Below are 72,089 nucleotides of genomic sequence, written 5' to 3' on the forward strand. Positions count from 1 at the left end.
CCATCATATCACTAAAATAGTAGATGCACAAGGAGGGAGCACTATACACCCCAAGAGATATTAAACCAATTTCGAACTTGTTATGCGGAGATGTACACTTCACATGGGGGTATGGATGAGACACGCTTGATGAATATCTAACTGATATTGCCTGTGCTTGGATGGCTGATGGTCACCGTGAGTACCTAAGTCAGCCAATTGATGAGGCAGACATTAAAGCAGCAATAAGAGCCCTGCCAAACAACAAAGCTCCGGGTCCAGATGGCCTCACAGCCGAATTTTATAAAGGGTATGTAGATCTTCTTGCGCCCTACCTCTTAGAGGTGTATGCGGAAGCACACAAATCTGGAATGCTACCATCATCCCTGCAACAGGCTCTGATTATAACACTACTTAAAAAAGATAAAGCACCTTCATAATGTGACTCTTACCGCCCCCAATCGCTAATCAATTTGGACGCGAAGATACTAGCAAAAATACTAGCTACTAAACTCCAGCTGCTGATGCCCTACTTAGTGCTGCCAGATCAATCCGGCTCCATACCGAAGCGCTCTACCTCCCATAATCTGAGAACCATCTTTTCCATGTTTCATATACGAAATCCGGATCTCCCTGCTGCTGCCGTCATGTTAGATGCAGCTAAAGCATTCGATTCCATTGAATGGCATTATATGTTTAATATTTTACGGCGGATGGATTTCCCGAGAGTGTTTTTAGGATGGGTACCACTGCTATATTTCGGACCCGTCGGCGAGAGTGCGGGTAGGGGGTCTCACATCGGAACCTTTCTCCATCAACAGAGGAACTCGCCAGGGTTGTCCTCTATCGCCGCTCCTATTCGCCCTTAGGCTTGAACCTCTGGCTTGTGTGATTCGGCAGTGGCATAGGGAATCGGCGCTAAACTTTAATCATCGCCCTGTTGGCATATCCCTTTATGCTGATGACATGTTGCTCTTTATACATGAACCACACAAATATCTATCCCCTATCCTGCGAGAAAATATCCGCTTTGGCCTGTTTTCTTGTCTAATGAATATTTGGGAAAAGTCGGTGGTAAACCTTTGACATTAATTACGACTCCCCGCAGATGGAATATCCTCTGATATGGTCGACAGACCCGGTGAAATACCTAGGAGTGTGGGTGCATCGAGACCCGGAGGTTGTCATAAGGGAAAGCTATGGAGTGGCCTGTGCGTCCCTGGAACTCCAGGTGGACAGATGGCTGTCACTACCCCTGTCCCTTGCTGACCGCATTGCCATTGTTCAAATGATTATTTTACAGCGCAAAATGGTTCTTTCATACTGTACGCACACACCTACTTAGACTCATATGGGGCGGCTAACAAGCTAGAGTGGGCTGGAACACACTTACTCTAGGATATGGCCAGGGTGGATTCTGCGCGCCAGGTCTCCACTTGTAATATCTTTGCGCGCAGTTGCAGTATGCATATTATTGGTTTCATCCGCACGCCTTCACACCTCATGTTGCAGTGGAGGATGGGGATGCACACCCCGTTCCAGTGTCAGGTGTAATCACTCATACACGCAGACGCACTCCCCGAACAGAAATAAACACCGTAGATGCTACTATTGCTGCTTGGTAAGCCGTAGGCAAACTTGCGGACAAGCTTCCAATACATGCCCCGGCCCTACCAATTGCACATCATGCATCTCTCTCAGTTGCTCAAGAACACGGTCCAATACGCTCACTGACAGAAGTGGGGATTGATCGCATGCAAGATCTTTTCCCGAAGGGGCGTTTTGTTACCTCTGAGGAGCTACAATACATCACTAATCAAACATCTCTGTTCCAAATCACTATACATCGCCTGAGACTGGAGCTTAGAACACTCTATAAGTCGTTTCCCGTAGAACCACCCTCTCTGCAGTCCTTGAAAACCCTCCTGGTAGACCCCACAAAGCGCAAACTGAATACTGAATTGTACAGGGCTGTTCGGGATAAGACGGCACGGGGTAAAGATCATAGCTTAGCTCGGTGGAACACCAGGCTAGACCCCCCTTGACACCATTAGAATGGGAGCGTGATTGCAAATTAACTGGCAGACTAACCCCAAATGGAAATCTTAGAATAATCCCCTTCAAATTTATTCACCAAATCTACCACACACCTCTTAAATTACATAAAATAGGCCTTCGCGACAGTAGTAATTGCAAACGATGCGGTCGCCCTGATGCAGATTTTTGGCACCTAGCTTGGCAATGTGATCTTGTCATGAAATACTGGGAAGAGGTGATAGAGTGTCTGGGTAACATGTCCAATGTACTCTTGCAATGTACACCTTCGATTTGCTTGCTGTGTTTTGTGCCGCAGGTTAAGGGTACAGTGGGGAAGTTGTTAAGAATTGCTCTGTTATTGGCAAAAAGACGAATAGCACTAATTTGGGAGAGTTCATTAGCCCCACGGACTGAACATTGGATAAAAGATATGGTATATTGTAGAGAAAATCTTGAACTCTATGCAGAGGAACTCCCATCATCGTCCAAGCCCTGAGACATTTGGGAGCCGTTGAGGTAGTACCTGGTAACGAAAGCCCGAAGAGATCCCATTTCTGATGGCTAAAAGGTATCATTATGCAACATGGGTTCCTAGCTATACGATTCTGGTGTTGTATGTGGTGTTCAATATATGCATACAAAACTGCGGTATGTACAATCAATTTGGTTTGTTGATTTTTGATTGTTCAATGATCAATGCGTTGTCCTGCGAGGCAACACTATGATTTATCCTTTCTTGAAATGCAATAAAAAGATTTTAAAAAAACAAAAAACTCTTTGTAATGGTACACCATTCAAACAAAATTCTTATGACCCACACTCAACCAGCATTTGACCAACAGACACTTGAATGGCTATGAAAGACTCATTATGGCTGCTGAAAAGTTCTCTTTAAGGAGGTGTAACACCTTCAACCTTGCTTCTCTGTGGCCATCCCCAGAGGGAGATGAGGGGGAATATTTTAACCACAATTGTGTAGGAGTTACTTAGTTATGAATAGAACCAAGACCTGGCATACTGGATGGTCCCAGTCTGGAATCTGATCATTCTCTTTTTATCAGTGGATCCTGTCTGATAGACCGATGTGGTATTCTGAGAGACACCTATGCTGTGTGCACTCGGAGTAGGATTGTGGAAGCATCCTACCTGTGCCATGTAACGTCTTCACAAGTAGCCAAACTAATTGCCCTTACCTTAGCCTGTTGTACATCGTAAGGCTTGCGAGATACTATTTACACTACCAGCCAGTATTGGGTCGGGTTGGTCATGACTTCGGGCAGTAGTGGTCACAGAGAGGATTAATTACTTTTACTGGGTCCCCCATATTCCTTCAATCTGTTGGAAATTCTACAGTTGCCAAAAGAAACAGCAGTGGCAAAATGTGCTGCATACAAAAGTGGCAATGACTTAGCCACTGGAGGCACCAGCTATGCGGATGAGACCACCCTACAGTCAAAGTCAAATGTATTATGACATGGAAGTTTTACAGAAATCCACAAAATTACACACTACAAGTTAAATGAGAAATAATATACATTCAATAAATAATTCTTCCTTTGTTCAAGTCTGCATCCTAAAAATCTATTATCATACATACTGTGCGGAGTGCATGGGATGATGATACAGTCATATAAAACAGCAAAGAGCAATATATCGCATACAAGAGAAAAAAAATAGGACAACGCATTCCTATGAAGCAAGAGAAAAAATATTAGGATAAATATACAATCAAATAACCAACCATCAAAATATTACAACATACGAAATAGAATTAAAATTACCTAATACACAAGCAAGAAAGTTTAAAAAAATTGATAAATCCTATAACAGACCATTTTATTTGGTGGGGGCAAGACAAATACACGGGCCTCATGGATGGAATGAATGTTAAATTTGATAAATGATGGTCTTCTAAAAATGTGCCCAGACTTTTGTAGCTCTGAACTCACAAATAACACATGATTACAACCTTGAACTTGTAAACAGCACATTTCACAAATTCTCTCCTCTTTCTGTATTTTATCCCAAATGCCAGTAACTTGTCTTTGGGGCAACAAGTGGAGTCTCAATAAGAGTATCAACCTTCTGAACCCATGAGGTAGGTTCCAAGGTAAATAAAGCTGTGGTTTCTTCCCCAGTGCGCTCCCACAAACCACCCCATTACGCGACATGGGATGACTTAAAGCAATATCTCTGGTCAGACTATTGGAGGTTACGGACTTCAATACAGACTTTGGCATGGGAGAGTAAGTGTTCCAGCTAAGCCCAAATAAATCATTAAGACCTAAAGAATGTTGATTGTTCTTTCAGCTTAGCAAAGATTTCCACTCTCAAGTCAGCCCTAAGTGTACTCTCTTCCCCCCCAGAAGAGGAAATTAGCCCACCTCAAAACCCCAGCCAAGGATAAAGTATATGAGGAGAGTAAGCCACATTCAAGGCGTAAAGCATGGGGGATGGCCAGAGGGTTTAGGTTACAAATTTGGGACAGGATTCGACCTTCGGCCTTATCGAAGGAAAACCAATAGATCATATCCAGCACCTCAGCAGCATATGAGAATGAAGGAGGGACTTTAACCCTGAACACTGACAAAACATGGCCAAAATGGCATCTCTCACAGGTTCTATAGAATATGTTCAGTGCGCTAGCCTGGGAAACATCCTAACTTACACAAAGTTTAATATTCTCTATATCTCACCCGTTTTAAAAAAAAACCTTTCCGATATATAATAGGAATCAACCAATTCCAGTTTTTCAGACTCTAACATCCACTGGAAACACCTCTTTATTCTGAGCCCTTTCCTACGAAAAACCAAGATCTTACTTTTGGTGATGTTAATTCTCAAGAAAGGGGCTTCTGAATATTTAGTCAGGACGTCCAAGCAACATTGCAAGGCAATAGGCGTTAGATCAAAGATGGCCACATCATCCGCATATAATAGAGAACCAACGGACATTGCACCAATTCTAGGGGCATCCCCCCTCACCAAATTTAAGGTGCCGGGATGATCATATATATATAGAGAAAGCAAAAGAGGGGCCAGCAGGCAACTCTGCTTGAGCCCATTATGTGTTCTAATATTACGAGATAAGCCCGGCGAACCTCTCATCAAGACTTGGCACCAGGTATCTGAGTGTAATTCCATGATGAGAACCAGAAGATGATGTGGTATACCGAGTCGAAGGAGCATTCTTCACAGCGTTTGGTGGTCGACTTTATCAAACGCCGTGGAGAAATCAATGAGTGCAGTATAGACTGTCATGCCCTGTGACAAAACATATTCCTCTACGAAAGTCTGGAGGATCGCAATGCTGTCCAGGGTACTATGTTTCTTTCTAAAACTAGCTTGGTCTGGTGGTATGATATTCTGGTCATGGGTCCATTGTTGCAGATATCATGGTATGCTTTTAGCAAATAATTTGCCTGAAGCATTCAGCAATGTAATCTGTCTGAAGGTGCATGGTGACGTTTACTTCTACAAAGGGATTACAACACTCCCCTTCCAAGAAAGGGTAATTTTCCCAGTTTGAAAGCAATAATTAAACAGCGGGCTAGAAAAGCTCCCTAAACAGGTGCCTCCTTTTTAATTAACACAATAGGAATTCCGTCCGGACCGTGCACGCCAGATGTTCTGGCGTTCTTTATAAACCCCACTAATTCATCTCCTGACGGGGGACCAAATTGCGAAAAAGAGGACTCATCCACTCCAGTCATCAAAGTAACGACTGGACTGTTGTTCTTATATAAAAGGGAGATATAATCCACCCAGTCCTTTTGTGGGATCGGAATAGGCAGTGCCTTCTGCCTTGAATCGCAATATTCCGCTATTGGGCACCAATACGTTCTAGAATCTTTGGCCCTTGCAGCTTCCCTCAACCCAATCAAATTAGAGTCGTACTCCCTTCTCCTTTCACTGAATTTACGGTCACTTCATACTCACTTGAGGCAATTAATTTCCTGCTGACGATCCATTGAGAACTGTAAATGCTGTTATTGAAATAATAGATTCATATTTTGATTTAATATTTTCAACGAAAATGTACCCTGTTTAGACGAGTGAAGATCACCCAATATTGAGCTCTTGATTTCAGCACCTTTCACGTGGATGAGCCATACAATGCAGAAGGAGAAACTGTGTCTAATATGTTGCTAAACACTGTGCATACTTTCAATGAGTTAAGAGAAGTACAACATACTGTCTGCTCCAGAAATCGAAAAGGCCAAATGGGAAAAGACGTGATGTGTAAGGGAAACTAGTGGCATCTGAGCATCCAGTGATGAAAAGCCGGTGCTCCCTCACTTCAGGCTACCTCTCCTGATAAGTCACATGCATGGTCCAACACATGTGGGAAGAGACAGATTGGTGTCCCTCTTTAAACAGTTTTGGCACATTCCCTTCTTTCGATCAATGGCACAGAATTTGTGTCAATGTTGTGCAATTTGTCAAAAAGCAGAATGTGGGTGAAACAGTGTTGGTTACAATGAGCCATATATATGTCAGGTGGTCCCTTTAACGGCCTCCAGATTGACTTTGTGGAGATGGCTCTGATGTAATCAACTGAGGTACAACCTTGAGATTGTATGCTTATTTTCCCATAGGGTCGAGGTATATCCCACCAGGCGATGTGACAGTCTGACAGTTACCGAAGTATTGTTGCAGGAGTTAAAACCACAATTTGGGATGCCAGTTCATCCTAAATCAGCTCAAGGAAGTCACTTTAAAAATGAAGTAATGTAGCTACTATTCACAGCGCTGCAGCTAGATCAGAGATTTCATTGCAATTATATACCAGAAGCTTCATGCATCATTGATCAATAATATGCCCCTAAGTGGCTTAACGCTGCCTTATAAATAAGGTGAAGCCCCTATCACCAAGGAGCGTCAGAAAAAGTGACCTTTCCTTGGCCATAGGGGCTTGTACATATGCCCCCTAGATGTTTGCCTGTCTACTCAAATGCTGGTTGTGTATTTTGCGGAATATGGCTTCATATCGTTTTTTTCTACATAGAGTTCCAAACTGAACAAACACCTTAAAAAGCGATAAAAACAGGTTCACAAATGTGTCACAACGCGCCATATTTCAGTTATTTTTTAACATGTCTCGTGCAGTTCTTACATGACAAATTTCCTTTTGGAAAAAGGCACATTTCTTGTTCTAACGTGATACTTACATTTGAATTCATTTATTTATTTAAACGTTGTATATAGCCTAAATAGAGCTACTCGGCTGACAGCATTTTAAAGCATCAAAAACAGTATCCGAAACAGCAAAGAAGCATAAACACGTGGCGAGAGAATATATGGGGCATATTATCAAGCCAGGCGATAAAATTATCGCCGCTTTAGCGGCAGAAAACCGCCGCTAAAACGGCGATAATGGACTTGAAAATATGCTCTATGGAATTCCAATTGAAGCCCATGTTAGACGTCCTTCACATTTAACATGGGCTTCAATTGGAATTCCATAGAGCATATTATCAAGCCCATTATCGCCGTTTGAGGCAGTTTTCTGCCGCTAAAGCGGCGATAATTTTATCGCCTGTCTTGTTAATACGCCCCTATATGTTTTAATAAGTTAACACTGTGAGGAAGTGAACTCCGGAGAGTGATAACAGTACCTTACTTTCACGCAGACAGATTAGAGTGTGGATTCATTCTAAATTGTATTCTCATAGAAGGCAATTGAAGGGAGACTAGATTTTGGAGTAGCGGGTGTGTCCTTGAAGATTTGACTTGCTCGTCCTGAAAACTTTTGTTTCTTAGATGTTTAGTTAACGGGCTATTAAAAGGAGAAGTTTATGTTATTCTTCTATTCCGGCTTTTAAAAAATAAGGAGCCAAGAGTTAATGGTAAACAGAAATTAAATACTCTGCAGCCAACCGGGCCATGTAGCCCAATTAAAGTAACAAATACAGTACATAGTCACTGCTTACATCACCGTCCGCCGTCCAGCTACAAGCAGTAATGCCTCTTTTCTGCTCCAAGCCCAAATACACACTATTTTTCTGTTTAGTCAACTACTGTGACTATTAGAGTTAGGGTTCTGAATAACATAGCGCTTACTTGTTTATTGTTTTCAGTGCAGCTCTTTCCTCGTCCCTGATGCAGGTATGGAAAGTTCTGCTCATTCTTCTGTCTTGGCTTTGGACAGCCACGATGGTGTGATCTATGGTATGTTCTGTCCCCCCAGAACCCTAATACATTCTCCAACTGGGTGAACTGGGTGCCACGCTCCATATGCATCTTCGCGAATATAAACTTCTCCATGTCAACGAAAAGGAGCAAAGATCTTCTAATCAAAGTAGAAACACTGGGGCATATCAACAACAACCGGCGATAATTATCTCTAAGCGCACCTAGCGCTAGGATAATTATCGCCGGCTAGCGTGAATTTTTATCGCTGAGATAGCGTGCTATTAGCTACGCTTATCTCAATAGCGATAAAAATTCTCACGCTAACAGGCTAACATGAGATTATCGCTGGAAACCCAGCGATAATCTCACGTTACATTGTTGATAGGGACAGACAAACTTAGCCATGATATCCTCCTTCCATAGGATATCATGGCTAAGTCAGAAAAATACCAGACGTAAAAAAGCAGCCTTAACCGCGGTTAGCGCTGCCTTTTTTGTCTCTAACAGGGTTAGCGACATTCTTGATAATAGGAGAAATGTCGCTTAGCGACATTTCTCCTATTATTTTACTCTGGAACGCCCCCTTTGCATCTCATTAGAGATGCAAGGGGAGGCGTAGAGTAAAAGGGTGCTAACATGCAAATTTGCATGTTAGCACCCTGTTGTTGATAGGACGCTAGTTTTATCTCTCCTTTTTTGGCTTTTAAAGCCAAAAAAGCAGAGATAAAGCCCTTGTTGATATGCCCCTCTTTGAATTGTCCACCTATGAATCGGGTACTTCTGCTCAGGGTCTTCTCCATGGTCAGAATAAGGGACTTGAAAAAATAAGTTTCGGTATTTACATCCTTGGTCAAGGCACAAGTATTTATCAAAAGAGATATTGGGCCTAGGACGTTTGCAAGGGATGACAGAGGCAGATCATGCCACTCTGCCATCTGCTCTATTAGTCTGTTCAATGTATCATTCGTTCAACAGACTTAAACAACAGGCAGCAACAAAGGACATCTTTCTACCATCAATGATCCAGAACATTCTTCTTTCATTTCAGAGGAAACAATAGGAGAACCGTTTCTGCTGGTAAGAGCTCACATCTTTCTCTCGTCCAATGAGAGGCAATGTGAATCACTTTTTTCACAATTGGCTACATCTGGGCTGGAATTCTTCAGTTGAGGAAATATACATTAGGTTTTATGACAATCCAATTCAATTCATACCACCATATCCAATGGTCTTTGTTCCCAAAAAAGCACACTTTCAAATCTCTCAGAAAATTCACATCCTGTTTCTAAAATCTGATCAATCTCTTCCTGCTTCATTAATGAAAAAAAACGTTCCTACAGTCATCAGTCTAAAAGACTTAAGTGTCCTTATTTTATACAGTCATTTCAAAAGAGAAACTATAGTGCATCTAAGAAATAGTGTCCCACTCCAGGGTTGGCGGGTGCATCTCAATCTCAAAGATTCTTTTCTAATAGAATTAGACAACATTCTGAAAAGTCTTAAGACTCCAGAAATAATAGCAGCAAAGTAGATCAAATTTACATGAATGACAGTAATTCAAGATAAGAAGCTACAGCAGGAATAGAGACAAGAGCAAACACTGAAACAGATTTGTGTAACCACTGCAGGTCATTCATCAATGTGGTTCATGGGGGCGCAACTCAGCTGCCCAAGATGGCTGTTGAGTCCCCTTAAGGCTCTGACCGAGCTCCGGATAACTGCCTGCAATCCTGCGTCCATTGACATCTGTTCCACCGGAGATCTCTTCCAAACTGGAGGGATTAAATACCAATCTGCAAAGTCCCTGAGACCAAGGCCCTACCATGGCCCCATACTGGATAATGACTGTGACCCTTAGCAGGCCGAGGGATTGAAGGAGTGCAGTTGGAGCTGGAGGGAAGTCTTGGGGGCTAGCAGTGACCACAGTAAAAAGTCCCCCCACCCGCCACTACCTCCTGCATCGATTAAGGCCTGACATGGTGCACTGTTTGCTGGCCAGGTGAAGACCCCTGGAGGCTGGTGTGCCAGTTAAGACTCAAGTTGGGTTTGCTCAGGCCTGAGACATGGACAAGCTGAACACAGGCTGTCTGCTTGCGGCTTGGGCAGCGGTGATTGGGGACTGCCCTGGCTTGGGTGGAGGCCCATGCTAATAATATTGGAGACCACAGGGCGACTTGACTTCCCACACGGAGATCTTGGCATCCAAGCACCTGTGGATACTCAGACTAGGTGGAGAAATGGGATCCTGTCTTTAGCCACCCGGACAATCATCAACCACCCTGGATTTGAGAGGTATGCAAGGATAGCCTGACTTTATTGGCTACCTGTGGGGGATGAGAGAGATCCCACAGACAATTGCATACTTGAGCCTGATCTGGCACTTCCCTGCCAGACTTTCCTCTATGAGACAAGACTAAATGGTCAAGGGTGGGAGCTACCGGTCCCATATCAAGGAAAGATTAAATTTTTCGCAAGGCAAGGAGGTGGACCACAAACGGATCAGGTGGGAGGATCTGAAGTGGACCTGTAGAGTCTCAAGACAAGACCCCCATACACACATTGGCAATTTTGCATGCAATCAGGGAGTCACAAGAAGGTCTAGAGGGCTGAATAAACTGTGCTGGTGCAGAGGTATCCCTTCTATGACAAGACCTGCGAATCATGATGGACCACACAATAGAAGCTGAAATTAGGGTTTCCCCTGCAGAAGATGACCAGTGCACCCCTAAAAGAACTTTGAGAAACTTCAACAGACAATGTTGCAGCTCGAACGAAAAGCCAATGACACTGATGGTAGATCCAATTGGAATAACCTGCACCTGGTGGGGGTCCCCAAGGATGCTGAGGGACTACAGACAGAAAATGTTCTCTAAGAATGATTCACATCCTGGGTCCCAGCCCAATACCTTGAATCTTGTTTAGTGATTGAAAGAGCACAGAGAGCCCTCATCAAGAGGCCGCAGCTGGGTGACCGACCTCACCTCATCCAGAGGCTGCTCAACTGCTTCAATAGGGATACCATTCTCCGAGCGGCCTGTGCTCAACAAACTGTCCTCATTCAGCCCACTAGCTTTATGATTTTCCCACATTATACTGCCTAAGTCCAACCACAATGGAGAACATTTGCTTAGGTCAAGGCCCATACCACCATTGGAGTGGTGATGTAGGGGTACGTGTGGTACGAACCGTACCCACGCTCTGAGGCGTGGGTACGGCCCGTACCACCATTGGAGTGGTGATGTAGGGGTACGTGTGGTACGGGCCGTACCCACGCTCTGAGGGCGTGGGTATGGCGCGTACCACCATTGTAGTGGTGATGTAGGTGTACGCGCCATACCCACACCCTCAGAGCGTGGGTACGGCCCGTACCACGTGTACCCCTACATCACCACTCCAATGGTGGTACGCGCCGTACCCACGCCCTCCGAGCGCGGGTACAGCCCGTACCACCATTGGAGTGGTACAGGGTGTAGCTTTGAACCCATGATCCACATTCCAACAACAAGCATGGGTCACTCCCTGAAAGCAGCTCTACTCAATTGTAGATCTCTCCGCAAGCACGCCCTCGAAATATTTCATCTACTCGAGGATCAAAATCTTAACATTCTATTCTTGACGGAGACCTGGTTAGATGAATATTCAGACCCTGACATTATCCAGGCCATGCCCCATGGCTACTCCCTCTCTAGATTGAACAGGAAAGACGGAAGGGGGGGAGGCATAGCCATAGCCACGAAAGCCCCTCTAGTCTGTTCCTTAGCTCCTATACAGATCGATCACAGTGAAGCTGGATCCTTCACAATTAATACCGGCCCCAACCACTCTGTATCGGGCATCCTGATTTATCGCCCACCTGGCAGAGTGTATGACTTTACTTCCACTTTAATGGAAGCCATTACTCACTTAGCACTTAGAAAGTCCAGACTTCTAGTGCTAGGTGATCTCAATGCTCATTTTGAAGATCCACTAGACAATGCTGCCTCTGAGATTCAAACGGAGCTTCTTTCGGTTCAACTTGAAATGAAAAACAAGGAACCGTCTCATCAATTAGGTCACCTATTGGATCCTATCTTTGGGAACTGGCAGGGAGTTCACACCTTAGAGTCTATACCCATACCTTGGTCGGATCACTACATTATCCCGATCACGATTCAACTGGACAGAACTGAGCATTTCCAACACCAATCTCTGCGGTATAAACGCAGAAAATGGAAGAGCTTTTCTATAGAATCTTTTATTAAAATTACTCAGGAGGAGGGCCCTCCTAAAGGGGAAGACTGTGAAGCAGCTAACAATAATCTAAATAATATCGTAATCAAGGCCCTCGATATCACTGCCCCCAGTCGTATCATGACTAATGCCAGGAGACTAAAAAAAGCTGCTCCCTGGTTTAGCCAAGAACTGCAGACCTTGAAAACAACCTGCAAAAAACTTGAGAGAGCTTGGCGCCAGAATTTCTGCGCAGAAACTAAAATAAAGTATAAAAACTCTCAAAGAGTGTACTACAAATCTGTACGTTTGGCTAAGGCAGAGCACTATCATTCCCGTATCATGGAAGCAGGCAATTCCTCGAAGGAATTATTTCAGATTTACAAAGAAATATCTGTAGTAGATACTAACTCCTCCATTCAAAATGATTCTGTGGAATCATGTAATGAAGTTGCACAGTACTTCTCAGGTAAAATCATCAATATATATATAAGCTTCGCCAATCATGTAGAGTCGGCTTCTGACTTCACAGAAAATGACAGTCTTATTAAGACTCTAAAGTGCCTCAAATCTTTTGAAGTTCCCTCGTACGAAGTCCTGTCTAAACTGTGTAACAAAATCAAATCGGGCTCTCCCCGAGACCCGGCGCCTCCGAAAATTTTAGCTGAAGCCTTCCCTGCTCTAGAACCTCATTATAGACATCTACTTCAGATCTCATTCTCCACAGCTTGCCTGCCGGCGGACTGGAAACAGGCAGTTGTACTACCAATCAAGAAAAAGCCGAATGTCAGCCAAGACATTATGGACAACCTTCGGCCAATTTCCCTGCTACCTTACTTAGCTAAGCTAGCCGAGAAAATTGCCAATATCCAACTCATGGAACATCTTGAAGAACACGATGTTTTCCATAAATCCCAGTCGGGTTTCAGATCCAACTTCTCAACGGAAACGGCTCTCCTCAGGGCCACTGAAACCCTACGCAAGGGAGCAGACGAGGGCAAGACCATGGCCCTCATCATGCTCAACCTCAGTGCCGCGTTTGACACTGTGGTACAAAAGGGGGTGGTGATGGACGGAGCATCAGAACCAATCAAACACTCACACCCAGTCAACAGATCTAGGTTTGATCCATCACCGTTCTTTAGCCCACTCTGCCACCCCAGTTCAGACATGGCCATATGCAAATCAGTCTGACCCTGTGCCTCATGGGAACAGTCCAGCCCGAACTGCCAAGCCATGCCTTCCCTGGACCGGAAACAAGCTTCCTAGGACCGGTTTCTGGCATTTCAGCCGTCTTCAGCCAGGCTTGCTTGAATCCAGTGGCAAAGTGAGCAAGGGACTCACGTCTGAGCATACCCTGCCAACTTATGGCGAACAAAGCGGTACAAAAGGGGGTGGTGATGGACGGAGCATCAGAACCAATCAAACACTCACACCCAGTCAACAGATCTAGGTTTGATCCATCACCGTTCTTTAGCCCACTCTGCCACCCCAGTTCAGACATGGCCATATGCAAATCAGTCTGACCCTGTGCCTCATGGGAACAGTCCAGCCCGAACTGCCAAGCCATGCCTTCCCTGGACCGGAAACAAGCTTCCTAGGACCGGTTTCTGGCATTTCAGCCGTCTTCAGCCAGGCTTGCTTGAATCCAGTGGCAAAGTGAGCAAGGGACTCACGTCTGAGCATACCCTGCCAACTTATGGCGAACAAAGCGGTACAAAAGGGGGTGGTGATGGACGGAGCATCAGAACCAATCAAACACTCACACCCAGTCAACAGATCTAGGTTTGATCCATCACCGTTCTTTAGCCCACTCTGCCACCCCAGTTCAGACATGGCCATATGCAAATCAGTCTGACCCTGTGCCTCATGGGAACAGTCCAGCCCGAACTGCCAAGCCATGCCTTCCCTGGACCGGAAACAAGCTTCCTAGGACCGGTTTCTGGCATTTCAGCCGTCTTCAGCCAGGCTTGCTTGAATCCAGTGGCAAAGTGAGCAAGGGACTCACGTCTGAGCATACCCTGCCAACTTATGGCGAACAAAGCGGTACAAAAGGGGGTGGTGATGGACGGAGCATCAGAACCAATCAAACACTCACACCCAGTCAACAGATCTAGGTTTGATCCATCACCGTTCTTTAGCCCACTCTGCCACCCCAGTTCAGACATGGCCATATGCAAATCAGTCTGACCCTGTGCCTCATGGGAACAGTCCAGCCCGAACTGCCAAGCCATGCCTTCCCTGGACCGGAAACAAGCTTCCTAGGACCGGTTTCTGGCATTTCAGCCGTCTTCAGCCAGGCTTGCTTGAATCCAGTGGCAAAGTGAGCAAGGGACTCACGTCTGAGCATACCCTGCCAACTTATGGCGAACAAAGCGGTACAAAAGGGGGTGGTGATGGACGGAGCATCAGAACCAATCAAACACTCACACCCAGTCAACAGATCTAGGTTTGATCCATCACCGTTCTTTAGCCCACTCTGCCACCCCAGTTCAGACATGGCCATATGCAAATCAGTCTGACCCTGTGCCTCATGGGAACAGTCCAGCCCGAACTGCCAAGCCATGCCTTCCCTGGACCGGAAACAAGCTTCCTAGGACCGGTTTCTGGCATTTCAGCCGTCTTCAGCCAGGCTTGCTTGAATCCAGTGGCAAAGTGAGCAAGGGACTCACGTCTGAGCATACCCTGCCAACTTATGGCGAACAAAGCGGTACAAAAGGGGGTGGTGATGGACGGAGCATCAGAACCAATCAAACACTCACACCCAGTCAACAGATCTAGGTTTGATCCATCACCGTTCTTTAGCCCACTCTGCCACCCCAGTTCAGACATGGCCATATGCAAATCAGTCTGACCCTGTGCCTCATGGGAACAGTCCAGCCCGAACTGCCAAGCCATGCCTTCCCTGGACCGGAAACAAGCTTCCTAGGACCGGTTTCTGGCATTTCAGCCGTCTTCAGCCAGGCTTGCTTGAATCCAGTGGCAAAGTGAGCAAGGGACTCACGTCTGAGCATACCCTGCCAACTTATGGCGAACAAAGCGGTACAAAAGGGGGTGGTGATGGACGGAGCATCAGAACCAATCAAACACTCACACCCAGTCAACAGATCTAGGTTTGATCCATCACCGTTCTTTAGCCCACTCTGCCACCCCAGTTCAGACATGGCCATATGCAAATCAGTCTGACCCTGTGCCTCATGGGAACAGTCCAGCCCGAACTGCCAAGCCATGCCTTCCCTGGACCGGAAACAAGCTTCCTAGGACCGGTTTCTGGCATTTCAGCCGTCTTCAGCCAGGCTTGCTTGAATCCAGTGGCAAAGTGAGCAAGGGACTCACGTCTGAGCATACCCTGCCAACTTATGGCGAACAAAGCGGTACAAAAGGGGGTGGTGATGGACGGAGCATCAGAACCAATCAAACACTCACACCCAGTCAACAGATCTAGGTTTGATCCATCACCGTTCTTTAGCCCACTCAGAAACCGGTCCTAGGAAGCTTTTTTCCGGTCCAGGGAAGGCATGGCTTGGCAGTTCGGGCTGGACTGTTCCCATGAGGCACAGGGTCAGACTGATTTGCATATGGCCATGTCTGAACTGGGGTGGCAGAGTGGGCTAAAGAACGGTGATGGATCAAACCCAGATCTGTTGACTGGGTGTGAGTGTTTGATTGGTTCTGATGCTCCGTCCATCACCACCCCCTTTTGTACCGCTTTGTTCGCCATAAGTTGGCAGGGTATGCTCAGACGTGAGTCCCTTGCTCACTTTGCTACTGGATTCAAGCAAGCCTGGCTGAAGACAGCTGAAATGCCAGAAACCGGTCCTAGGAAGCTTTTTTCCGGTCCAGGGAAGGCATGGCTTGGCAGTTCGGGCTGGACTGTTCCCATGAGGCACAGGGTCAGACTGATTTGCATATGGCCATGTCTGAACTGGGGTGGCAGAGTGGGCTAAAGAACGGTGATGGATCAAACCCAGATCTGTTGACTGGGTGTGAGTGTTTGATTGGTTCTGATGCTCCGTCCATCACCACCCCCTTTTGTAACGCGTTTGACACTGTAGCACACTCCATCTTGCTACAGTGTCTAAACAAAGCTGGAGTAACCAACAGGGCATTGGGATGGCTGAAAGCCTTTCTGATCGATAGAAGCTTCCAAGTCCAAAGAGGGACTTCCCTCTCAGACAGTGTGCGGCTTGAACAGGGGGTGCCTCAGGGCTCGGCCCTGAGTCCCACCCTGTTTAATCTATACATGGCCCCCCTGGCAGAGGTGGTGCAATCGTTCGGCGTGGAGCTTGTCTCTTACGCCGACGATACGCAACTTCTAATATCTTTGACGCAAGCCCCATCCACGGAAGCCGTTAACTTTAACAACTGTATGAGCAGGCTGGCATCTTGGATGACAGAGCACTGTCTAAAACTGAACGGAACCAAAACAGAGGTCATCATCATTGGAGGTAATGAGACCAATTGGACTAAAGAATGGTGGCCCACCTGTTTGGGTCCTTTGCCCCCTCCCAGCCGGGAGGCGAAGAATTTAGGAGTCTGGGTTGACAATAAGCTATCTTTTGATAGCCATATAAAGAGAACTGTAGGCAAGTGCTTCGGAGTGATGAAGACTCTCAACCGTACCCTTGACTTGCTGCCTCTCAACTCCAGACGGACTATGACGCAGGCACTAATAACTTCCCGGATTGATTACGGGAATGTTTTACTCTTAGGCACTTCAGAGAAAAATATAAAGAAATTACAGGTCATACAAAATTCGGCAGCACGCCTAGTATTAAGACTGCCCCGCAGAGCCCCTTCACGACCCTCTCTGGCAACTCTCCATTGGCTGCCTGTCAAGAAGAGGATCATTTTTAAAGCTCTGCTATGGTGTCACAAGATCCTCCATAACAAGGCACCTGCCTATATGTCGGATCTGGCTTCGCCATATGAACCCAACAGAACCCTTAGATCCAAAGGTACCGGTCTGCTCAGAATTGCCCGTCCTAAAAAGGCCAGAATGGGAGGCAGATCCTTCCGCACAGTAGCAGCGAAGCACTGGAACCTCCTGCCCATGGACATCAGGTTAGAGGTGAATGAGACCTCTTTTAGGAAGAAATTGAAAACTTGCCTCTTTAATCCGTGATAGGTTCTCTTTTTCCACATAATTCACTCTCTCCACAGCGCGGGGACACGCCGGGAGGCGTCACCAGGCGCTTTACAAGCTCCTTTAAACTAAATGTAGGGGTAAGCGTGGTACGGGCCGTACCCACGCTCTGAGGGCGTGGGTACGGCCCCTACCACCATTGTAGTGGTGATGTAGGAGTATGCGCCGTACCCACACCCTCAGAGCGTGGGTACGGCCCGTACCACGCGTACCCCTACATCACCACTACAATGGTGGTACGGGCCGTACCCACGCTCTGAGGGCGTGGGTACGGCGCATACTCCTACATCACCACTACAATGGTGGTGTGGGCCGTACCCACGCCCTCAGAGCGTGGGTACGGCCCGTACCACCATTGTAGTGGCGATGTAGGGGTATGCGTGGTACGGGCCGTACCCACGCTCTGAGGGCGTGGTTACGGCCCGTACCACCATTGTAGTGGTGATGTAGGAGTGCGCGCCGTACCCACGCCCTCAGAGCGTGGGTACGGCCCGTACCACGCGTACCCCTACATCACCACTCCAATGGTGGTACGGGCTGTACCCACGCCCTCAGAGCGGGGATACGGACCGCATCACCCGTACCTCTAGGGCACCAGTACATTAGTGATACAAGGCGTACACATGCCATGAATGTTGGCTTAGGGCCTGGTGCAGCATATAACCAGTATATTGGGGTGTGTTCATGGCCAGGACAGCAGTGTACAGCACCAAGGGTGCGGGTGGGTGTCTGCCAAGGGGTCCCAGCAGTGGACAGAGACATGTGAGGGGTGGGTGCAGAGGAACACCAGCAGTGGACAGAGATATGTGAGGAGTGGGTGCCTATCACTCCCAGCAGTGGACAGAGACATGTGAGGGGTGGGTGCCTATCACTCCCAGCAGTGGACAGAGACATGTGAGGGGTTGGTGCAGAGGAACACCAGCAGTGGACAGAGACATGTGAGGGGTGGGTGCAGAGGAATACCTGCAGTGGACAGAGACATGTGAGGGGTGGGTGCAGAGGAACACCAGCAGTGGACAGAGACATGTGAGGGGTGGGTGCAAAGGAATACCAGCAGTGGACAGAGACATGTGAGGGGTTGGTGCCTATCACTCCCAGCAGTGGACAGAGACATGTGAGGGGTGGGTGTCTATCACTCCCAGCAGTGGACAGAGACATGTGAGGGGTGGGTGCAGAGGAATACCAGCAGTGGACAGAGACATGTGAGGGGTGGGTGCAGAGGAATACCAGCAGTGGACAGAGACATGTGAGGGGTGGGTGCCTATCACTCCCAGCAGTGGACAGAGACCTGTGAGGGGTAGGTGCAGAGGAATACCAGCAGTGGCCATAGTCATGGGGGTGTGTACATCATGATCAGATGAGCACAACTCCATGGGTGTATGTACGCATCCCTAATGTTCGACTATGTTGATAGTGCCATAACAACACATCACTGACAGCAGTGTCCCACTCCCATGAGGATGTATGTCCTTCCCCCACTGCGTGACACAACACATGTGGGTGTGAGGACAAATGACACATGCATACCCACCCCTGGTGGATACAGCACAATACACACACAGAGATCATGCCACAAGACAGTATACTCATGTCAATGACCACTACACTAAGAGAGCCAAAGGGAACACACACTGTCACGCACATCCCAGGACTGATAGGAATGTACAGGCGCTGGGACAGGCACCAAGATGTTGCCTCTCATGGAAGGAATAGGGTGGACTTCCCACAGATACAATGCCCACAATTGTCAGTCAGGTGCTCAAATACCCTGCAGAACAAGTACCAATTGTGTGCGAGGCTGGGATAACACACCTGCATAGTGCGGAAAATGCTGAATGTCGCCATTAAGGCATGACAACATACTCAATACACAAGTACAGTGACTAGCAAGGATGGCACAGACGATGCAGCCGGAGACATTGCTGAGCAGGCATGGCCATAGTTGAAGGGATCCGTCACCAACAAAGGAAATGTTGACCCAGGTCAGCACAACAAAAGTGCAACTCCCTGCAGGGTAGATGTCAGGTGCCACAGAGGAAGGAACACTCCTTGGGACAATGTCTCCAAACACAAATAGCACACACGAGCAAAGATACTTTGCAGAGACATTGTGATGGCACGCAGATACCATGGTCCACCCCCAGCATCAGACTACAACTTTTTCCTGAAACATAACACATTACCACAACCCCAACTCCGGGACCATCAGCACCCACATCAAAACCTGAAATGCAATTGTTTTCAAAGTGAAAAGAAAATGCTTTATTCAGCATTAAATGAAAATGCATTAAAGGACACTATTTACAAAGGCACATGGCCAGTCCAGATCAGAAGTCCTTGGGGGGGACACATGGCCACGCGTCTCCCCTAGCTTGCCTGCACATTTGAACCCTCAGGTTCGTCGACTGGGGGGGGGGCATCATGTGGGGAAGGACCAGGCACTGCAGGGACAGGAGGTGTAAGGGTAGGTGTGGTGGGTGCAGGGACGGACGCCTCCACCACAGGGGGTGGGGTGGGGCAGCGCCAAAGGTGGAGGTCAGCTCGGCGCTGCACACTGCTGCCAGGTCGTCCAGCGTCTCCCCTTCACCCGAAGAAAACACAGGCTCAAAGGAAGGGGGGGTCGGAGTGATGGGGTGCAGCGCTACTGGGGAAGGGGGGGACAGGGGGGGAACTCAACTTCCCTACCCGTGGAGTGCCGTTCCCGTTTGCGGGCTGGAGAGCCAGAGGGGCTGAGGCCCAGCACAGCCAAGTAGGCCTCCTTGTCAGGTTGTGTGGTAGGGGAGCCGAGGGGAGTGCCTTTAGAGGGACTGGGTAGTGCGGCATGCGTCCTCGGACTGTGGCTGCGTGTATGCCTGTGTGCCCCAGACCCAGTGGGTGTGCCTTCATCCGCCTGACTGTGCGTGCCAGGAGGAGTGCGCTTGCCCTTACGTGGTGGTGTGCTGCCTGTGTCTGGTGAGGTGCGTGCTTGGTAATGTCTGTGTGTGCTTGGGAGAGGTATGGGAGTGGAAGTGTGGATGGTGCAGGGGTAGTGGGGGGACGAAGCGCTGCAGGAGACTCACTGCTGCCATCAGTGAAGAGTCCATGGACCTCAGCAACATCCGTTGGTCAGACATCGCTGATGACATGCCCTCCATGTACGACACCATCTGTGTCATCATTCGGGTGTGGCCATGGAGGACATTTAGCATCGATGTCTGGCCAACCTGCAACTGCCGCAGAATGTCCACAGACTCTGCAGTGAGGGCAGCAGGGGGGACAGGGGCAGGGGGTGCGGTGCCTGGCACGAAGGAGACAGGGTGTTGCCTAGCACGGACAGAAGGGACCGGAGCAACTGGGAGGGCGGTGATGGGAATGGAGGGGGCGGTGACAGATGTAGTGCTGCTGCCAGGTGTCGTAGCAGCCTCCGCCCCCTCGAGGTGTTCAGACTTGGACCCGTCAGCATCATAGTCAGTGTTGTCACTAGACAGGTCCTCCGCCTGACTCCCCTCGCCCTCCATGCCACTTGCTCCCGCAGACTCGGCAGCCGTGGTGGCAGCGGTGCTGGATCCCTCCCCCAAGTCAGTGCAGGTGTCTCCTTCGGTGTCCTTCGATGATGCTGTGGGCAAGGTGAAGAGACAGAAAATAATCAGTCACCTGTATACAACAGACACATGAGTCCAAACAAAAATGTCACTGTGCATATCAGGAAATGCATCATGAGTAACATCTAGAATAGTCCGCACATATGTAACTCTGCACTCCCCAGTTGGTTGACCCACCATGCCACTTGGAAACAATGGAGATTATGACACAACAGCAAATAACTTGATATCGAATTATACTGTGAAGCTAGTGTCTGGGGACAGTTGAGCACAGCAAGACTATGAAGGCATGCCACCTCTTGTTCACTATGAACTAAACAGTATTGGTGCACCCAAGGCCAAATAACACACCTCAATGCTGACGGTGTCCCCACACTCTGAGACCTGTGATTACTTTGGAAACCATAGCCAAAAACATTGCGATCCCTTGGGACTCACAACACTTTACACACTGTACATGTTTAGAATGTGTGAATGTGCCACTTTGTGAACAGAAGACACATCTGCCTGTATGACAGAAGTCACACAATGAGGTGCACACAAAAATACATTTACACAGTCATTGTATGAGCTGCCAGTCGAATTCTAATAAGCCACTGTAAAGAAGAAATGGGGTATCAGTAAGTACATATACATGGCACCACGGTGGTCTGGATGACTTGACACTCGTAAGTTGATATCAGCAACAACCAAGGACTTACACACTGTGTGAACATGGATATGTATAATCAGAAAACAAGTGGTAATCAAACTGTGCCTTTCAGTAAAATGTGCCAGCGTGTCCACGGAAAGTGTAAAAGTACTTTCTTTTGCACTTCCCTGGGAGACATCTGTCATGCAGGCACATTAATGTCCTTCACAACCAACTAGCAAAATGAAGCATATCAAAAATTGAGACATGTTGACAAGTGTAGTGAGTGCCAAGGTACAATACTTCTTGACTAAAAACTTGAATCATGCCACCTGTCACATGGCCATCCGTACCATGATGACACAGTTGGCAACACATCTGACCCACTGCCTGTCATGTGGAGTGGCACACATGTCCAAACACAGGACAATGCATTAGCTAATGGGCCTGCAATGTGTCGGGAAAAGGAGCACCTGCACTTACGAGACACCCTCATGGCAAGCAAGAATGTCCACACAGATGTCAGCACACACAGACCAAACTACGTAGCATCTCGACCACACACTGGTTGCAAAAATGGATGAGCATGAGTCATGTATTTGCATTTTTGACACATGCTGCAAAGCACACACATTAAACCCAGCACAACATGACTGGGTCACTGCATGTTGAGTGTCTGTCCAGACAATTATCACACACAGGTCAGACCTGGCAAGGAGACATAAGGTTTGGACATGCAGGCCTTGCCCGCACAAACCCCCCATACCTGAGACAATGTTATTGAGACAGATCCAGAAGTTACACCACTTAATCTGGGTTTAATCAAATGTGCATCAAGAATTCCTAAATGTACTCCACATCACCTCGTGAGGCTACCAACACATATTTGTGACAAACAACCATCAACAGATAGTTGTACATAGACACACAGGCACTGCCCAGTGTGAGGATGCACAAGCAAAATGGGGTCAGCCTGTACAATGGGCACATGTAGCACACTTTAGATAAATACAAATGAGGGCAGGGAACAATGCCACAGAGGCCAAACTATGCTGAACACACAGAGAATGGGCACAGTGTTGGATGACACACATGATTCCGAGGCAAGGGTGTCTTAGGGGACTGTAGTGAGAACACTGCTCCATGGTCCTGGAATTATCTGACTGTAACATCAGCTACCGTCCTGGCACTATGCATATCTCCCACTCATGCACATCATGTCTGAGGCCACAACATCGGTCATGCATGCTGCAAGTCTGTTCATTTGAAAACTCACACTCCTATGTTGAGACTCAGCATCAGTGCCAACTAATATGGACCCCCAAATGACTGAACAGGACAGGGCACAGGCAAGGTAACAACACATGTCTCAGACCCCCCCCCCCCCACATGATGCTGAAAGCAATGTGCACTTGGATTAACTGCCAGCCTAGATGACCATGTGCAATAGTGATTGCACACAGAGCAGGGAACACATGTCAAGGAGGGGAAGGGAGGAAGTACAGCACCGTTTGACTTTGGGAAACAGGATATGCACTGCACAAATTAACCCTTGCTGTGTATCCAGGCGACTGAGCACTTCCAAAAGCTGGTGACACACAACAAACACACATGAACCTACCCCCTTCCTGCTGCTGCAACTCCTGTAACCGCCTATCCAAGTCAGGGAACACCACCGCCAGGACATGCTTCATCTGGTGGGTCAGGCGTTGGCCCCCGCCATGCTTGCGTGGAGGTGAGTCATTCAGCTGCCACCGGGCGATCCTCCGGGTCCAGCACCGGATGTCCTGCCAGCGTTTCCTCACCTGGGCTAGGCGCCGACTGCGACCCTCCACCGATCTCACGGCCCTGACGGCCCGCTTCCATATCTCCCCCTTGGCGTAGGCAGTTACCTGTGAGGATGACAAAGTGAGACAACATCACTACACATGCTCCATGTCACAGAGACACACATTTGAACAACTTTGATATGTTGAACAGGGCATAGTATGCTGGCAACAAATAGCACCTTTGTCATAGGGACATTAGCCTCTGTGGAAGCCCCAATGCACAACATGGCATTGAAAGTACACAGGTGGCATGAGGGCTGCAACACACTCCCTGATCATGGCACAGGCTGTGCATCACATGCAACACCAGGCTGATGGACACCACCTCCAAGCAGTCACATGCCCCAGGCCACTGACGCATCCTCAGCAGAGTACACAGACACACACAGGCACAGATCAATCACCTGCCATTGGCAACAGCGGATACAAACCTCACTCTGCACATGTGCCACTTTCCTGTGGGGTGTCACAGGTGTGGTGCTAGCTCAGCAAGTCAGACACTCCGCACGGCTTACTTCTCACATCAGATGGGTGGAGCTGTTGCCTCCTCCATGCAGCTGTGGTGCAACACTCCACATAGACACTCAACCACATGACAAGGAACATTCACACACATCAATGTCCAGGGGGCGTACACATCATTTGGACACTCTCACCACAGCTCCACTCAACTCACACACATCTGTGGGTACAGTCACCTGTCACACCGGGGGGGCCAGGGAATCACCTCTGGACTATAGGACTAAAATTGCCCAAAGGTTTGGGCAGGCTGAATGTGCCATGCACTATGCAGTGAATGTCACAGTAAGCACAATGCAGGTGAGGAGTGCACACAGGAACTACATCATGCTCTGCATGGGAGACATAAGCCATTCCCCCCCTCTGGGACCCACTCTAAACAACATTGCATGTCTGTCACACCTGGACACAATGCCAGAAGTGACACTCACAAAAAAGGTGCACAGTCAAGGCTAGTGGAGTCAGCACTCACCTGCTCTCCTGGTCTCCCATACAGGCTGGGGTACTGTGGGAGGATGACATCAAGCAATGCCTCATTCTCCTCATGGGTGAAAGGCTGGGCCCTCTCTACAGACCTTGACATGGTGCCAGAGGAAGCACAAGCAGCAGCAGTGGTGTCGAGTGAAAGGTAGTGCAGGCAAGTGCCCTCTCATGGGTTCTGGCTGACTTATATCTGCCTTGCTGGGCTGTTTCATTTACAGGAGTACAGAGTGATTGGTCAGTCTCATTTGCATCCTACATTTCCTCCAATCCCTTCAAACATACACCAGTGAGTGCCTTTGCATGGTTCAAAATTTGAGCATAATGTGAAGTCAACAACCACTTTGCAACATTGTATTTAGTTGCCAACTGCCTCTTCCAGGCCACATGATTGAAAATTTGAACTTGAAAATCGGTATCCATGACAACCAGCATGCATTTAGGCACTAATACTTGTCCCTCATGTGTCCCTATGTAATTTAGCTATCCACACACAGGTACGGTGCGTTTCACACGTACCCCTACCGCACCAGTTGCACAGTGCGTGTGACATGTATGTGTACGTGCAGTGTGTACACGTACGTGTATGACCAGTGTGTACACGTACGTGCACGACCAGTGTGAACACCTACGTGTACTACGGCGGTGTACACACTGGTCGTACACGTACGTGTACACACTGGTAGTACACGTAGGTGTACAGACTGGTCATACACATAGGTGTACACACTGGTCATACACGTACATGTACACACTGGTCGTACATGTATGGGTACGAGCAGTGTGTACACGTACGTGTACGACCAGTGTGTACACGTACGTGTACGACCAGTCTGTACACCAACGTGTACGACCAGTGTGTACACCTACATGTACGACCAGTGTGTACACGTACATGTACGACCAGTGTGTACACATACGTGTACTACGGTCGTACATGTACGTGTACGACCAGTGTGTACACCGCCGTAGTACACGTAGGTGTTCACACTGGTCGTGCACGTACGTATACACACTGGTCATACACGTACGTGTACACACTGCTCATACACATATGTGTCACATGCACTGTGCAACTGGTGCGGTAGTGGTACGTGTGAAACGCACCGTACCTGTGTGTGGATAGCTAAATTACATAGGTGTGTACACCTACGTGTACTACGGCAGTGTACACACTGGTCGTACACATAGGTGTACAGACTGGTCGTACACGTACGTGTACACACTGGTCGTACACATTCGTGTACACACTGGTCGTACACGTACGGGTGTATGACCAGTCTGTACACCTATGTGTACTACCAGTGTGTACACGTACGTGTACTACGGCAGTGTACACACTGCTCGTACACATACGTGTACACACTGGCAGTACACGTACGTGTGTACGGTCCGTACACACACCCGTACTCCGGCTGGAGCACCAATGTGATGATACGGACCGTTCACACGCCCTCAGAGCGTGTGTACGGTGCGTTTCACAGCTTACACAGGTGATAGGAGGCGCATACGAATGGAATGGAGGTGTAAGACTCGTGCACGGCTGTACATCAAGTCATAGTCATTGCAGTCCTTCATGTGCAGGGCATAGGTGTGTCAGGCAGTGATATGGCACATGTCTTCTCATGTTTTAGCACAATAGATGTGTGATGACCTGTGTACACATGTCATGTGTGATGGGGCAGTATGTGGCACACTTCCCCTTCCCACTTTGCACATGTGTGCATCTAGTACAAACGTGTCAAGCACTGCATCAATGGTATGGCACAGTCACCAACACCCACAAATGTCCCTTGATGCCAGGGAGAGGGACACTAACACCTGACTTCTAAGTACCAGCGTGCCCCGATGTGACTATGTCCTGTGTGTGTCATGTGTTCCCATGAGCTTGCTGTTGGTGTTCCTTCAACTGCATCTGCTGTTGCTGCATCCAACATGTGTCTGTGTGTAGATGGGCATGGCACACATATACGCACACCATGCCACATGTGGATTCACACGTTACGTGTGTCTGGATGCTTCAAAGATGATTTTATGACATGAGGACATATCTGCGCCGTATCCATGTCTGTGTTTTCGTTTTTCACGTGTACCCCTTCATCGCTATGTGCATGATCTGTACATTTCCAATGACATGTGACCTGTGCGTCTAGCTTGCCGCCAGCAGTCTCTATGAGATGACATCCTTCAAATGCAGATATGTGGATGTATGTCACTCCTGTGATGTCTCTGGCTGTTCACTTACACTGGCCCACAGCTAGTTTCGGGCCATGTCATGTAGAACTTGACTATCAACGGGTGTAGCTGGCTTGTCGTAGGAGTATCACCTGGCTGGCATACGTGTCCTGGATGTATTGCACAGACCTGACTCTGTATTTAGCAGATGTGTAGTAGCAGTTGAGCATGTGCTCAGTTCATTGACATTGATGTTGTTATGTACTAACTCTTCGTTATTCCTTCCAATTTTCTGCAGGGCACCGCCTCTCCCCTGACCAATGCCAGACTTGGGTGCCATGAGGGAACGTGACTGCATAAGACGTTACCGCTTCTCGCAACAGTTGATTGAGAACTTGACCGCAAAGCTTGAACAACACCTCCAACCGCGACACAGCGCTGACCCCCAAGATGAAGGTGATGGCAGCCCTACATTTTTTTCCACCGGTACGTTTCAGTTCACCATAGCTGATGTGGGTGGCATGTCACAGACCATGTTCAGCCGTGTCCTGCATGATTTTTTAGAAGCCATGTTGGAGCACCTGGATGAATTCCTCCATTTTCGAACTCGTGAGCAGTTGACAGGTGTCAAGGGTGAGTTCTATGCCCTGGGAGGGATGCCCCATGTAATTGGGTCTATTGATGGGACACATGTGGCTTTGGTACCACCACAGGCACAGGAGTTCGCCTATCGCAACCGTAAACATTGCCACTCTATAAATGCCCTTGTGGTGTGTCTTGCTAACATGCTGATTTCCCATGTCTGTGCACGTTTTCCATGGTCAGCACACGATGCCTACACCATGAGGTGTAGCAGGGTGCCAGAAATGATGCTGGGGCTGCACAATGAACGAGCATGTCTTGTTGGTGGGTATACTCTGTTTGTCCTTTGTTTAGCGCTATTTTTGTATCTTACGGCATCTCCTGACCCACTTCTTTACATGATGATTTCATGTAGGGGACTCTGGCTATCCCAACATGCCATGGCTGATGAAGCCCCTCCGCAACCCCAGAACAGCTGCAGATCACCGTTACAACAATGCACGTGGGCAGACCAGGCGAGTCATTGAGAGGACGTTTGGCCTCCTGAAGAGCAGATTCCGGTGCCTTCACAAGACAGGCGGGTCCCTCCCATATGCACCGGTGAAGGCCTGCAAGATCTTCCTTGTGTGCTGCATGCTGCACAACATGGCAGTGGAGAAGGCTGTGCTACTCATCCTGGATCCGGATGAGCAGGAACATCCACCCGTGGAGGATGAAGGGCTTGGTCACGAGGCAAGTGAGGATGAGGATGAGGAGGAGGACGACATCCAGAGTCAGCTCATATGCAACTTCTTCTCATAATGGTGAGTCCATGGGTCTGAGTGTGCACGCCTGGAGCCTTGTGTGGCATGTGTTGCAATGTGTGTGTCCAGCTGACTGTATGCTAAGTGACTTAGATGTGTGTTCAGATGTGTCACTCGAGTGATGATATCCTTCCACACATTTTAGCTTAGACACTCAATTTTAATATAGCATGGTGACACACATATTCCTGTAGAGTAAATGACCATGCATGCGGATGACAATCTTTTCCCTGACTTCTTGTGTGTCTGTCATCCCCAGGTAGTTTTGCATGCTGTCTGCTCGTGTCATCGTTGGCCTCCCGCTATTCCTCATGAGTATTGCAACGTGTGCTGGATCAGCGTCCCATGCACGGACATGGTGAAAAGTCTTTTTGGTTAAAGATTGCTGCACGGCATTTTGGTGTTGGTAGGTGTTTGGAATGTGTGGGCACTGCTCCTTTGCATGTTGTGTTACTATACATACATGTTGACTCACCATGGGGCACATGACATGTTGCATGACTCCCATGTATTGATAGTCACCCTTCGTAACAGTCATCTGTGATGGGACTGTGGATTCTGATGAAGGCATCAATGTGTGTACAACTACCCTCTGAAACATACGGGATGCTACGGGTGGCCATAGTGTGGGACATCCCCATGAGAGGATAAATGGGGAATTGCAGCCCCTCCGTGTGCAGCAGGGGGTGTTTGGCTCACACCCTTCACTTGTGTGCCAGTTCAATGGATTTACAGCATCTGTGTTGTGAAGGGGGTGTCCAGTGTAGGTCCCACATGTTCAGCCAAATGACCTGTGAGTCTGTTCATATTGATGCATTTCCCTAGGTGTGATCCTGAGTAATAAAGGTGTTCTTCTCCGTCAACACCTGCTGAGGGTGTGTATCCTGTGCGCAGCTCGTCCTTCAGTTTCATGATCCGGTGTCAGTCATCTTTGGTGATTGTGCATCCATTGTCTCTGGGTGTGCCATGGGAAACCGGACACTCCTTCCTTTACATACGCCTGTTGCAGTAGTCCTTTCTGACATCCTTGTCTTTGTGTGCAACTAGTGGCATAGTTTCCAGGACATGCCGCCTGCTGCTGCGGCCCCTGCAGCAAGGGCACAGAAAGTTTACAGATTCGGCAACACACACACCTCAAAGATGCTACTCCCTTCCTCCCTCCACCCATTAATTTGGCTGGCATCAGCTTGTCTGTGTCACTGTTGCGCCCACGCGGTGCCAAAGGCTGGACCGTCAGCGCATGCAACATGCACATTGCATGACCCTCATGTCCTTACATGATCCACATCACACTACAGTCTGATGTTGCAGCCACCCTCCAAGCATTGTCCATCCAAGGATCTACCGCCTGCTCTCAGGCATACCCTAGGCGCACACACGACACCTTTGCATGATGAGTGTGCAACTCCAACTGCCTACACAGCGCTGCCCCGCCTTCCAGGCCCTGTCACACCAACCAGGTAATGTCCCTCCTACTCCCCACTGGCTCCGTACACCAGCAAGGCCATGGGAGTGAGACTCAAGCCTTCAGCATGTAGTATAGTGGCATCATCTGGCACATGGCCCAGGTATCATCTCTCAGCGTGTCAATCTTCAATGTGTCCAGGTCCCCCTCACCGGCATCACATGCACACAGCACCTCATCCTCAGCTCGTATGCCATTGACAGCCAGGTGCTCCTCACCCTCACCAAAGACGCAGCCATTGGCAGTTCCAACATTCAAGAAGGCATGAGATCCATTGATGAATGGCTGAACATCAGCCACCTGAGGCTGGACTTGTACAGGACTGAGATAATCATCTGAGGATTGTCCTCTTACAGCTGGGTCAACTGCTTGTGTCCCACCCACAAGAGCCCTGCACATGCACCCAGTAGCCCTGCACACAAGATGGTGTGCATCATGGATTTGTCACTCACATTTGCCATGCTAATCACCAGCATCTGTACCTCAGGGTGCAACACCCTCTGCATGATGCACATGATCCACAGCTAGATCCACTCCAGGGAAAGACAGACCATGCCCCAGCCCCACGACACCAGCCGTGTCAACTACTGCCCCGCCCTCTACGGAGCAAGTACATCCTAACTCCCGGGAAACCAGTCCACATCCAGGCTGCATGTGCACACCTCAGCTTCAACATTCTGCGCCCCAGCCACATCACCGTCCACCAGAGATATCTGCAATGGATCACTGTGTGCTGCAGGATGACCTTTAGACTCCTCACCCACACTCAGGAGGCAGGCCACAACCCCAGACCCCACACCAACCTTGGCCGTCTGTTATCAGAGACCCCGTTGTGCCAACTCCATGCATCCAACCTTGCCCTGGCCACCATTCTTCACATCCACCGTACTCCAGCATGGAGGACATAGTTCTACCACCTGGCAAGACATACCTGCTACTCCCTCCCCGGCAACATCCACATGAGCCCTGACCTCTACGCTTTCAGGATACTCTTCCCAATTGGTCTGTCCGCACAGTAATGCATGCCCCCCCTCAGCAGCTTGAGGCCATCACGGCTGAGTATTGTGCTCCATGTCTGTATAGTATGATACATTGTGACCCATGTGTGTCCTGTCCCAGACTCAGATTCCAGGGTATGGATGGCTGGAGTTAGTTCAACACTCATGCATAGTTTGACATTTCCCCACACGTAGGTTGTGTACTCATGCAAAATGAATGCAACATGTAATTGTAGAAAATTAGATTTATTCTCGGTGGGGGGCCTGTTTAGTGTGGACAAATAGGTGCTATACAGTGTGCATGGAATCCAAAGTTCACAGGGGGAGATGGCATCCTTGTCAGTTGGAGTCATCAGAGTCCAGACCACAGTGTTGGTCATCATTGGTCAGACTGTGACCAGCAAGTCCATGTGGCAGAGAATGTCATTGGATGAGGTGCTGTTGTTGCGCATGAGGGCCAGGTGCCAGGCCAGGTGACCTGGGAGATGTGGATGGTCCGCTGCCTCTCACGGTCTTTTCTGTGGACGACCCACCTTCCTTGCGGGACCCTGAGATGCAGGCCTTGACGATGCTTGGGACGCTCCGTCGGACAAATCCTCCTCCTCCTCCCTCCCTGTGGCTGGTGCTGGTCTTCGCCTGGTGGCACAGGGAGGGTTGGCCATGTTGTCGGCGATCCGACGGAGTGAACGGCTTATGTCCGTTTGCACCACTAGGAACTCAGCCAGTCTTGCCTCCATCCGTCCTGGTTCTTAATCTCGTTGAGGGTCCCCACTACCTGGCTGATGCCCCTGGTGTCACGCCGGTATGTCTCCAAGATGTGGCGTATGTGTGACATACCGGTTCCCTCAGCTGGCTGGTGAGGTTCACGCCTCCGCCTGCCTCCACTCCCACCACCCCTGCCCACACGAGCCTAGCCTGCCTTTGTGGGCACATCGGGTCTACGGGACCCCTGAGGGATGGCATTTGCAGGGTTGTCTGCCTCCTCCTGCGTGGCCGGAGAACCTTGTCCCTCCAGGTCAGACTGGCTCAGTTGTTCTGTGCGGGCAGGGCTCCTGGGTGTCTCCTGGGATGTGGCAAGAATGGGGGTGATGGTTGGCACAGATGTACCTGACTCAGGTGCTGCAGGGGCTTGGGCACCAGAGGGTCCTGGTTGGTTGGGGTCATCCACAGAGTGCTGAGAGTCGTCGCTGCCAGTGGGATCATCTTCCTGCCGAGCCTGGGCCTGTGATTGTTCCCCCCCAGTGTTGGGGGGAGATCCATGACGTTGCCCTGTGTGTGAGAGAGAGACAATGTTAATGCTGTTTCATGCGACATCCATGTTACATACAGTTCCTCCAGGTAGTTGTATGTGCCTAGCATTCACATCAGTGTTCACTTGTGGATGGGTATGTTGCAGGGGACTGATTGAAATGTTATCCAGGGTCTTTGACATGTCGCATTTGGCCTTGGATGCTTTTTTGGCTGTGGCTTGATCTTGTTGTGTCACATGTCCATTGTGAGAGTGTGTGACTCCATTGGCTGCCCCGGGGGTGTGTGCTTGTGAGAGGGGTGAGTGATCATCACTCAGCCCGACGCTGTTCAACATCCACATGGCCCCCCTCACACAAGTGGCCCGCCACCACAACCTCAAAGACATCTCCTACGCCGACGACACCCAGCTCGTCCTCTCCCTCACCAAGGACCCTCACACCGCCAAGACAAACATCCACGAGGGTCTGAGGGCCATCGCCGACTGGATGCGGAGCGGCCATCTGAAACTGAACTCGGACAAGACGGAGGTCCTCATCCTGGGACCCACACCCTCACCCTGGGACGACTCCTGGTGGCCGATCGCTCTGGGGACATCACCGACACCCACCAAACATGCACGCAACCTAGGATTGATCCTCGCATCCTCCCTCTCCATGTCCAAGCAGGTCAACGGCATCTCCTCCTCCTGCTATGACACCCTACGCACGCTCCGCCGGATCTACTGGTGGATCCCGACTTAAAGAAGTAGAACAGTGACACAGGCCCTCGTCAGCAGCTGACTGGACTACGCCACTGCACTCTACCAGGACTCCCATCCACACACCAACGGCGGCTACAACGCTTCTGAAACGCCTCGGCATAACTGATCGTCAACGTCCCCCGCCACAGCCACATCACCCCCCTCCTGAGAGACCTGCACTGGCTCCACATCGACAGGAGAATCACCTGTAGGCTCCTCAGCCACGCACACAAGGCACTCCACACCGCCGAACAACCTACCTGCACATCAGACTCAGCTTCTACACCCCCACCCGCCAGCTCCGCTCCGGCATCCTCGCCCTCGCAGCTGTCCCCCGCATCCAACGTACACCCGCCTGCAGCATATCCTTCTCCTACCTCGCCGCCAAGACCTGGAAGACCCTCCCAACCCACCTACGACTGACCCAAGAACTACTAGCCTTCAGGAGACTCCTCAAGACCTGCCTCTTCGGGCATTGGTGGAACCCCCACCCTCTGCGCCTTGAGACCCTGACAGGTAAATTGCGTGCCTTACAAGTACCCTGATCGATTGTTGATTGATTGACGCTGCCTGCTGGTGGGTGTGGTCTGATTTGGCTGTGGGTCTCCCAGGTGATGTATCTGTCCCACCATGGCGCATGCTGCCATGCCAGTGTGTGTCAGTTCCTGCCCTAGATTTCTGAGCTTGTTGTGTTTGTGTTTGAGTTTGCAGTTGTCACAGGAGGGCCTTGTGCTGCCTACAGCAGGGCCAAGTGCCAGCTACCTTGTCAGTACTTTGCCAGTCTCTGTGCATTGCGCATGGTGCATGGGTATGTACCTGGGCCATATGGGCTGAGGGCAATGGTGTCTGTTTCTGAGTTGTACAATATGTTTAGTGATCCCCACCCTCCCAGCATCCCGGACATCCTGTCTTGGGTTTGTGGTTTGTGTAGGCTGGGACATGGCATGGCCTTGCTTTGTGAATGGGGCATACTCATGTTAGTGGCCTGAGCGTTGTTTATAGTGTGGTTGTGTCAGGTGAGGGCTTGGGGGTAGGTGAGTGCATTTGTTGTAGTTGGGGTGTGGATGCCATTCCCCCCATGTTACGTGAGTTGTTTGTGTACTCACCAGGCTCTCAAACTCCTTCCACTCCGTGTACTCCCACCGGCGGAAGCAGGGCCATCACCTTCTCCTCCCAGGGATGGTAATTTACCAGTCTGCGGGGTAGCCCGCCTCCTGTGATGTTACTCTGGGCGTATTCCTCGTTCATTTTGCGCTTGACTGCCCTGCGCAGATCGTACCACCTGGCTTGACATTCATTCCTGGTCCTTCTGATGGGCGCAGCAGCATTCACCCGATCGACGATCCTCTGCCACAGGCTAGTTTTTTGGGATATGCTGGTCTGTCTGACCAATGTTCCAAAGAGCTGTGGCTCGACTCTGATGATTTCGTTGACAAGGATGTCCAGCTCCTCCCTTGTGAACTTTGGATTCTTGTCTGTGGGCATGGTGTGGGGTGTGGGTGTGGATGGTTGTGGGTGTGTGGGTGTGAATGTGTAGGTGTGTGTGTATGTGTAGAGGGGGTCTATGTGAAGGAGGTTGGGTGAAGGTGTGTAAGTTAAGGTGTATGGGTGCAGTTGTTTGTGTGTGATGTCTGTCAGCAGTGGGTCTGTTGCAAAGACTCATGGTTTGTGATTGTGGGCCCTTTTTATTGGTCCATTTGTGGGTGTGGCTGTGTTTGAACTTTTGGTGGGTGTGTTATAAGAGGTGGTTGTGAGTTTGGGCCTCTGTTTGACTGTTTGGATGTGCCAGGTCAGTCTTTTAGTTGTTTTTTGTCCTGTAGACGTGTTTTGCGGTGTTGTGCGAGTCGAATTGACGGTCCTTGTGCTGTTTTACAGTGTCCTGGTTTAGTAGGAGTCTTTTTCGCGTAGGTAAGGTGTGTCCATGGCTATGTTGTTGTACAGTGATCACATGTGCAATGGTGTTGTACGACTCGTACATACGCAATGCTGGGGTATGGTGTTGGGGTACGGTGCGTCCAAGTACGGGGCTGGGGTGGGGGTACGGGGCGTACATACGCGTGTGCTGGGGTACGGCGCGTACATGCGCGGGTGCTGTGTTGGGGGTACGGTGCGGACATACGTGTGTGCTGGGGTATGGCACGTAAATACGCGGGTGCTGGGGTGGGGGGGGTACGGCGCGGACATACGCAGGTGCTGGGGTACGGCGTGTACATACGCGGGTGCTGGCGTGGGGGGTACGGCGCGTACATACGTGGGTGCTGTGGTGGGGGTACGGCGCTTACATATATGGGTGCTGGGGTACGACGCGTACATGCGCGGGTGCTGGGGTGGGGGGGTACGACCCATACATACGCGGGTGCTGGGGTACAGCGCGTACAGGCGCGGGTGCTGTGTTGGGGGTACGGTGCGGACATACGTGTGTGCTGGGGTATGGCACGTAAATACGCGGGTGCTGGCGTGGGGGGTACGGCGCGTACATACGTGGGTGCTGTGGTGGGGGTACGGCGCTTACATATATGGGTGCTGGGGTACGACGCGTACATGCGCGGGTGCTGGGGTGGGGGGGTACGACCCATACATACGCGGGTGCTGGGGTACAGCGCGTACAGGCGCGGGTGCTGAGGTGGAGGGGTCCGGCGCGTACATACACGGGTGCTGGGGTATGGCACATACATGCGTGGGTGGGGTGGGGGGTCCATACAACTCATACCCCAGGCCCAAGTGTACCCGGGGTAGTGCTCGTACAAAGTTCGCTCCGTACGGGACGTTTTCCATACGCTTGTGTATTCGGGACGCCGGTACGGATCGGACTTGTGCGCTCGGACTTCAGTTTTACGACTCGTACGTAAATCTGTCCGGGGACGTCTCGTACACTTTTCCCGAAGCAATTCGTATGTATTTTTATGGTACGAATCGTACTTCGCCGTTTGTACGGGACTTGTACGACTCGTACGTAAAAAAACTACGGATACGAGTCGTACAGGAACATTTTTTACCCAATCGGAATCGGCACCTTAGTGGTAGCACAATGCCCAGAACGTCCTCCCTCATGATATGGGCTAAATTAATGGGACTCTGCGATGTGTATATAAACGTTTTTCTCCCATCCCCATTCCTCTTCTCCAGCTAGACTACATTTTCCTGCATTTCTTGATGGGAATAAGAGAGGTCAGAATACTGCCCTGTGGTCTATCAGACAATTTCCCTGTGGAGCTATATTATACTGGTTGCTCCTTCCTGGCGGCTGGAGCTAGTGCATGAACACATGGTGGCTAAGTAACAAAAGGTAAGCTAGTAAGGCCCGGGAGAAGGTATCATCCTATTTCAATGTCAATGTGGGATCCTTTGAGTCCACAGTCACAGCTTGGGAAGCATTTATCATAGCGGATTGTGGTGAAATCAAAGAACTGATAACAGGGGCAAAAAAGTCAACAATAAAGTGACTGATACTATAGAAACAGTTCAGGAGCTTGAGGCTTGTGCTTAAGATTCTCCTATGCTTAGGCAACTGAATGCCACAGGAAAAGAACTTGGAAAAATAAGACTAGGAGTGCCCACACTTTCGTGCATGGCTACCAGGAGCGGCCCGTGAAGGTAAGAGTAGTGGGGCAGGGTGGGGAGGGAGTCGACAGATTAAACTAAGGGGAAAAAAGAAAAACACTTACCTTGCGCTCACCACATTGCTGAGCGCAAGGTAAGTGTTTTTCTTTTTTTCTTTAATTTTAACTCGTCGTCATCTGTTGACTCCCTCCACATCCCGCCCCACTACTCTTACCAGCACGGGTCACTCCTGATGGCTACTCAACATAAGATCTATGAGCAATTATGTATTGCTGCAGACTCTTAGGAATATCAATTCTCAAACCTCTCTGGAAAAAAGCTTTTTGAATAAAGGGCAGTCCATCTTCGACATTTTTAAACTTCGTATATTCACTGTCACTGGTAAGAGATCGAGTGTGCCCGTATCAAGACTGATGTGTAATAATGTCTTTTAGGTTTTTTTAAAGTTTATAAATGCTTTATTGATGAAAGTTAAGAAACATATGACAACTGCATCAGATAAAAAAAGACATCTGAAGGACAATCCAAGCAAATTTATGAACATGCAAAATGAATAATAGAACTTTTTGTTAAGAGAAGGAAGGTAATAAATGTATTAGAGTTTAACAAATTAAACATATCGTATATCAATAAGTTGTAAACATAAGAAACTTGAATTGAAATGCATAACTGTAATGCTAAAACAAGTGCATTTTAATCATTTTTAAAGGTAAAAGGGAAGAAAAGTAAAGAAAGAAAGAGAGGAAAGAAGCAAGGCAAAACATCTTTGAGCAACAATTGGTTGAACTTGCTCTGATACTAAATTTCACAGATATGATATTTTCATACTGTGAACAAGACAGACAACACTTCACCAGTGCATCATGTCTATTTGGCTATAATAGTATTGAAGAAAAATAAAAGAGATATACAGGATCAAAGTGTGTCACCTGCAGTTAGTCACGTTACTGCCCCTTCCCCAAGGAACAGGCAGCCCTAGATTTATGTTTCCTTGATTGGACCTAAGGATGAAATTATAGATCTGTGACTCTTGTACAAGGTGACCTAATATATATTTTGCATTAGTTAATCATGTTCTGCTTCCTAAGTACCAGGTTTCATTTTCCCCGGGGAAGGAACTGGAACAGTAGCCGAGATTACCGTATATGGTGTAGCGGCCAGCGGTAGAGTTAAAATTTGTGTAACTGTGGCCTTTTGCGTATCACCCGTACTCTTGGGGCCCGATTCATAGAATTAACTTAAGACAAAATCCTAAACTTACTACCATTTTGGTATTCACAGAATGCACTTACTACTTTTGGTGTTCACAGAATGCACTTACTACTTTTGGTATTCACAGAATGGATTTACGCCTACTAACTTTACGTCCGCACTCGGGCCGGAAATTCCGGCCCGGAGGCGGAGCTTCCGGCCCGGAGGCGGAGCTTCCGGCCCGGAGATGGGGATTCCGGCCAGTGGCGGAGATTTAGCCATGGCCAAAATCTCCACCTCTGGGCCGGATACTCCGCCTCCGGCCTGGAAGCCCCGCCTCTGGGCCGGAAGCTCCACCTCCGGGCCGGAAGCTCCGCCTCCGGGCAGGAATTTCCAGCCCGAGTGCGGACGTAAAGTTAGTAGTCGTAAATCCATTCTGTGAATACCAAAAGTAGTAAGTGCATTCTGTGAATATCAAAAGCAGTAAGTGCATTCTGTGAATACCAAAATGGTAGTAAGTTTAGGATTTTGTCTTAAGTTAGTTCTGTGAATCGGGCCCTTGGTGTTGTGTCACATGCCTGACTATCACCCAAGTAATTTCTTGTCCTTCCTATAGATTTTTCTTTTGTCGCTTCTCCCCTGATTGATGTCACATTGTGCCTAGTTATTGGGGATTTTAGTTGTGTCCTAGTCCCATTTCCCTTTTCCGTATTCCTTTCACCAGTCAGCCCATTTATTATTGTTGGTGTATTGTTCAGGTTCACACTTCCAGACTGCAGTGATGTACCAGGGACCCCCATATTATGTATAATTCCCTTTCGTATGACCAGATGGGTTTTTAAGCGAGGTATCTACATGTCCCTGATAATCTGTATCATGTGCTTTCTCTTTTGAGGGGTTCTAGATAAGGAATTTAGGAACACCTAGACTTAATCATTGAGGAAAATATGTGTTTACCCTATTAGACAATGCCACTATGTGTGAGGACATCTATTCAGATAGAATTTCCATGTAACTATCTACCCTTAGATGGCAGAGGATAATGAAGGGTACCCAAATTGAAGAGACTAGAAGTACTGCCTTGGAGAATGACAGTGTATTCTAGACCAGAGTTGTCCCATGGCGTATGGTCACTCCCTTGCAGATTGCAGGCCACCTGCTTGCAGTCCCATTGTTAAATACAATGAACTGTTTTTTTGTACTAAATTGAAGGAAACTAACAAATGTGTCACATTTCCTACGTCACTAGATTCTGCGGGAATTAAGTCATAATAACCTGCAGAACGCTGATTTAAGCCTAATTCCCATCAGTGACAGCTACAGATGAGGGCCGGAGGTCTTGGCCCTACAGTCCAAGCACCCAGAAAAGTAGCAAGGCTGGACAGTGATCGCCTGCGCGCCATCAATGGTATCTCCAAAGCATCGTGCTTGCTTCGTCAGAAGGCGTTGAACATCAGAAAAGAAGGAGGAGCTGTTGATGGCAGGGTTGATTTGAGCCTTGAGTTTTCTACCTGTCATGTGCTGGTAACCTCTGACAGTGTGCAGTCCCTTGAACCCCTTGGCCTGAGTTTTGGCCACACACCCCCCCTTTTTCTTTGCTCTAATGGAAGGGCAGTGCACCGGAGGATCTAAGATTGACAAAAGGCACTACATTATGGTGCCCATGAAAGAACAGCCTGAGCGTCCTTTGACACTGAATAATGAGTGTTGGAGCCTGAGAATGTAGACCCGGGTCTGCACAAGATGATCTGTGCCCATGACCAATGAAGAGCACATTATTTGTAGTGTCTGCCGCAGAGGAGAGACACTGGTGCACTGCCTTGAGACATTGAGACTTTCAAATGAGCTGTGAGTGTTTGCCAGGAGGGCACTCCAACTAAGCAGTACTATTTTCATGACGAGGCCTGAATCGAGAGGCCCAATGCGGAAGAAGACAATGGAAGGAGATTTGATGGACGATAGAAGCCTGCCAGAGAGGCTTTGAACGGACTTTGGGCACAGTTGCACAAGCGATTTCAGTGCAATTGTATAAAGTAAATGTTAATTAAGTTCTCATTTGACAGAATTGCCATGAAAGACGAAGTGGCTCCGCCTCTAGCATCCAAAAATGGTCCACCAGAAGTGAGTCTTTGTGCTACTATGTGTGTTCGGAGACCTGTCCCGAGAGAAGTAGAGAATAATAAGATGATGTTACAGCAACACCTTGACGACCTAATGAATATCGATATAGACCTAGATTCAGATTAACATGAGTCTTAGGTTATTGCCTACGTAATGGCAAAAGGAGGGTCTGAGGTTCTGTAATTCTCGAGACTGACTCCATTTCATATTGTGCCACCATTTTGTGTTGCCCTCACGTAGGCCTGTGAAGGTAGCCTGGCGAACAAAGTGGCCTGGCCTTCTTAGTCCATGTATACATTAACTAGGTTTCTTTCTGACTCTGGAATGAACTGTAAGAAACTGACCTCTTCACCTGAAACTGACCTCGCAAAGCCAAATTCCCTGATCGATCTTTGTCTGAGATTGTATATGTAATCATGCCATGCCCTGCAGTGCCATCTAAATCAGATTAACCTTTGTGAACTATGTAATTATAATGTTTTGCCCATATCCTGCTAAAACCCCAAAGGCTACTCACCTGCGGACCCTCCAGATTTTCCATTTGTTTAGGAATGTAATTGGTACAACTCCCTTACATGCCTGGGGCAGGATAAAGAGTATATAAGACGTGAAGTAAGACCATTCTATGGACTACCTCATTAAGTTGCTACGGCTTCTGTGTGACGTAGTCACACTCATTTGAGTTTAATAAAAATGTTCTTTTATATTTCAGCTTCTGTACCAAATTCTTTATTATTGGTTTGAATGGACTAAGTATCAGTGAGACCCCTGAGAAGGAGTTTTAATTTCTTCAAAGGGAGAAGGAGGAAAGGAGAGGTGAAAATATAATGTACTGTAAGGTTGAACAAGTGAATAGCTAACAACTATGTGGCATTATAAATCGATGAAAAATAAACCATTCTAATTTAAGGAGGCTCGTAATTACAAACTTTAGATACGGATCGAGTTGTGCATCTAGAAAGAAATGAAGTAAGGGGTGAACTTAATAAATCTTTTTTAATATGTCTTTTAGTTTTAACATGTCACTATCTTGACTTATGGCAGTGAAGTGGCGGAGCGTGTTGTTAGCCTCTTTGGCTTAACGACAATCTCCGCCACTTCGGAAACGCACGGCTGTACCATATTCACGAGAATGTGGTGCAGCCTTCCCAGTGGCAGCTCACCGAGGGAGTGCTGCAGGGTGGGGTAGGGGCAGGGTGGGGGTGTAGTGGAGTCCGACATACGACTGACAGGAGAAAGGTAAATAATTAAATAAATAAAACAATTTACCATGCGCACAATGCATTGCCGCGTTGGCGATGCAGCGCGCGCAAGTTAAACACTACATCTTCCCCTCTGTTATATAAAGTTTTTTTTACAGACTTATACAGTCATAGTTCTTCTATGATTCTTCATGGAACTCTGATCACATGCCCCGAACGTGTCTTTGGAAAATGGGGACAGGCAGTCGAAGTGTCCATGTTCTGCGTTGGCGATGTAGGAACAGCAGCAGTCAGGGAGTCTTCAATTGTCCTTTCAGACCGAGTCTCTACATTGACATCAGTGCCTGATGAGCGATGAGCCACATAATGGAAATGTGAGGAATCTTGTGTAATTGATTTTCCAGGACTTTGGGCAGTCACCCTTGGTCTTTTGCTGGTCACATCCATAAAATGGCACACCATCGAAGGGAACATCAGATATTTCTTTTCTAGACTGATGAACAAGCACTCAATCTCCTCTAGAAAATATAACGTATTTTTCATGTCGACACTTGTCTACATAGGCCTTCATTTTTCATTTACAACCCGATTCTCTAATACGCGCTTCTTCCTCTGTAATTGATCTTCTGTTGGTTCATTGAGGTAACATGGTAGTCATGGCTCTCCCGAACATCAAAGTTGCAGGGCTTTCACCTGTGGTTGAGTGAGGGGTCGAAATGTAAGCTCAAAGAGGAGAATTCAAGACAGTTTTAAGGTCGAGCTTTTCCAATACAGTATTCTGAACAGCTTTCTTGACAGTACTGATGAAACCTTTGACAAGGCTATTGGCCTGTGGCCTAAGAGGTGTGCTCTTCTGATGCTTCAAGTTATGATGACTGAGAAAGTCTCTGAATTCTCGAATGTTGAAAGGTGGTCAATTGTCAGATTTTAAGGTCGCAGGAACACCCTATGTCGCAAAGATGCAGTCTAATCTCTTGGTCACTCTCTCTTGAGTGATGGATGAGAGATCTTCTATCAATCGAAAATGGGAGTATTCCTCAAAAATCACCATCAAATGATGTCCATTGCCAAGAGGACAGAGGAAGTCATTAGCAATTCTTTCCCATACATGCTTAGGCAACTCTGACATATTTAAGGCGTGTTGAGTGGTTTTCGATAAAACAGGCCTTCATTTCATTGACATGGGGAAACCAGCTTGTTTTGTGGCAATGATTCCACAATGTCCTTCATAGGCCACTTCAATTATGTATTGCTGCAGACTCTTAGGAATATCAATTCTCGAACTTCTCTGGATAAAACCTTTTTGAATAAAGGACAGTCCATCTTCGAGATTTTTAAACTTCGTGTATTCACTGTCACTGGTAAGAGGTCGAGTGTGCCCGTATCAAGACTGATGTGTAATAATGTCTTTTAGGTTTTTTTAAAGTTTAAAAATGCTTTATTGACGAAAGTTAAGGAACATATGGCAACTGCATCAGATGAAAAAAGACATCTGAAGGACAATCCAAGCAAATTTATGAACATGCAAAATGAATAATCAAACCTTCTGTTAATAGAAGGAAGGTAATAAATGTATTAGAGTTTAACAAATTAAACATATCGTATAGCAATAGGTTGTAAACATAAGAAACTTGAATTGAAATGCGTAACTGTAATGCTAAAACAAGTGCATTTTAATCATTTTATAAAGGTAAAAGGGAAGAAAAGTAAAGAGAGAAAGAGAGGAAAGAAGCAAGGCAAAGGGAGAAGGAGGAAAGGTGAAAATATAATGTACTGTAAGGTTGAACAAGCGAATAGCTAACAACTATGTGGCATTATAAATCGATGAAAAATAAACCATTCTAATTTAAGGAGGCTCGTAATTACAAACTTTAGATACGGATCGAGTTGTGCATCTAGAAAGAAATGAAGTAAGGGGTGACCTTAATAAATCTTTTTTAATATGTTTTTTAGTTTTAACATGTCACTATCTTGACTTCTGGCAGTGACGCTTAGGGGGATATGTACAATGAAGTGGCGGAGCGTGTCGTTAGCCTCTTTGGCTTAATGACAAGCTCCGCCACTTCGGAAACGCACGGCTGTACCATATTCACGAGAATGTGGTACAGCCTTCCCAGTGGCGGCTCACAAAGGGAGTGCTGCAGGGCGGGGTAGGGGTAGGGTGGGGGTGTAGTGGAGTCCGACATACGACTGACAGGAGAAAGGTAAATAATTAAATAAATAAAACAATTTACCTTGCGTGCGCTGCATCGCCAACTCGGCAATGCATCGCGCACAAGGTAAATTGTTTTATTTATTTAATTACTCACCTTACTCCTGTCCATCGTATGTTGGACTCCACTACCCCCCCACCCTGCCCTAATGCCCCTGCAGCACACCCTTAGCGAGCCGCCACTGAGCCTTCCGTTTCCCCCTGCAATGGCGCTAAGTTTAACAACTTAGCTTAGCGCCAACGCAAGGACCCTTGCAACAGAGTGCAAGGATGTCTGTGTGCAGGGGAGGATTGGTTATGTGTAGGAAGGTGTCCTTTTCTTCACATGAACAATCCTAAAATGCCATTTTGTAACTTTCATGTGTGCTGCTTCATGCAGCGCATATGAAAGTTACAAAATAGATTTTTTTTTTTAAAGGTTTGTTTATGTACAGGAAGGGACACCTTCCTGTATATAAACAAACTTTGGCATTTTGCTTTTTCAATGTATGCTGCACACGGCAGCACACATGGAAAAAGCAAAAACCAGGGGAAATAATGCATTTCTCCTTATTTTGCCAACTTAAGACCAGGATTTTCCGAAAAGGTATGGCCAAAGAATTGTAGCTTTGTCTTATGGAACTCACCTTTATCAGCACCTAAAGGCAAACCTGCACCTGCAAGTAAACAACACTCCTGAGCGATAAATGAGAATGATTGCAGAACTTACAGAATTTCTCTTTTTTACATTGTGGGTTTCATAAGCTGCGGGGGTCTGAGGTGGGGAGATGCAGTGATAATAGTAGTCATTGAGGGGCATATTTACAAGCCCCTATCGCCACAGGAATGCCACTTTTAGTGGCTTTCCTGTGTCGATAAACCCTTTGCCTTATTTACAAGGAGGCGTTAAGCCACTTAACGTGGCTTAACGCCGCCTTGTAAATAAGGCCCCTTTCACACTACACTTAGGGGGTCATTAGCATGGTGGGAAATGTGACCGACTGCAATGCATGCGGCTGTCTCCCACATCCCATTAGGATGCGCCTGCCACATTGGCGGGCGCATCCCGCATTTCTAACATTGCGGCGGGCGGTGCTGACAGCACTGCCTGCCGCAATGCCAGAAATGCAAGTTGTGCATTTGACAGTACAACGTGACAGGCACGGCGCGGTGCCTGCCACGTTGTACTGTCAAATGCAGGGGGGGTACCATAGGTACCCGAAATGTGCACGCCCACCCCCCAGAATCACTGGGGGTCACTACGGGCCCCCAATGTTGAGAACCGCATGCCTTTCCGTGGCGGCAACGGGCATGTGCCCGCATGTATTCTAATATGGATGGCGGTGTCTACCAGACACCACCACCATATTAACAGCTTTTCCGCCCGGTCTTTCCGTCCGCCGGGGTCTCCCCGCCATGGTAATGTGGCAGGGGTAAATTTGCATGCGGGCGGGGGAATATGTCAGGCGGATCGCCCGACATACTAATGGGCCCCTTAGTATGAAAGGGGCGTGCAATGGGTGTTGTGGTGGGCATTCTGGTGCAGCACCCATTGATTTTGATGCTGCCCCTATTTACAAGGGTGGCATAAATAGGAGGCTGCGCCAAAATTAAGACCAGGGAAAACCTGGTCTTAACATGGCGAAACAAGGAGAAATGCTTTATTTGTCCTAGTTTTTTCTGTTTATATGTGTGCTGCATTGTGCAGCAAACATAGAAACAGCAAATTGCCATGAATAATTATTTATATGCAGGATGGTGTTCCTTCCTGCACATAAACAATTATTGAAGAAATGACGATTTGCAACTTCTATGTGTGCTTAAAGTCAGGGCCTCTGATACGGACCTAATACCATACAGTTGTTATAATGGAGTTAGCCACCGTTTACAAGCTTTATTGAACTTTGGGAAAGCAGCAAAAGATGCTTAGCATTATCTTTCTCACCATAAATACAATAGCAACAATGTTTGCCATTTAGTACCTACCACCTCTTGCTGAGTAATCGCTTGTTGGGGAAGTCTCCAATCAAAACCCTATGTATAAATTATATTTTAGTTCTGGATAGATTGAGTCCAGGGGACCAGTATTGGTTCATGACAACTTCTGTTGCGGGCCAGTCTACACAAAGGAGCTAAAGGGGCAGAGAACAGGTCATCCCCCACTCAATACATTGTATACAACAAAGACCTGTTCACACTGTGAACCAATGTTTCATACATCCGGATTATTGGCCATAAACATTAGACCCTCATTTGTAGCTTGCGATTCTGTCGTCTAAGCTATTCTACGGTGTGGTTCATTAAAAGGAAGAAAGAGACAAATTGCCTACGAGGAATGTCAAATTGACTATTTATGTATAATAACCTTATGTCTCCCACACCCAAATGTGGTGAAAAAGAAGTGAGCAGGAGTGTTGGTGCCTCACGGTAGCGCCACCAAAGAGGATTAAGCAGGATGGTACTCGCCTGCTACCTCAATTTCTCATCATCAGCTACCAACACTCCAACAGCAAGAAATTGTGCATGATGCTAGTGATGAACTAAATAGGTGCTAGGGTGTGTATTGAAAAAAATTAAAGGAAGAGAAGCTGTGCTAGAATGTGTGCACCGTCTCAAAAAACCCCTGAGTGATATATATTAATATCAGAGAACGAGCTAAATCACACTGGCTTGCATACTTTATTCTCAGCTGCGTGATAGCTCGTATGTTAAAATGCCGACATGTTTCGTTACCATCGGACCACACTCACGGTAACTTCTTCAGGGCTTGGGGTCTGTTCATTTATCCCTGCACCTTTCTTTGTCGTTTAAAAACCATTCAGGATGTAGCCCAACATGGGCATACCTTTACCCTTGGGACCTTGCGGCTCTGTGTGCGCGTTCAAGGCACCACTTGTACCACGTAAACACAAGGAGAGGGGCTCAATAACGTCCAAAGGAACAGAGCACCAAAATATACTGTAAAGTAAAAGTTTTCCCTTTGGACTATTCATCCATCAATGGTGGAGGCACTACTTAGGTGTCGTGTCAAAGAAAGGCTAAGGTCAGAAAAGGTTTCTACCACATCAAAGCTACTAGACATAAAGAAATGTAAAGCTACTTAACAGTGTGCACAGAGGAAGTCGATATAAATGAAAAACAATCTTTCCAAAGAAAGTGTCACAAGAGTGATCCGAGACACAGCAATGTAAATAGACAAAAAGAATTCATCAAGGAAATTAAGTGATTTAATCCATGTTTTATTAAAACAAATTTAAAATTAAAATTAAAGTGCACATTATAGACACATACAGAATAAATCTATACAATAAAAAATCCTAATTAAAAAAACCAAATGTCTTAATGTGTATATGAACACAATTTTCATTAAAAATCAGCTATATGTCTCACAATTACAAAACACACAAATTAATCGGAAGGACACAAAGTATGGTAAAGGCACCTCACTTGTGCTTCAATCTTGTTGGTTTGTGTACCCTTGGGACCAGTACCGCTAAGCTTACTAAATCCTAATTTTCGGTAATTGGTCCCAGGACAAATACAACTTAGGTAACAGGCGTCGACACGTTTCGGTGGGACAAATCATAAAGCCACCTTCTTCAGGACAAGAAATTGGGGTCCTTCCTTCCGTGAATCAAGCTTCTAAAAATGCCTCATATTCAGAAGTTTTCGGGAGAGATCTGTGAGCCGTGAGGGTTCATACACCACACGTCGTCTCCAATTTATAATTCTACTTGTTCACAAAGGTGAAAGCCTACCAGCATCTGTTTGATGCTGGTAGGCTGTGTAGCTCCACTCGCATCGGTCCTCGTTATGCTCCCTCGTCTTTACCGTGAAAGACGAGGGAGCATAACGAGGACCGATGCGAGTGGAGCTACACAGCCTGAAAGGGCGACACTGGCGAATTGTTTTAATAAGCGGAATTTAAGCATTAATTACCATCGCCGATATTTTGGCACCACCGGGTAGCTAAATACGGGGTGTCGAGAGGGTGTCACGCCTACAGTGTCTTTGCCTCAGTTTTATTATAAGGGAATAGAACATCACAATCGGTTTACGGTGTGCAGAAAATATAAATTAATCTGAACACATCTACACCATTCCCTTTCACCTTTGTGAACAAGTAGAATTATAAATTGGAGACGACGTGTGGTGTATGAACCCTCACGGCTCACAGATCTCTCCCGAAAACTTCTGAATATGAGGCATTTTTAGAAGCTTGATTCACGGAAGGAAGGACCCCAATTTCTTGTCCTGAAGAAGGTGGCTTTATGATTTGTCCCACCGAAACGCGTCGACGCCTGTTACCTAAGTTGTATTTGTCCTGGGACCAATTACCGAAAATTAGGATTTAGTAAGCTTAGCGGTACTGGTCCCAAGGGTACACAAACCAACAAGATTGAAGCACAAGTGAGGTGCCTTTACCATACTTTGTGTCCTTCCGATTAATTTGTGTGTTTTGTAATTGTGAGACATATAGCTGATTTTTAATGAAAATTGTGTTCATATACACATTAAGACATTTGGTTTTTTTAATTAGGATTTTTTATTGTATAGATTTATTCTGTATGTGTCTATAATGTGCACTTTAATTTTAATTTTAAATTTGTTTTAATAAAACATGGATTAAATCACTTAATTTCCTTGATGAATTCTTTTTGTCTATTTACATTGCTGTGTCTCGGATCACTCTTGTGACACTTTCTTTGGAAAGATTGTTTTCATTTATATCGACTTCCTCTGTGCACACTGTTAAGTAGCTTTACATTTCTTTATGTCTAGTAGCTTTGATGTGGTAGAAACCTTTTCTGACCTTAGCCTTTCTTTGACACGACACCTAAGTAGTGCCTCCACCATTGATGGATGAATAGTCCAAAGGGAAAACTTTTACTTTACACCACTTGTACCACTCCAAACGTGAGTCGTGTAACTGTTCGAAACTGGCTGAGTCAACGCCAGTTTCGAACAGTTACACGACTCACGTTTGGAGTGGTACAAGTTGTGCCTTGAACGCGCACACAGAGCCGCAAGGTCCCAAGGGTAAAGGTATGCCCATGTTGGGCTACATCCTGAATGGTTTTTAAACGACAAAGAAAGGTGCAGGGATAAATGAACAGACCCCAAGCCCTGAAGAAGTTACCGTGAGTGTGGTCCGATGGTAACGAAACATGTCGGCATTTTAACATACGAGCTATCACGCAGCTGAGAATAAAGTATGCAAGCCAGTGTGATTTAGCTCGTTCTCTGATATTAATATATATCACTCAGGGGTTTTTTGAGATGGTGCACACATTCTAGCACAGCTTCTCTTCCTTTAATTTTTTTCAATACACACCCTAGCACCTATTTAGTTCATCACTAGCATCATGCACAATTTCTTGCTGTTGGAGTGTTGGTAGCTGATGATGAGAAATTGAGGTAGCAGGCGAGTACCATCCTGCTTAATCCTCTTTGGTGGCGCTACCGTGAGGCACCAACACTCCTGCTCACTTCTTTTTCACCACATTTGGGTGTGGGAGACATAAGGTTATTATACATAAATAGTCAATTTGACATTCCTCGTAGGCAATTTGTCTCTTTCTTCCTTTTAATGAACCACACCGTAGAATAGCTTAGACGACAGAATCGCAAGCTACAAATGAGGGTCTAATGTTTATGGCCAATAATCCGGATGTATGAAACATTGGTTCACAGTGTGAACAGGTCTTTGTTGTATACAAAACTTCTGTTGCGGGCCAAGCAGGGTATGATTCTTTTAGAACAGACATCCCTAGGGTGGTCTTTCCCCCAGCTTTTTACTTGCCTCCCTTCATTTTTCTGATCTCGTTTTTGCTGGTATTAGGACTGTGTGCACTTTACCACTGCTAACCAGTGCCTAAGTACTTGTACTTGTATTGGTTTGTTGCCAATTCCCATATTTAATTTACTTATAAGTCCCTAGTAAAGTAGTACCCCTTGTACCCAGGGCCTGTAAATTCAATCTTACTAGTGGGCTAGCAGCACTGTATGTGCCACCCACTTAAGTAGCCCTTTACACATGTCTCAGGCCTGCCACGGCACAGCCTGTGTGTGCAATTTACACAGTCATGTCGACCAAGCTAAACATCCCTTTTGTCAGTCCCAAACCTTCCCTTTTCTTACATATGTCACCCCTGAGGTAGGCCCTGTATAACCCACAGGGCAGGGTGTAATGTATTTGAAAACCAAGACTTGTACTTTTAGGTATTACATATCTTGGTTGTGAAAAACTTCCAAAATAATTTTTCACTATTACAAGGCCTATCTTTCCATAGGATAACATTTGGGATTACCTTATTACATTTTATAAATGTAATATCAAAATGGGAAGATATAAGACCCACAAGTCTTGTGTCTCTGGAATCACAATTTAATATTACAACTTATGATGAAGTCGGATTTCGAATTGTAATTCTGAAAATGGTACTGTCAGAAAGCCCAATTACAAAGAAAAGGTATGCCGTTCCTACAGGGGAAGAGGGGAGGTAGTGGCAGGATCCCAAGAAAAGATCAATAGATATATTACAAAAGGAGGTGGTAAATCCTTCCTTTCGGAATGAGGCCCTCACACACCCAGCACGCTGGGTGTCATACTTCATCATCGGGCATGCTCCTCGTCGGGTCGGCGCTGCAATACCCGACGGGCACCCTATGTAGGGGCTCTTTGGCGGAGATCTTTTATTCCTTGCCATATGGTGCAGTGGGTGTAAGGGGCCTCTAGAGTGTAGAAGTGTGTGTGTGTCTGGTCAACTAGACCTATTGAGTTAAAACAGGGAATGAGAAGTGTCAGGCAAAACAATTTTAATGACCCCGCCTTCCGCCCTGATTAAAAACGGAGTGGCGACCCTCTGCAATGATGCTGCAGGGTGTTGGGCTCAGTCTCATGCGGTCAACATGTTTCTTGCCTAGTAGTCAGAATGATCAAGCGGCGATTCCTCAGGACCTCGTGAAAAATGGTGAATCTACACAAGTGGCTAAGGTAAAGTGGTGTCTTAACCTAATGTTACCTTAATTAGGTGTTGCACCTGTTGATGTGGCAACATATCTAAATGTTAAAAGCAAATGGCCCTAAAAAATCGCGGCATGTGTTAGACACGTGGAAATAACATGTGTCAATGATTTCGCGCCAAGGTGACGGTAGACCTACCCCGCACTGCCGGATCCGGGAGGTGAATGTCTGCTGTGGCTTAGCGGCTTAATACTCGTTGAGTGAGCACGCACGGAGGAACATGAACAGCATACCTTTTCTTTGTAGTTTGACCAGGGCACGTATGCTGAAGCTTTTTCAAAAGCCCTACTGTCCCCTTCTTTGATTACACACTGTCAGAAAGCTGTCATATTCTTAATTTAGCCATTTGGTGCTTCCCTCCTGTCTCTGTCCAGTCTGTATCCGAAAACATTTTTGAATTTGGTAATACTTTGCAGAAACAAATCTAAGGCATTAGTATGGGTGCATCTGTTACACCCTCAGTAGCCAACATCTACATGGCACTGTTTGAAAAGAAATACATCCACAACGAGATAGCACCATTTTATGAATCTGTGTCACACTGATCCAGCTAAATAGACAATATATTTTTTATTTGGACTGACACAACAGAGCTATTAACAGAATTCTTAGGGTGGCTGAATCTTTGTGACACTAATCTAAAATTCAAGGCACATACTAGTCATTCCCAAGTTGAATTTTTAGACATTTTGATTCATCCCTACGAGGGTATTCTAGAAGTAGATCTTTTTGTGAAGCCCACAGCTAGAAATACCCTATTGCATTTCTATAGCTACCATCCCCGAATGCAAAAACAGAGTATTCCTGTTGGACAGTTTTTCCGACTTCGTTGCTCTAATCTCCAAGACTTTGATTTTCAGGCTTGCACCATGAAAAATAAATTTCTTGCAAGAGGCTACCCTAAATGCCTCATAAGTGAATCATTCAAACGAGCCAGAGTCTATGATAGAGATGCCTTGTTAAGATCACATTCACGCACAGCGGTAACCCAATTGGTATTTGTCACCAAACATTCTATGATGAAAGAAACAGTGAGACAGATAGTTAACTCCAATTGGCATTTCCTTAATATCTTGACAGCACAAGAACATAAATTGCCAAAACCATTATTTGCTCATCGGTGAAATAAGAACCTTAAAGACATGATTGTGCATTCCCATTATGCCAAAGGTTCTACTTTTGCACAAAAGAAACTATTGATGGCACTGCACCTATCAAGGGGACATTTAAATGTACCCAATGTAAAATATGCGCTAGTGCCATAGAAGGAGACATAGTAACCCATAATGGGCATACTATATATGCTAATAAATTTACCAACTGTAAAACCAAAAACGTGATCTATCTTCTCCTGTTCCCCTGCAACTTAGGTTATGTTGGTGAAAAAGAACGTGCACTTTCAACGCTACTTACAGAACATCGTTCGGCAATGAATACGTCGGAAGTAACATCTTCTTTAGTCAGACATTATTTGGATAAAGCCCACATTGCAAACAATATCAGATGGCATATTCTGGAGAAAATAAAAATAATTCAAGACCCTAAAAGTAGTGGGATCCAAAAAAGGTGAGAGGTCTTTTGGATTTTTGTTCTTAATACATATCAAAGAGGACTTAACGATGAATTCCCGTGGGAGAATGCTATCAGATATAACACCTAGATCCCTTTAAATGGATCCAGAACTTTCTGGCGGACAGAACTCAATGTGTTCAGCTTGGGTCATTTATCTCTCAAACCACTAGCGTTGACAAAGGGGTTCCACAGGGCTCGGCTTTGAGCCCCACTCTGTTTAATATATATGTGGCTCCCCTGGCATCAATTATTATAAACTGTGGGTTTGAAACCATATCTTATGCTGATGATACCCAGGTGATAGTTCCTATCGAGAACATTCCACCCGGGCCACTGTGTATTAGTGCTAATTACTGTGATGTCTTTACTAAAGTATTGTGTGCTTTGTGTCCATCTCCGTGTAGGAGATACTGTAACGCACTACATCGTGTTATATAATAAATACATATTTGTATAAATACTTTCTGAGGTTATTTTTCATTTAATCTATACTATAAGATTACATTCTGGTAAAACTAGCTGCTTTACACTCCTTCAAGACGAAGCCTGAAGGCTGCTCTCCACAGCTACCACTTGGATAGCTTTCTAAGGTTGTCTGAGACCTCTTCAATCACCATAAGGGTTGTCTGGACTGGTACAAGGTGCCCACTTACATTAGTGGACATCATACACCAGGCCAGCTGCTCACATTGGTGTGCAGCGGTTGGGATACAAGCCTGCATTGATTTACCAGATAGATCTTTGTATTGATTAACTAACCGAAAAACCACTAGTACTAGGCACATATAAATATAAGCTTAGTAAGTAAGTTCTACTGAACTTGAGGTTGGGTACATCAAGGGTCTAGTACACCCTTTCTCCAACCTAAGAGAGTTTAGCTCCCACTAGGTTAGGTAGGCGCACTGCCACACCTCACTTAGGGGCATATTAACAAGCGGCAGCGATAATTATCGCTGGCCGCTCTTAGTGAGAAAAATGTTATCGCTGGCTATCGCAGGAAATTATCACCATGCTAGCGCTGTATTAACAATGCATAGCGCAATGGCGATAATTTCCCAGCGATAGTGATGTTTTCCATGGAATATCGCTGGTTTTCCAGCGATGTTCCATGGAAAACAGCGATAACCTTGCTGATACGACCCTGTGGTCGTATCAGCGTTATCCACCCCCAATGGTAAGTATAGCTAAGTCTGCATTTTAGCAGACGTTAGTTTTTGGAGAAATTATCTGTTTTCTCCAAAAACTAACGTCTGCTAAAATGCGTGGGCAGCCTTGTAAATATCGCGATGTGTACATCAGCGATATTTACAAGGTTGTACTGCCCAGTGACGCCCACTTTGCATCTCATTAGAGATGCAAAGGGAGGCGTCGTGTAAAAGGGTGCTAACATGCGCTAATGCATGTTATCACCCTCTTGTAAATAGAGCGATATTTTTATCTCCACTTTTTTGGCTTTAAAAGCCAAAAAAGCGGAGATATGGCCCTTGTAAATATGCCCCTTAATATGTCTACTAAAGGAGATGCCAGTGGCTCTCTGCCCAATAGATACAGTGAACTTGCTTTCCAAGAACTGAAAGCACTGTGTGCATCTAGAAAGCTGGAGACAGAGAGGAGTGCCAAGACTCTACACCTTTTTGAAGTGCTACTGTTGGATGACCTTAGGAAAGCCTCTGGGTCAGATGAACAGGGCAGAGTGGGTGGGCCAGGGAATGAAGATAGGGCAGAAGGGGAACCCCTCTTTAACCTAGAATCAAACCCTTACCGGGCGAGCCTGATGGCTCCCACTAAGACAAGTCAGACCTCCCAGAGGAGTACACAGAGGGACAAGAGGATGCCCTCTTTGATCCTCCTGGGAAGCTGCAGCGTAGACCAAGGAGGTCTAAATCCTCCATTGCAGAGTCCAATACTTCTAGACAGTTAAGTAGGCACCTCCGTTTCTAGTAAAGGAGGGAACTCTTTGGATAGGGAACACCAAATGCTTGAACTTGAGAAAGCTAGGTTTAGGCTCAGGAAAGAGCAGTTGGCCCTTGACAGAGAGTCCCTAGAAGTCCAGAAGGCAAGGAAGAAATTGGGGCTAGAGTCCCATTGTGGCAACAACAGTGTTCCTAGAAGCAAGGAACATTCCTTTGACAATAGGAACTTGAGCAAGATTGGCCCTCCCTACCATGTTGAGGATGACATCCATAAATGGATAACTGCTTTAGAGAGGGCCTGTAAAGTTCAGAGGGTCCCTCAGGAGCAGTGGGCAGCTATCTTGTGGCTCTCCTTTGCTGACAAAGGTAGAGATAAGCTCCTCACTGTTAGAGAAGAGGATGCTGACAATTACTCAGTTTTGAAGAGCGCTCTCATTGATATGTTTGCCTTAACCACTGAACAGTACAGGATTAAGTTCAGAGACACCCAGAAGACACAGAATCAGGACTGGGTAGATTTTGTGGATAGTGCTATTAAGGCACTGGAAGGTTGGTTACTCGGCAGCAAAGTGCATGATTTTGATGGATTGTGCAATTTGATTATGAGGGAGCAGATCCTTAATAGTTGCCAGAATCAACTATTGCATCAGTAGCCGGTGGACTCAGATCGGATTTCTCCCCAAGAATTGGCAGAGAAGGCAGATAAATGGGTCAGAACCACGGTGAAGCGGGAAAACCAGAACCATGGTGGTGACCAGAAGAAGCAAGATGCTTCAAAATCTCAAGATAAGGGTGGGGACAAGGGTAAAGACAAAGAGTCTTCATCAGTGCCCCAAAAACCTGCATCTGGGGGGGATTCACTATTCTTCAAGGGAAAAGGCAAGAAGAAACCTTGGTGTTACATGTGTAAGGTAAAAACCCATTGGACAAAAGATGCTGATTGTCCAAAAGCCAAGGAAACTACTCCTACCACCACTGCCCCTAAGGCAACTGCTCCCCCTAGCACAAGTGCAAGTGGTGGTACAGGGAACAAGGTATTAGTGGGGTTAACCTTGGGATCTGAGGTGAGTTCTGGCTTAGCCAGAACTCCAGCTCAGGCTGTTTTAGTCTGTGATGGTGGCATGGATATTACCACCTTACTTGTCAGTCCCAGTAACCTGGGCAAGTACAGACAGCAGCCTTTGATTAATGGAACAGAGGCAATGGCCTACAGGGACACAGGAGCCAGTGTCACCATGGTGACAGAAAAGCTTGTGTCTCCTGGACAGATCATACTTAGTGAAATGTACCAATTGACCAATGCAAGCAATGTCAGGACTGACCATTCCTTGGCAGTTGTTAATTTCAGCTGGGTTAGGGGTAATTGGCCCTAGGAAGGTTGTGGTAAGTTCAGACCTACCAGTAGATTGTTTATTGGGCAATGCTTCGGAAATTTCAGCCTGGGCTGAGGTTGAATTTAGGGCTCATGCAGCAATGTTGGGCATCTCTGCAGATGTGTTTGCTGTGACTAGGTCACAAGCCAAACTGACATCCAGTGCCTTCCAAGAGAAGGAGCAGTAGAGGTAAGGCAGTGTCTTCCCCCCAGACTCAGAGTGAGGATCAGTCTCTTGAAGGAGATGATCTCAGTCCCTGTGAAGAAACAGATTAGCTTGAACCTGATCAGGTTGAGTTTTTGGGGACAGGGGGGCCTTCCAGGGCAGACTTGAGTTTGGAGCAGCAAACCTGCCCCTCTCTTGAACCCCTCAGACAGCAAGCTTCTGCTGAGGCTGCTAGGAGTGTCAGTGTGTCCCACAGGATCTATTGGGATGAGGGACACCTTTATTTAGAGGGTAGGGAGCCAAAGCCTTGTGCTTCCAGGAGGTTGGTTATACCTCTGAAGTTTAGGGGCTTCCTACTCACCCAAGCACATGACATTCCCCTGGCAGGACACCTAGGCCAAAGTAAGACTTGGGACAGGCTTGTCCCTCACTTTTACTGGCCTCACATGTCTGAAGATACAAAGGAGTTTTGTTGCTTCTATACCACTTGCCAAGACCGTGGTATGGCAGGTGGTACCACAAAGGCCCCCCTGATGACATTTCCAGTGGTGTGGGTTCCCTTTAAGAGGGTTGGGACTGACATAATTGGTCCCATGAACCCTCCAACAGCATCTGGGCATAGCTACATACTAGTGGTGGTGGACCATGCCACTAGGTACCCAGAAGCCATTCCCCCTTAGGGCTACTATAGCTCCTGTGGTAGGCAAGGGCCCTCTTGAGATTTTTTTCCAGGGTGGGCTTCCCTAAGGAGGTTTTAACTGACAGAGGTACACAGTTCATGTCAAGTTATATTACTGCAATGTGGAAGGAGTGTAGTGTGAATTACAAACCCACCACACCCTATCATCCTCCATGCAATGGGTTGGTTAAAACCCTGAAGAGCATGATCACTGGCCTCCCAGAAAAGCTTAGGCAAAAAAGGGATGTCCTTCTGCCCTGCCTTCTCTTCGCCTACAGAGAGGTCCCTCAGAAGGGGGTTGGTTACAGCCCTTTTGTACTTCTGTTTGGGCATCCAGTTAAGGGTCCCTTATGTTTGGTGAGGGAGGGATGGGAGCTACCTCTCAAACCTCCCACATAAGACATAGTGGAATGGAATAAACAGCACGTATGCCTGTAAATAGAGGGGTACGCCAGGGATGTGTCCTTGCCCCCACTCTGTTCTCATTGTATGTCAACGGAGTGGTGGAGCACCTGCTACAACACCCCGCAGATGCACCATCCCTGGCCGGTAGAAGAATACCCACCCTTCTATTTGCAGATGATACCCTTCTGATTTCTAAAACCCCGGTGGGTTTGCAGAGTTTACTAACTAACTTCAAGTCCTTTTGCGATATGAGAGGGTTAGTTATTAACACAGCTAAGACCAAGTATTTGGTCCTTAACCCCCCGAAAAGGTTGGCCAAACCACCGTCTTTGGACTCAGCTACCCTCGAGAGAGTGTCAGAGTTCGACTACCTTGGTATTCGTCTCTGCGACTCCATGAGCTGGAAGTGTCACCATCAAAAGATGTTGTTGACCCATAAGAGGGTGGTGGGTGCCTTCCTCAAGGAACATCGTGCTTCATCCCTGAAACCTATTGCTCCTGTCCTGGATATATATAGGGCAAGGGGTGTTAGCGCCGCTCTCTATGGGGCTGAACTTTGGGGGGTCTACAAGGTGGACCATTTGTCCCGTTCTGAAAATAAATTCCATAAAGATCTTATGGGGCTCCCTTATAGCACTCCAACCCTCCCACTGCTTTTGGACCTGGGCACTCGGCCAATTAGTGATCAGGCTAGGCTCCGTCCTCTCCTCCTATGGGCGAGAATTTGGAGAACACCAGAATTATCCAGTTACGCGGATGGCCTAACCGAGGTGTTGGGGTCACCAGGCTGGACCAAGATCCATTGGCTGAGGGAGGTCAAGCGTCTCCTCTTCTGCCTTGGTCTTGGCGAGGCCTGGAATAATAGAACCGCACCTCCTAAGTCTGAGCTGAAAAAGATTTATTGGAGCTGGGTGGCTGGCATCAGAAGAAGTAATGTCAATCTGTGCAGGTCCACTTTGGACTTTCTTTTGGTCAAAGAAATTCATTTCTGCGAACCTTACCTGGATGTCATCTCCAATCGTAAAGACAGGGCCCTATATTTCCAATTTAGAATAGGTTTACTCCCTGTTGGAGAACTAACATCCAGGTGGAAGGTACCATCTCAAACAACTTCCCTTTGCCCATTTTGTGACAAGAGGTCTGAGTCCGTTCCCCATTTTTTGTTTGAATGCCCGGCCTATGTAGCCCCCCGGAGCAGATGGTTAAAACCACTTTGCAGAGAACTTGGAACCAGATATTGTACGGAAGCCCTACGAATATTAAAAAATGACCCAAGGCCCCTCTTTGCTTGTGGTTTAGCCAAGTTCCTAGGATGGGCTTGGCGCATCAGGTCATCTAGGCTTTTGTATGTTGTTTAATTTGTTTTTTATTCAAAATACTTATCTGTTTTTAGCTAATTTATTGGCATCAGTAGCAGTATGAAATGTTTGTTTATCTCTCCATGCACTGATTCCCTTTTTATCATCTTATTGTACATTATTGTATTTTTGCTTTTTAAGATATATTTATATCGAAATAAAGCCTTTTTGACTGACTGACTAGAATATGTACTTGGTCTCCGTTCCAGGATGGCTAAGTACATGAAGAAGGCAAGTAAAAACCCGGAGGCCAGTCAAGAATTGCAAAAAGCTTGGCATGACCAAAAGGCTGTCCTGACTGTTTAGCAGCCAGGCCAGAAGGTGTGGGTGTTGGAGCCGGTGGCCCCAGCAGCTCTCCAAGATAAATGGAGTGGACCCACACTATTATTGAGCAAAAAGGTGAGGTCACCTATCTGATGGACCTTGGCACACCCAGGAGGCCCCACAGGGTGCTTCTAATGGCTTTGTGAGTGGGTGCATGAGCCTGAATGGTTCTGTGAGTAGGTGTGTGTGTCTATATGGGTATGTCAGTGGGTGCATGAGTATCTGAGTGGGTCTGTGAGTGGGCATGTAAGTGTCTGAGTGGGTCTGCGATTAGGTGAATGAGTGTCTATTTGGGATTTGATTCGGTGTGTGCATGTCTGAGAGGGCCTGATAGTGAATCACTGAGTGTCTGAATGAGTCTGTGACTAGGTACATGAGTCTCTGAGTGGGTCTGTGAGTGGGGGCATTAGTGTCAAAATAGGTCTGTGAGTGGGTGCATGAATATCTCAGTGGATCTGTGAGTGTCCGCATAAGTGTCTAAGTGTATCTGTGAGTGTGTGCATCAGTCCCTGAGTCGGTCTGTGAATCAGTGTGTGAGTGTCTGAGTAGGGGAATGTGTCTGAGTAAGCGTGTGAGTATCTGAGTAGGTCTGTGAGTAGGTACATGAGTCTCTCAGTGGGTCAGTGAGTGGGTGCATGAATGTGTCAGTCTGGCAGTGGGTGTTTAAGTCTCTAAGTGGGTCTGTGACTGGGTGTGTGAGCATCTGAGTGGACTGTCAGTGGGTGCTCGATTCTCTGAGTGGCTCTGTAAGTGTGTGTGTGAGTCTCTGAGTGGGTGTGTGAGTAGATGTGTGAATGTCTGAGTGAGTCTGTGAGTGGGTGTGTGATCATCTGAATGGGTATGTGAGTGGGTGCATGAGTAGTTGAGTCGGTCTGTGAGTGGCTCCATGAGTGTCTGAGTACAACTGTGAGTAGGTGCATGAGTATCTCAGTGGGTCTGTGAGTGAGTGCATGAATCTCTGAGTGGGTATGTAAGTAGGTGCATAAGTCTCTGACTGGGTCTGTGAGTGGCTTCTTGATTATCTGAGTAGGTCTGTGAGTGGGTGCATGAATATCTCAGTGGATCCATGAATGTCTCCATATGTGCCTGAGTATATCTGTCAGTGTGGGCATGAGTCTCGGACTGGGTCTGTTAGTGGGTACATGACTCTGAGTAGCTCTTCGCATGGGTGTGGGAGTGTCTGAGTGAGTCTGTGAGTGGGTATGTGAGTGTCTGAATGGGTAAGTGAATGAGTGCATAAGTCTCTGAGTAGGTCTGTGAGTGGGTGCATGAGTATCTGAGTAAAACAGCTATTTGGTTTGCCATTGGCTGCCAGCCTCTTGCCTTTGTGAAACAATGCAAGAAAGAAAGAATGAAGGCAAAAAAGAAAGAAAGAAAAAGGAAGATAAAAAACAAAGAGGAAGGCAAAATAAGAAAGAAAGAGCAAGGCAAAAAAAGAAAGAAAGAAAGAGGGAAGCGAGAATCAAGGAAAGAAAGAAAGGCAAGACAGAAAGAAAAAAATGAAAGGAAGGCAAGAAAGAAAGAGGATGATAAGAAAGAAAAATGAAAGAAGAAAATTAAAAAGAAAAGAATGAAAGAAATGATGGCAAGAAAACAGAAAAGAAAGAAAGGGGAACACAAAGAAAGAATGACAAAATAATGAAAAAAACAAAGAAGGAAAGAGAAAGAAAGAAAGAAAAGAAAGAGAAGGAAAGAAACACAGGGTTGCAAAGCCAGAGCATCCATATCATCTAATATTCAGAGTTCATGTGAGCTGCTAGTATGGTGGGAAAAAGCAGCAGTCAGATAAAGCATGTCAAAAGGAATATACAACAGCATTGGCAGGAGACTGTGATTGATAAAGCTGGATGTGCCTGGTGCTCTTATCTGGAAGAAAACATCCTGCTATCAATTCAGGCTTTACAAACAAAGGCAATGCTAAAGTAATAGTGAAGTACAAACAAAAACACTGAAGTGAACTAACTTGTGTGCGGATGTGCTCTTTGCGAAAGGGCTAAATGTAGACCTCCAAAGCAAAGTTAGCCAGTGGCTGTAGCAGGTTGACCCATTGCCCTATGCTATACTGGGTGGAAGCAAAATGTAAATGACAGAAGAACATACCAGTGGATGAAGGGAAGTGGATGAAAGCCCTTTTATATAAGGATTTTATACATATAATTTTACCAAAATCAAAAGGTCTTGGCTAACGCCAGAGGGGAAAATGTCTTTCATACCAACTATGTGCAAACCTGATAGATGGTAGAGCCAATAAAAACATGAGCCAAGTATCCAACAAGTGGTCAACATTCATGAAAAATCCAATTATCCTCTAAAAACTCATGGTTGGGTGAGTCTTTTTTCTTGGGTTCTTCCTTAGACGCAGAAACCAGCCTCTAAAGTCAGGTTTTAAATAATGTAACATATAGGTGATAACGGTTTATATAAATGTATCTTATTTATTACAGCTCATGGTGCCACTTCACACCATGCTTAGGGTCAGGATATTTGCTGCTGAAATGTTATAAAAACTGTTGTATTTGGAAAGTCAACCAGGTCTTTCCTTTGCTCCTCTTGAAGGCAAAATGTAGGTCAATCTTCTTATTGAACCAATACTTAAAGATCTTTCATGATTCTCTCCCGCTTTTAAGCATAACAGTCACTATGACTATTTACTCTTGATTTAATTATTTGGCATGTGTTCGACCGTATATGGTTGTGGCTATTACCTAGAATAGGAGTCAACTTCCATTGCCTATGCTAATCCGAATTCCTTTGCATTTGGAGTATTTTTAATTGATTTGACTAACCATTGCCTTTTGCGTTCTGTAATGATTTCTAAATTTTAAATAAATCTTTCTGGTTAGAACTTGAACCTTGCCTAGTGTGGATTTTCCAGTGTGACTTTCCTATGTAGTCTTCCTATGTGGGTCCTTTGGGCTCCCTTGCAATGTGCTCTTACGGCTCAAATTCTTTGGAAGTTATACATAGACCGAATTTATCTTAGCAGCCCTTTAAATAGTAAAATGCGGCACATTTTTAGTAGCAGAGGAGGGTTTCAGGAAACCAGGGAGTTTTTGCAAACTAGGTGGTTGTACAGATTGAGGACAATTTCTGTGAAAATGTGTCATTTGAATTTGCACTTTCTAAACTTGCCAGAGCTAGAATTCCCTCACCTTCATGCACTGGATTCCCGCGGGTGTGTACCAGTCTTGTTGAAGTTGTTGGAGAGATCATTATATGAATATAAGGCTTGTAAAGTGAATTGTCTTGCATGTGGTGTGTAGTTCGTTACACGGTTTGTGATGGTATTGACAGCGCTCACATCACTGACGTGCGGAGTCTGATTTGAATTGCGCCATTATCTTCACTGTGTGTACTATTGTTATATGGATTGCTATGTGCTGTGCGACGAGTCATTTGTTTTGCATGTGTTCTCTTTTGTGCAGATTGTAGTGCAGTGGTTTTTTGTCACAGGCCTTGTGTTTCATGTGGCATTTGTGCATTCAACAAGTTTAAGTCAAAATATGCATTCCATTGTAATTTTGTGCCAATTGCTGAAATTGTTTCAGTTGTATATTGATTAAAATATTGCGGTTAAATGTGTTTTTTGGGTTTGCGGATTTAAGGAAATCCAAGGCCTCAAGATACATTTCGAGTTGCCTGCTAAAGGCGTGTGGCATTATTTCATAGTTAATGAGTTTTTAATGGTCCAGCTGCGTCTGAAGTGTGTCGTTCATTTCTTTCTCCGCGGGGAATAGACATTGACTCAGAGGTAGATTACCACTTGTCGGAAATTTATTTTGCTGTGATTGAAGATGTTTTAGTGCTTCCCTAATTTTGTGGTGAGTTTTATTTCCATCTTGATTCTGGTAGACAGACAAGCTAATTGTTTTGGGTTTGCGGTGAGGTTTTCAAGTCTTGTTTCCAAATTGTTTTGTAATTGATTGGTTGCTTCTGTCTGTAGTACTTATACTCAACTTAACTTTTGAAAGAAAATGGCTTTCGCTTTGAAAAAGTCCGAAGTCTGTTTTTGAAGGAGACAAAGGGCCATATGTATGAACACATTTTCCCACAGACACAGAATGGGTAAAACACTTTGATACATCTGGCCCAAAGTTCCTCCTGAAAGTTCCTCTGCCCACGAAATGCAAGAAAAAATCCAGAACTTCACACTTGTTTATAGCACAGAGAATGGAATAAGATTATTGCTGATGGTAAATTGATGCAATATCCTTTCAATGGCTCTTTTAACATGAGAAAGATGGGCAACTAGAAGCAAGCTATCATTGTTTCGAAACCTTAGACTCAGACTGTACAGTTTGATGCATTGTATGAAGGGGATCATGTGACAAATTTAAAAAAAAGCATAGAAAATCATAAAAGGTCAGGTTAGAAACACGGGGCATCTATGGATATTAGCAGAAATGCAAAACTTAATTTGCGTCATGCAAGAAAAACCTTGCGCCACCATGGATGTTTTGCATTTACAATGCTGCACAACGTGGCGCAAAGGTTGACAGATGTGTGAAGCATCTGCTAGTGTAAAGGCAACGCATTGCTGGAGTCGAGTCGCAAGCACAACGCAATTCCAGCAAATCTTCGGAATGCCTATTCCTATTATGCTTCGTCACTCCTTACACCTGCTTCAAACAGGCGTAAGGTTTTGACGCAGTGGCGTCATAGAAGTAATGCAGTGAAATCTTGTAGATTTCACTGCGTCACTTTTATAAGGCTTGCTTACGTCGAAACACCCACCTTGCATACATTATACCTGACGCAGGTATACAGCGCAGTCTCGCTTGCGAGATTTAACGTTTTCTAGTAGTGGGGCTTGAACCCGCCCCTCTTCTCCATTGGCTGGCTTCCTAAACGGAGGCCAGCCATTGGAGGAGAGGGGCGTCTGTCCATTTAAGCCCCGTCTTTTTCAGATTCGGGGGCGTGTTTTTTAGTTTCTTTCTCTCCTCTGGAATGTAAACATTCCAGCCAATGGGAAGAGGAGAGAAAGAAAAACACGCTCCCGAATCCGAAAATGATGCTGCGTTTCTCCGAGGCATTTCTGCTTGACCTCGGAGAAAGATGGTGGTGTTCATGGCATCATCCCCATCCACGGCCCGGCTGGTGCTCGTCCCCTCCCCCTGCTCTCGGCTCCCTTGGTGCTCCTGGGTCCGGCTGCTGCTCTGGTCTCCTCCCCCTGTCTTCTCCGATTGGCGTTGTTCGCTCTCCTCCCCCTGGCGCTCGGGGTCCATATGTCATTCTTGCTGCAGTTAGGGTTAAAAAAGAAAGCTACTCGGCGCGGGTGTCAGGCTTGAGCCGTACCGAGCAGAAGCAACCAGTCCAAGAGCACACGGATGCATTTCCCAGAGGAGAGTGTCACGGGAAGCATGATGCTGTGGTAATTGGATATCTAAAATGGCTGTTGGTGCGTTCATCAGACTAATTACAGGAGGGCCAGTCGGGTCAAATGCAGAACAGGAAGCCCTTCAAAAAAGTTGTGCATTTAGCGGTCGCATCTGTTAGATGTTATTGGTCGCGCATAGACAAAGCAGCTGTGAAAAGTATGGCTTCTTTATGGGTTCCTGTTAATTTGTCTATGACGTACATTCCACAGTGATTTCAGGCCCACACAGTGTAGGGCCGTATAGAGTTGGAAATATGTTTGTGAGGCTTTTCAGAATAGCTCTCTATCCCCGAGGAAAAGTAAAGTGTTCACTCTGGGATAGTTAAGTCCACACTACAATGCCTGTAGGAACCCAGTGACCACAGGGCAGTACACACGTCATTGTAGGGTAACAATGTGCTCTTGGTGGGCCGTACACTTTTGTTTGCCCTAGCTAGAGTAGGGCTGCCCCTGTATTAGGGAGTGGGTCGGGCACGCTGAAAGGCAGTCCAGACCAGTGTATGTAGTTAAGGCCCTCTTGTGAGCAGTATAACGCTCCGAGACCAGTTCGGTGGGAGAGTCCCTCTGGTGGGCGGTGCCTGTGCTGCGGAAGTGCTGTTCTCGAGGATGGAAATTGTATTGTGTGGCTCAGAGAGGTGTCTTCCTCCAAGTCGGGATTGAGATATTTCAGCTCCTTTGGTGAGCGGTTTAGATGGCAGCTAGGGCCCTCTGTTGCGCAGTGCACTTGAAGTGTGTGTTAGGGTACGGAGAGTTCACTTCTGCGGTCCTGGTTAGGAGGATATGCCTCCTCCTTGGAGTTTCGTAAACCCTCTGCACATTCTGTCTAGGCTGGCACAACTCATGTGGTGAAAAGTACAAGCACCATTCCTGGCTTTGCTAAGTCCCTTGTGTCTCACTCCCTCTGGTGTAAGAACATATGTCCATCACGAGGAAGAGAACTCCCTCAAACCCAAGCCCTTCAGATGAGCAGGGCACACGTCTGTCATGGGTATGGTAAGTCAGCCTGGCAGGCAAAGCACTAGGTTCAATGTATTTGTGAAACCTAAATACGTTCTTCATAGGGTAGTTCAGTGCCAATAGTAGGTGCTACAGTGTCTGGGGCAGGTCAGTCTCTTTTGTGAGGAGTACAGATGTTTACTTTGAGAGGTTGTTCTATATGTGGGGCAGTACACCGTGTGTGTGGGGTTACTCAGTCCTCGTGGTTGTGAGTGCACGAGGGGGCTTGCTCTGTTACGCTCTCTGGTAGTTACTTTTTGATGCCCAGTACTTGTGGAAAGTAAAGTTGCCTTTCTTGGAATAGTTCAGTTCTCTGCTGGGCAGGACATGTATCCATCCATCCCACCATAGCTCAGGCCCTGGTAGCTTAAAATCCCTCTGCGGGGGAGAGTGGGTGTTGTGGGTGGTGTGGAGGGGGGAGCGCACCTCTTTATCTTGGGGAGGAGGAGGAGGCCAGTCCCTCTGGTAGGCAGTACGCAGTGTCAAGAGCTATCAAGGTTTTCCGATCCACGCATCAGTAACCCGCCCAGTCCATTTTATTTTTTCTTTGCATTCTGGGATTTGTTGTCTTGTTTATGCCATTAAAAAACACAATTTACTAAATCAAAGGCCAAAAAACAAGGAAAACATGGACTGTGTGAGCTACTGGGGAATGGAGCTGGGAAACTAACTGCCCGTCTGCCGGGCGGAGCAGATTATGGCAACCTAGTCTCTGCGGTGAAAGGGCGATTTCTTCCTTGGTTAAGTCAGTCGCTGTGTGGAAAGTGGCACTGGTAGCTCAGTCCCCCCACACACGTGTAAAGCACAGGGCCCCGTGGGGACAGTGCACGTGTGTTGTCTGTGTCGAGTCGGCTCTTTTGTCTGTGCCTGGCACACGCTGCAGGGAGTCGCTCTGTTCTCACAGACAGATAAACAAGTGGTTAGAACAGGATGTTCTGAGCTCGGAGGCCCTTCCTCTGAAGACAGAAAGCAAATGAGTGTGTGTGTGTGTGTGCTGTACAGAGGCAGTGGAACACCAACAGCATTCAAAGCGCCTAGCTTTTAAACACCATTTCTAACCGCCCCACACCTTCCGAATTACAGCTCCATGACCCATCCAACTCCTTTACCCCCCACCCCCCCCAGTCCTTGTGGATCCTCCTTTGTACCTTCTCGAGTTTCTCTTCTTTCACTCGATATGTTCCACGAATTTTCCCTGAAAGACACCATCGTTTACTCTTTTCGGCCACTCTTGCCTCAAATATCTGGATTTCTTACCCTTGCTCTTTTTTTCTTGTAATTTCCTACACTAATCCTAATGGGTACTGGAGTAGCGTGCTACTCGCCGTAAAAGCGCTTTGACGCCTTGTCAAGTCATCAGCGCTATTTAATTGCAATTACAATACAATACACATTATTGCTTCTGCCCTCTCCCCTTTTTCGCCCGAGCCTCTTCTCTTCGTATTATAGACGCACGCTTTCCTCTCTTTGAGCCCTCGACTGCTGCCTTTTGGCCATGCGCCAATCATAGGCTGAGTTCCGCTCTTCTCCCTTTCCCCTAATATCTCCCTGCCTTTCTGTCCTTCGCCCCCCTACCCTCGTCTCTTGTCCTAAGTTCTCGCCTCGTGTCCCAAGTTCTCGCCTTGGCTTCCAGCCCTTCCCTATTCTTTGGCCCTACATGCCCCGCTCCACCCTGACTTTGCTCCACTCCTCACATCTGTCTTGGCCCTTGAAGTCACCCCTCTTTTTTAGGTCTCGGCTAGCGAAGGCTGCGCTTACGCAGTCTCGCTCGCGAGATTTAACGTTTTCTAGTAGAGGGGCTTGATCCCGCCCCTCTTCTCCATTGGCTGGCCTCTTAAATGCTGGTCAGCCATTGGAGAAGAGCTTTGTCTCTCGAAACAAGCCCCGTCTTTTTCGGATTCGGGGGTGTGTTTTTTAGTTTCTTTGTCTCCTCTGGAATGTAAACATTCCAGCCAATGGGAAGAGGAGAGAAAGAAAAACACGCCCCCGAATCCGAAAATGACGCTGCGTTTCTCCGAGGCATTTCTGCTTGACCTCGGAGGAAGATGGTGGGGTTCATGGCGTCATCCCCGTCCACCATGGTACCCTGTGGCTCTATGCGTGGTGGCTCTGTCTGTGTGTGGGTAACTGTGTGTGTGTAGGTGGCTCTGTGGGTGGCTCTATTTGTGTGTGGGTTGCTCTATGTGAGTGGCTCTGTGTGGGTGACTCTGTGTGTGGGTGGCTTTGTGTGTGTGGCTCTGTGTGTGGGTGCAAATGAGTGAGTGAGTGAGTACTTTCTTGTATAGCGCATGGCTACCCTAGAGCATCCCAGCGCTGTAAGACCAGAGAACGTTAAAAGACATTATTGAAACAAAAATGTCTTTAGTCGCTTCCTGAAAGCCAGATGATTAGATTCATGCCTGATGTTGTCGGGGAGTTGATTCCATCCTTTGGACGCTTGGACAGAAAGCAGGCGGCCGCCCATCCGGGCCAACTTCAACCTGGGAACTACAAGCAGATTTCGTTGGTTGGATCTAAGAGATCTAACCGATTGATGGCGACGAAACAGGGAGTCCAGAATGGACGGGCCAACATTGTGGATGGACTTATGTGCCAAACACATAGTCTTGAACACAATCCTTTCCTGAATTGGTAGCCAATGAAGCAACCGAATTGAGGCCTTCACTGAACATTGTTTGGGGACTTTCATAAGCAAGCATGCTGCACAATTCTGCACAGATTGCAGAGTTTTTATGGTAGCTGCTAGTGCCCCCATATTAATAGCATTTGCATAGTCCAGTCGCGAAAGAATCAACGACTGGACCAATACGCGTCTGGCTTCAAATGGAAGAAGATCTAGGACTTTTTTTAGAACTCGCATCAATCCATAGCAGGTCGCGGCCACCTTCTTAGCCTGATGTTGGAAATTCAGGGCGGAGTCCAGCCAGACCCCCAAGCTTTTTATTTTGGTCTTGGGCACCGGAGGAGGGCCCAGACAATGCGGCCACCAGGGGTCCAGGTTAATTGGGGCTTTGTAGCCCAGCAGCATAATGTCCGTTTTGGCCCCATTTAGCTTTAAAAAAGACGAGGTCATCCATTCAAGGACTTTGGTGAGACACGGGGTCAGATTGTTGATCCCCTGATGTAAGGCATCGTCCCTCACTAAAGAAACAACCAGCTGCGTGTCATCGGCGTAGGTGATAAGCTGGATTCCCAGGGAAGCACCACCTCAGCCAAAGGTCTCATGTAAATGTTAAACAACGTGGGGCTGAGTGATGATCCCTGGGGAACGCCGTGACTCAGTTGCAGCTGGCTCGATGACACCTCGTCCTCAAAAACGGAGAAGCATCTGTCCGATAGAAAGGAATGGAGCCATTTAAGGGCCAATCCAGATACCCCTGCAAGACGTAGCCGATGCAGCAGGAGAGAGTGGTTTACAGTGTCGAAGGCTGCGCTGAGGTCCAATAGGACCACCGCAGCGCAGCCTCCCGAATCCACAATACCCCTAGTCGCCTCCACCACCGCCACCAGAGCAGTTTCTGTTCCTTGCTTGGCTCTGAATCCAGTCTGGGTTGAATGTAATGAGCCCGTAGACTCAACAAATGAAGAGAGGGCCTGATTAACGTTTTTTTCAGCTATTTTGTTGAGACTCGGAAGCAGCGAAATAGGTCTGTAGTTAGCCAGATCTTCCGGGTCCAGATTAGGTTTTTTTAACAGGGCCCGGACCTTTGCCTTCTTCCAGTTGGGGGGTACTACTCCTGAGGCCAGAGGCACGTTGATGACCTGCGTTATCACCGGGCATACTGTTTCCGAAACCTGCTTAAGAACCGTCGGAGGAGCAACATCCTGAGGAGAGCCCGATTTTAAGTTGTTAAGGAGCCTTTCAACAATAGCAAGATCTAACAGCGGAAAGGCTTTGAGATCTCCAAATAAGTTAGGGGCTCCCCCCTTCAACCTTTCATTACCACTCTCCATTTCGTCTGGAGTATATGGAGTTGTCACAAAGCTAGAGTAGATGTTGGACACTTTAGACGCGAAGAAAACGGCTAGGTCCTTGCAATGTTTCTGAGGGTCCAAAGCAGGATTGGTAGCCCTAGGAGTAGCAACCAGAGATTGAAAGATTTTAAAAATCTCTCTGGGGGCATTGGCTGCTTCCGAGATTTTACCCTGGTAATATGCTGCTTGCGTGGATTTCAATAATTTTTTGTATGATCTGAGGGATGCTTTATATTCAGTTTTTGCAACAGGTGCAAAGTCCTTTCTCCACTTCCTTTCTGCTCGTTTGCACAGTTGTTTATGTTCCTTAAGTTTTCCAGAGTACCACGGTTGTTTATTATGACCCTCCCAATGCCGCATCTCCTTTTTTGGGAGGGCGGCATCTAAGGTGTAATTAAGCCAGTTGTCAAAGGCTTCATTAGCAACCACTGGATCCTCATGGGGAATAGGCGGACACCTCTTCAGGGCTGCCTCCCAGTCCCTGACCGGTAATCTAGACCAAACTCGGCCAACTTTCTTTGAAAGGGTAACCCTATGATTCTGTATTTCTGGAGACCACACAAAGGAGAGTAGGGCGTGGTCTGACCAGGGAACAAAGTAGGGCTGATCACACACAATGTTCGCAAGGTTAGTAAAACAATGATCTAGTAGATGCCCGGCTACATGAGTAGAGCTTGTCACAATTTGTTCCAAGTGTACTACTCCCAAGGTATCGAGCCGACATTGCGATGCAGCTGCATCGACTTCATCAAGGTGAATGTTGAGGTCGCCCAAGATGGAGAAATTGGGGGCACTGCTAATGGAGAGAGAAATCTTATCTAGATGGTTATTACAGAAGTCACGGTAATCACCCGGGGGTCTGTACACCAAAATCCCTGAAAAAGTACACGTGGGCGAAAAGGATATGGAGAAGCCAAGACTCTCACATTCTGTAAGTGGACTCTCAGAGGTTCTACATCTAAAGATGTTCTTATAGATAATTGCCACACCTCCTCCCCGCCCTATTAGACGATCCTGTCTGATGATCGAATAATTGGCCGGGAGCGCCTGGACTATATCCGGGTCGGATGACTCGGTCAGCCAAGTCTCGGTTAAAAAGAGTACGTCTGGGCCTCGTTCCTCTAGGATCAAATGGATCTCCATGGCGTGCCTCGGGAAAGATCTGCAGTTTAACAGGGCGAATGTAAAATGGGTAATATTAGCTCTCACTAGCTTTAAAGGCTTGCTATGGGGACAGAAGGATATTACGTCCTCTGGTAAGGTCTCTATCGGACAAATGGACCTCACATCACCTCTAAGAGCCCTTAGCAGATCACCACTGTAACTGAGGGTATTAGGAGGTGGGGATTCCATTAATATGGCCCTGAGCAATAGGTCTCGCATTTGAGAGTGATTAAGCTATTGACATTGTAAATAACAATGCTGTTTCTTTAAATGTTTTAAAAAGAAAAACATAAACAAAAATAATGTCATGAACAATGCCCATAGCTCTAACTTTAACAATGCCGAGACCATTGCATTGTAAATGCTTGTTATGGTGTGTTCTCGATCTATGTTATGATGAAGTGTATAATATAACCCAGTATGCATATAAAGTAGGGGTGGGTGGAACTTAAGGAGTTCTGTTATATTCCATGTAGGTACCCTAATATAAGCACAGGTAACATTGCCACCTTTCACCTATATTCTTCCCTACATTACATACATAACGGTTTACAGAGACTGACCTAGATAAGACACTCCATTCAGAACGCAGGTTTTTCCCTAGTTCGAATCTCATACATTATGCATGAGGTTTCCTGGAGGCACAGCAGGACTTCCATCTCCTGTATAATATTTCTGTATAAAGTTCAGGCCCGACGTCATCCTTTAGGCCGACACAGTAACACAGCAAGGTAGGACCGCTGGGGAGACCTATGGGTATATATACATCACATCTTGCTTAGAAAGACAGAGGAGAGCAAGACTTCCCGGCTGACACACTGACCAGAGATGCTGAGGTTCCTGCATGCAGAAACTCCAGCTAGCAGTGGTCTGACATCCCTCGCGGGGTGTTCAACTTGAGACCATGACGGGGTTCCATATTATCTCATTCTCAGGTAATGGGGTTGTCTAGATCCTAGAGGGATTCTTGGCATAACACCTACACAGATGCTAGGTACATTTAGGTTCATCTAGTTAGGGAGGCATCGTAGGAGTACGCACTTTTTATCATGTGTTTTATATACTTGTATGTATTCATGATAATTGTAAGATGGTAGAGCTATATCATCCCTTTACTTTCTTAGTGCTTCTAATCACATATCTCTGCTACTGTCTAATGGCTGTTGCAGCTCATCTATTCTACACTAGAATAATAACTGTTCAATAAATTCTTATTGAAAACGCCCAGCCTGTTTATTCTGTGTATCTCTCTGAGATACACTCAGTGAGCACGGGTGACTGAGCGAAAGGTAGTATATTGTTTCCATGATTCTGAGGGATCAAGGTTGTCATGTTCGATGGTTGGGAAGAGCTATTCACTCCCCAATAAGAGGAGATTCTAGTGGAACTATGAACTAGCTGATACTACAAGCCAACATACCCAGTCGGGGTGTACAGAGTTATTCCGACACCATTCCCGCAGTGAATGGTGTCTAAGCGTGCAGAACCTATATAAGTATATAGGAACTACACAACAGTTCTGCATATAGGAGTAATTTGGCATGTTGTGTGGCTCACACTGATTTTTAGAGCTGGGAGCTTGTTCTGCATTGTAAAATCAGTGCGAATGGCAACATGGGGCACACCAGAGGGTTTTTCTTCTTTGTGGCACATGTGAGAAAAAACTCAGCCACATAGCGGTTGGCGGAGTTTCGCCAGAACTCTACGTTACAAGTATAACGCGGAGTGGACAAATCTCACCGTACTCTGCTGGCGGAGCAGAATTTATCACTCACCCCTAATATAAATGTTGTGCATTTATAATATACAGTACTTATTGTGGTATAATCGTACAAAGTTCCTGAAATACATGCACTATTATTGATATAATTAATATTATTACTAGTATTACTACTACTACTAATAACAACAACAATAACAACAACAATAATAATAAGAATAATAATAACGAAAAAGATTAACTAACACTCACATATGCACTTCCGTAGTGGTAAAAATGTAGGACCAGATGTTTTAAGATACTGGTCGCAAAAATGGGTCTCATATTATGCATTAGCTTTTTGCGCTGAGTATCTGATATTGGCAATGGTTCGAATCACAAAATCAGAGTTTGCAGGTGGTTGTAAAACGACCCCCTAATGAATATTAAGTAGACACGAGTGAATAGCCAGAAAATTAAAATACTCTCCGCTTGAAACATACCTCTAATCACAAAGCAAGCAAACCTGACCATCCTTAGAAGTGATCCTTTACCCATCCATCCCCCTTCTGTTCTTCAATCCAGCTGTCCTTTCCTTCATATTTCCATCCAACCACCCACACATCTAACCATCCTTTCTTTCTAGCCACCAGCCCTTTCACTCATCCACCCAAAAATATATTCATAAATCCATTGTTCCATCTTTTCACCCATCCACCCTTTCACTTTTCCTTCCTCCATCCTTTCACCTATCTTCTCATTATTCTGTCCTTCCTTTCATTTACCCTTTCACCGTTTGATCCTTTAACTTATTCAGTCACTCGTTCACCCTTCCCCATATTCGTGTATTCACCCTTGCTTCTTTTCACCCATCCATCCTTTCACCCTCCCATCCATTCACTCTTACACCCTTCCTTCCTTTCACCCTTCCATCATAACTTTCACGTTTTCTTCTTTCTGTCCTTCACTTCTTGCTTCCTTTCACCCTCATTTCATCCTCCCTTTCTATTTACCCATCCATTTCCTCTATTCCATACCTTTTCCTATTTTTTACCTGTTATATCGGTATGTCCTATATTTCGCTCATTCCTCTTTATTTATTTCCTTCTCCATGCATGTAGCTCACAACCTTTCCTTCTGTCAGTGTATTCCTTAGCAGTGATATTTATTAGCTTTTGTCTGAAACTTGCAGACAGAAGAGACCAAATACAACAAACTAATCTTCTAGAAAGACCCA

The sequence above is a fragment of the Triturus cristatus genome, chromosome 6 (genome assembly GCF_964204655.1).
Source record: "Triturus cristatus chromosome 6, aTriCri1.1, whole genome shotgun sequence".
In the NCBI taxonomy this organism is placed as follows: domain Eukaryota; kingdom Metazoa; phylum Chordata; class Amphibia; order Caudata; family Salamandridae; genus Triturus; species Triturus cristatus.